At 46.9% G+C, this 60948-nt stretch overlaps 1 protein-coding gene and 1 long non-coding RNA gene across 2 annotated transcripts in view; one reads left to right on the forward strand and one right to left on the reverse strand.

Moving 5' to 3' along the window:
* The window catches only part of LOC119388670 (uncharacterized), a 5565-nt gene extending 1240 nt beyond the window's left edge, over nt 1-4325 (forward strand). The window contains exon 3 of the long non-coding RNA XR_005182777.2: nt 4039-4325. This is a non-coding gene — a long non-coding RNA (uncharacterized LOC119388670). The remainder of the gene's footprint in view (nt 1-4038) is intronic.
* Nucleotides 4326-10000: 5675 nt separating this feature from the next.
* Nucleotides 10001-59494, reverse strand: LOC119389282 (RING finger protein 10). The gene is made up of 15 exons (XM_037656483.2): nt 59054-59494; nt 54501-54721; nt 53782-53978; nt 52598-52882; nt 47248-47396; nt 38904-39052; nt 37915-38025; nt 35900-35993; nt 33529-33842; nt 27110-27227; nt 19604-19705; nt 16474-16614; nt 14678-14793; nt 11234-11459; nt 10001-10447 (listed from the first exon to the last, which is right to left on the reverse strand). The coding sequence occupies exons 1-15, from the start codon at nt 59247-59249 to the stop codon at nt 10359-10361; spliced, it is 2508 nt and encodes an 835-aa protein (XP_037512411.1). The 5' UTR covers nt 59250-59494; the 3' UTR covers nt 10001-10358.
* Nucleotides 59495-60948: the final 1454 nt, after the last annotated feature.

Below are 60948 nucleotides of genomic sequence, written 5' to 3' on the forward strand. Positions count from 1 at the left end.
GTGGTGAAATCCGACCAATTTCGCCAGCGAAACCGAAAACTAAACGCCGTAAAGCGCAATAGTCATACTCCTCCGAGACATCCAGAATGAGCGATAATCGTTATAATCAATGATCGAGGTACTTCGCCAGGTGGATGAGCGGGCTGCGCTTGCCATTATAACCCCACACGTAGGCTCGCCAATGCAGAAGACCACAGCAATCGTTGTCGAAAACAGTGACGCCATTTTGGTCGTCTGCTATGCTGTGGCACTTGGGCTCAGGACACAGGAGGCGAACGGGATAAAAAGAAACTGTGCCAACAGCGGCTGACATCGCAGATTGTTATTCCATATTCCTCATTCAGGATCGCAGAGAGGCTTCTTTAGAAGACCGAGCCTTCCTTCGATTTCAGCAACTGTTAAGTTGTCTCAACCTCACCTACATCGCTTTACTTTCGTGCAATCTTACGATGCTTAAAGGGGTGGTGCCACCAAATTTGTGGCTTGCGCGTTCTTTGCTGTAAGAGTTTCCTATAGCTCCAGGAAGCATGATGCACGCACCACGATTCGTGTATTCTCGCTAAATAATTTAATATCGCCTTTTGATTTGGACAACTTTCGGTTTCGGTTTCTGGGCGCCGAGGTTGGGCAGTGACGTAGAAGTGTAGGAGGCGTGGTCACGTGACCACACAATGCTGTGACGCACATAGCCAGGAAGCGATCGAAACTCGGCGAGTGATGTAGCAACCGATGCTTTGCCGGTACTATAGTGAACTAGAATATATTTTAGTTCACTACAGCCGGTACGTAGGTTGCAGAAGTGGCGGAGGTCCGGAGGTCACTCACGTTACTACAGCAGATTTGGTGTGACGTCACTACAACTTTCGTTGCCCATCCTACAGATCTACGTCAGCGTTGGCGCGTTAGCGATGGGTTTCGATCGGGAGAATGAGCATTTAGGTACACTTTGGAAGTGAATTAAAATATATTCTAAACGTTTGCTGTGTCCGACCCTTCGTGTGGAATGTCCTTGCATACAGAGGAAACCCACAACAGGCTTGTTATAGCCTCGAAATTTGATGGCACCACCCCTTTAAGCATTATTCAGAGCGTACTACCTTCGAAAGTGGCTCGTATTTTGAGGTTACGCTGTCAAAAAAAATAACGCTGGCGGACAGGGCTTAAAGCAAGGGGGGTCCGCGAGGGCACCCCCCCCCCTTCCATTCTTTAAGGAGGGGCCTGCCCCCCCTCCCCCCCCCCCTCAGCAGTCCGATGGTGGCACTGCGGCACCCATTTGACAAGTGCTGGAGTTGAATTATTTTGGCAGTAGCGCTTTGTGCGGGGAAATTATACTCTGCATGCAATTTTTCGAATAATGATTAAATCGCGAATTCTTGATTGACGGGGTGTCAGCAAAACAGAAGAAAACAGGTATCGTCGTACTGCTGAATGCAATTCACTGAACACCAAGGGCAACGCCTCCTGAAAGCACGTCTTGGTACAGCATACTGTTTCACGAGGCACCCGAGTGTGAAGCTACCTGCTCGTGAATCAGTGATGGTTCACCTTGGTCTGTTTAGATTGCCACTCAATTTTCATTCTTTTATTTGTTCGTCACAAGTCTGTAATTGCAAATACGCATGTATTTTGCCTACTTTATTAGGCAAGTGGTAGTGAAAATAAAATATAGCATTGTCGTGCCTGAGGTTCTGAATCCAGTGAGTCAACTAATGTTACTTATTTTGAGCTTACATATCTGTAATTAAGCCTTTAAATCTCGGGTTATTTTTGAGAAATCGTTCCCGAAATAATTTCATTTAGTGCTTGATTGAAATGACACGTTGTATGACTGCCCCAAATACATTCGGAATAATATATGTATTTGTATAGCATTCATAAGCATTTGTCCAGTTCTAGAGACAGCTGGCTTCACTGTACTGTGATCATCGCAAACAAATATATATATATATATATATATATATATATATATATATATATATATATATATATATAGTGAAATATCGTTGATACGATTCTGCATAATACGTTTTTGCTTTTATTCCCGGCCAACATCCCTTGGAAATAATGCATTTTCATGCGTTTAATACGATCACATTTTTGCCCAAAATTGGATAATACGACCGCGAAAGTGGATCTTGACCGATATATCTAGAAATTCTGCGTTTATTCTTTGGTATGCCAGCTCGCACCGCGTTCCAACAACCCACGATCTGCGCGTTGCGGAGCCGCTGAGGCCACTATGTAAGTATGTATGATCTATATATATATATATATATATATATATATATATATAATATATATATATATATATATATATATATATATATATACACCCTCCAATCAAGGGAGACTTTAAGCCCTGCTGGTGGAGGACAGCTCCTTGTGCTCCTAATTGGAGCATTGGAGCGATACTTTTCAACTGCTGCAGTGCGTTTCTGGGCGCTCATGCGTAGCGTTTGTTCGGCAAGCGCTTGATTATCATGGTAACTATATGGCGTGATGGGATAGCTCACAGGGATCTTTATGCACTCGCCTAAGTCGACTCGAAGGCGAAAGCCATCCGGTGCGGCTATTTCACCGTCAACTTTCCTAATTAATCATATTTATTAACGCGAAAGCTTTAGATGCCTCTTCAAACGCGAAAACTGGCCGTCGGCGTCCCGCGGCGTCGGGGACAACACGAGTGATGCAAGAAATCATCATCACGTGGTGACGTCACCATGACGTCACGTGACGTAGCGTCACATGACGGCGCCATCTCATGGCATCGTAGCTTGGTAAAAGGTAGACCGATCATGGAGGCAGTGCAAAACCAGCTGAGGTGCCACCTATTAACCACGTTAGGTGCACAAAGCTTTCGGAGGGTGGCGGGGCAGCTAAGAAAATGATGGCTTTCGCCTTCAAGTCGTCTTTGGTGAATGCATGAGGGACCCTCGAGTTTCTTTTTTATTGTTCCTTGGTCATTCAGGTTTCGCATTTTAATTAATTACGTTAAATTGAATTCAGATCAACATTAATTGCCCCTAATTACGTTCAATAACATTCAATTATTTTTAAGTTACCCTAATTGTTCCTAATTAATGTCTCTTCACGCCTAATTACCCGTAATTACGTTCGATTCACTCCAAATAACTCGTCATTACTTTCACTTACTCCCAATTCGCTAGTAATTACTCTTCCGTGCTTTAATTGACGTTCTGTGTCTCGTATGACGTCTTCCGATTATCGGTACTACTGGTGTTGTCGAATCCGACGGTCACTACTCCCGTTTGATAAGGCATGTAAGGTTTTCGCCTTCATAACTAAGTATAACAACAATTACTGCGGTTTTACGTGCCAAAACTACGATATGATTATGAAGCACGCCGTCGTGGGGAACTCCGGATTAAATTTCGACCACCCGGGATTCTTTAACGCACGCCTAAATCTCACCACACGGGTGTCCTTCGCATTTCGCCCCCATCGAAATGCGGCCGCTGTGGTGGCTGGGTATCGAAGCGGCGCCCTCACGTCTCGCAATAACGGGCAACTCGAAGCGAAACAGGCGTTTGTAAATTAGACGAGTTTCTCAGGAGAATCCTAACTTTTCGAAGTTCATCGTAACCTTGTTAAACGTTTTCATGTTTTTTTTTTAAAAAGAAAAGTAGGAGTGGGGGGGGGCGGGGACAGTGCCATAGGCGTGCGCAGGGTTCCCCATTAGGGGGGGGGGGGCAAAGGTTCTTCACAGCGCCCCCCCCCACCCTACTAAGTCAATGTATGGGGCAGATTTTGCGCCCCCCCCCTCTTATGTGATTGGGGGGGCGGCCCCCCCCCCTAATCCGCACGCCTATGCCGCACGTCCGCACGCCTATGGACAGTGCTATGGACTGAGAATGTCAAGGTAATTTAATGCGTCTCTCGCACGTGGTTCGTTATGCCTTGCATGAAGTCTGGTCTTCGTGTGCGCTTTGTGCAGCAGCCTTTCGCATTCAAATGTTACAGAGTGTGTAACATATGCTACCGATTCTCAACACATTCTTTACCGTTTCTTTTCCGCAGTGAGCTTCGCCATTCCGGCTGTCGTAGTGGTGGAGCCCAGTGCAAGAGAAGCGAGTTCCTGAGCTCCCGGTGCGGCGCACAATTAAGAGAGGACGCTTATGTCACGTGTGAGACATCACGATGGTGCAGCAGCCATGTGCTATGCATGATGCATGTAATAAAGCTTCTGACGCAGTATGACGTTTGCATACATTGTCGTCCACAGTCAATTGCAGCCTAAGATTAAATGTCAGCTTCGCCAACAAAACTGCGGCTCCCCTGTCCTCCACCGCTGCGAGACAGTCGTAGCAGCTGGTTTACGTTCGAAGCGCAAGTACTTCCTCTCCGCTAATGTAAACGCTAGGCGTATTGAAAAATGAAATTTCCTTTTTTTTTTCTGAGTAATGATGCCAAGATGTGAGGATGAAAGTAAAGAAAGCCTTGGAACAGGGGCGTAGCCAGAAATTTTTTTCGGGGGGGGGGGGGGGTTCAACCATACTTTATGTATGTTCATGCGTGCGTTTGTATGTGTGCGTGTATATATACGCAAGCAAAACTGAAAAATTTCGAGGGGGGGTTGAACCCCCCCCCCCTTGGCTACGCCCCTGCCTTGGAAGGAATGTAAATGGGCAAATGCAGCTGGTGCGGATCAGATAACAGCAGATCTGTTAAAGAGTGGGCAGATTTTTCTACGAAAGCATGGCCACTCTTTATGCGCAATGCCTCTTGACTGTGCATGAGTGTACTGGAATCTTGGAAGAATGTCTAACATCGTCTTAACCCATAAGAAGGGGGACGTCAAGGACCTGAAAAATTACAGGCCGTTCAGCTCACCGTCCATTACCTACAAGGTAATCGCTAATATAATTACGACCGCCTTAGAAGTCAATCAACCAAACGACCAAGCAGCATTTCGTGGAGGCTACTCGACGGTAGACCGTATTCACACTCTCAATCAGGTGATAGAGAAACGCGCAGGATATAACCAACCCCTATACATAGCCTTCATGGATTACTAGAAATTCTATTCAGTCGAAACTTGAGCAGCCTTGCAAGCGTTACAGAATCAGGGTGTAGACGAACCGTATGTAGAAATACTTGAATTAACATGACCACAGAGGTTCCACAGGTACCACAGTCTTCGATGAAGAAAGCAATAAAATAAATAAAGGTGTAATGCGGGGAGGCACTATCGCTTCAATGCTATTCACAGACAGGAGGTTTTCACAGCCTTGCACTAGAATACGGGTATACTACGAGTTAAAGCAGAATACCTTAGTAACTTGCGATTCGCTGATGACATTGCCTTGCTGAGTAATTAGGGGGACGAATTAGCTGCAGAGCACGACTGAATCGGACAGGCAAAGCAGAATGGTGGGTCTGATGATCATATAAATGCAGAAAACTAATGTTTAACAGTCTAGGAAGAGAGAACAGCGGTTTGCGATAGGTAGCGAGGCACTGGAAGAGGTAAAGGAACACGTCTACTCAGGGCAGGTAGTGACCGCAAACCCGGACCATGAGACTGGATTAGAAGAATATAAGAAAACGAGGAGGAGTCAGGCCCGTACCCAGGAATTTTTTCCGGGAGGGGGGCACTTGCTGAAGGCTTCGACTATTTGAGAAAAAACGCCTGTTTTCATTATTTATTTTCGGTAAAACAACCCCTCAATCAGTATTTCGACGGAGGGATGGGGGCCCGAGGAGCAACGCGCTTACGAAGAACGGCGACGAGAACAGAGGCGGGAGCGCGACCGCCGGTACCAGACAAGATCCAAGGTCCGTGAAAGAGATGCTCAACGCGAGTGACCTGCGACAGCAACACCCAAGAGGACACCGGGAGCCCGTGAGTGAGACGCAGTGTGGAAACGAGTGGATGGCGTTTTTCACAAAAGCACACAATTTTGAAGTCCAGCTTTTCTGCTTGCAGCAAAAGGACATTACGCTAACACTATGATGTCCTCTTTACAGCTCCGCCGGTCACCCTCTGTCAAAGAGCGGAATGGTTCCTACATTTTTTCCTCTGCTACAGGCAGACTCAGTCAAGCAGAAACACTTTGCTGTCTGTTATTATTGACCTGCTCGAAGTATTGAATACTGCACCGAGAGGCGCACTGACACGGTGTACACCAGAAGATGTACACACTGCGGTGGACGGCGCACCTGCGGTACTTTGTGTAACCAGGTGGTCAGCAGCACAATGTTCACAGCCAATTAAATATTAGTGTGCTAGCTCCACACATACTCCACTGATCCGTGTGTCACAAGAAAATGCACCCTTGAATTTTTTTTTGTATTTATTTTTTTTCTGTTTATGCCGAATTCGCTTCAATCCGAGCTTCTGCGAAAGTGTCCGAGGGTGCGTTTAACGGGGACTACATGATAGAACAAACTTCGTTTTCCTTTTACAGCCAAGCTGCATGTGGCCAGGACATTCCGTTTGTACGCCGCAAACCTCCTAGTGCCCACTAGGGAGCCGTGCAAAAAATAATGACATATTGTACGTTTACAGCCTGGCTGTCAACAACCTGGCCTTACACCTCGAACTGGCCTCCACCATGTTAACTCTGTGCCGCGCACTAAAAAGCTTCGCTATAGTCATCCACCTCACAGAGTGAAACGGCTCAATTCTTTTTCTTCTTTGTATTGCAATAGTAATTATATGGACACTCCCAACAGGTGTTTGCCGACGCCGTTGCCGTCACTTTCCGTATAAAGTCCAAATTGATAACATCACCACGCGCATCGCATGCTCTACCCGCGAGTAAAATCTCGCGAGCGCTGGCGACGAACGCGGCCGAAGCGGATATGAAACGAGCCGGCCGTCTCCGTCGCACGGAGGGCGCATGCGATAACATCATCCCTCATGCGAGGCCTGCCGTCGATTGCTTATCAAACCGAAACGAAACTCCCCGCCCATCTTTCGTAAGGAGCATGAAGGGACGCCGGGAAAGAGGAGGGGGGGGGGGTCTGAATGCGTCGATTGAAGGGAGCAATTGGGTGGGCCCACTATATCGAGGCATCAGGAGCTCGTAAGCTTGCTGTGTTCTCATTGCTTACTCGATCTCGTTTAAAAACTGACGGCACGAAAATCGCTTCGGTCCCTGGAACGGCCATATTACCAGCGTTTTATTGAGTTACGTGACATCGGATCCAAAAGTGTTATCTGTGAGACTTACTTCGTATAACAATACAATTTGTTGGTATCGCTCTCATTACTTCGCCCTTAACCCTTTGAGGGTCGAATTTTTTTCGCGAGATCCAGTACAAAAATGTGTAATTTTTTATTGCTGAAATAAATTCTTCAGACGATTCCATCTCAGAAAAAAATTGTCAAAAATTTTTTTCGTGGCCGTAAAGTGACAAAAAATCATTTTTGTTGTTACATACACATGGTTTATTCGTACAAAATCAAGCGAAGTCCTAAAAAAACGACTTTTTTTATAAATAAAAATTATACATTGTATTAAAAATAGCTCACAGACATACAAAAATAAGCGCACCAGAGTACTTTTCCGGTGAAAAATGTTCGTGCTCTAACGCTAAAAACGTTTCAGCGTGTGATAGTTTTTGAAGCATGGCTCCACACACAGTAATTTGTTGCACTCCACACACATGTAGCGCGTCTGAACTCGTCAGAAAATCCTCGTCTGACAAACTGAAATCCAATGAATCGGATTCTGATTCGGCAGTTGGGGAATAGTCCGCATCGGAATAACCGCTGGTCGACTCACCGACAGCAGAGCAACCGGCGCGCGCTTACATAGCGTAAGCCAACTGCGTCAGTTAGCGCACGGAAGAAAACTCTATGGTTGTGCGCCCGTCCGGAAAGCAAAACGAGTGAAAAAGCTACAGTAATCCTTCGTCTTATCGCCAACAAGACGTAGTTAGTTTTTCCGAGAACCCAAAACAGGAAACGCAATCACGGCGGCGTCATTTGTGTATTTTAGCGCCGCACGGAAACAGATGTAATCGCGCCCCGGGAAGCAATAAACAAAGAGTAACAAGCGCTCACTCTTTGAGAGATTAGAAACCAAACAGCCATCAGTTTTGCGGGCGCAAGAAGCGAAAACCACCCGAAGGACGAAACGGAAACCAGCCAGACCCCGTGCGCGCGTTCTGATGCGCAACTGAAAGCCGCCGCGCCGCTTTGGAAAGCAAAAAAAAAAAAAGGCGGAGACATCGGCGCATTAAAAAAAATTCCACGTATTCCCGAAGCGTGGCAGCACATTCCAAGCAAGAGAAATGATCGAAGAAGGCGCGCTCGGTTCCGCAAGCGATAGCCAGCGCGCCGTTTTGCGAAGCATAAAAAAAGCAACGGAGCGACATCGGCGCATGAAAAAAATTCCACGCATTCCCGAAGCGTGGCAGCACATGCCAAGCAAGAGAAATGATCGAAAAAGGCGCGCGTTTTAAAAATAAACGGTATGCCGTACATGTACGACGAAAACCCTTTGGTACCAGGAAGCTTCTGCCGTACATGTACGGCGAAAACCTTCAAGAGGTTAAGCAAAGCTGACTTTCTTTTTTTGGAAAGCGAGGGGCGGACATGTAATACGGCGTAGCCGCTTCACAGCTAGCCTTCCGATGCCAGGGCCGTCAGCGACGGGCCCGCTACTAACAGCTGCGCATATTAAAAGCGGCTGCTCAGACCAGGGGGCATGCTTTTAATATTGAGATGACATTTCTTTAAAAACTAAGCAAAAAATTCGAATTGGAACCCTAGCACTCACGAGCTCGAAAGGGCAGGGCCTTTAAGGGGGTATTTACCGCAAGAGCGACTACCAACCCGGATGTGCTGGTGGAAGGAATTACGAAAAAGCTCTCCTTGATGAAGATCCACTGTTCAATATATTTGAGAAAAAGCATAGGCGTGCGCAGGGTTTCTCACCAGGGGGGGGGGGGGCAAAGGTTCATCGCAGCGCCCCCCCCCCCCACCCTAAGTCAATGTATGAGGCAGATTTTGCGTCCCCCCCTCTTAGGTGACTAGAAGGGTCAATGTACTGGGCAGATTTTGCGCCCCCCTCTTAGGTGATTAGGGGGGGCGGCCCCCCCCCCCTGTGCGCACGCCTATGAGAAAAAGTGTCAATGCGTTCCCACCATTCGTGTGCTCTTTGTACGCGAGGCACAGAAAATTCGATATTGTTCGATGTACATGTATATTTTATTGCTAGCGTTCCCAGATTTCATTCCGCGATGTCCAGAAATAGAAGTGACAGGCATTAGCGGCACGCATGTAGTTATTAGTGAAATGTGGTTTAATTACGCGTCGTGCGACGCTTGAAACGAGCGATCAGCAGCGTTTCTGGAAAGGACGACGTCCGGTGATGAATCGCCGCCACACTATCTCGCTACCGATTGGCCTAGACGTCACGAGCCCCTGCGGAAAGCGCGTTTTACCATTGAGAAGCTGCGTCGGCACCGTGCACAGCATCGTGGCTAAGTCGGGACGCACGCGCGAGCGCGCTTTATCCAGCGGAATAATTAATGGTCCATGGCTGCAACTTTGACGGCCCCAAGATCAAGCTGCACGTTTTGACGCACCCGCAGTACGATTGCCAGTGAGAGACGCCCCCAAACCAAAGACTCTGGCGCAGTTTCGCGCAATTTCCGTCGACATTATCAGGATGGCGCAGTAAATCCAATTTGGCGCACTTTCGCGCAGTTGGCGCAGGAGTGGGATCGCTGCATTCACCTTATACAACGCCTGGTATGATTGTACTCTTCTGCCACGACGCACTATTACATCTGATAACGCGATTCCTGTATAAGGTCTTTTTCGAAAAAAGCTTCAAGCACCGGTGTGGCTATGTACTGCAATGCAGAGTGCCTGGTTCGATTCTTGCCCAAACCCTGGGGCTTTTTTTTTCTCTCCTCATTGCGCACGAGAGGTGCAACGGACAATGGCGGCAGAAAACTACGCCAGCAAAATCAGCTGTTGCTTTACACGGTAAAAATGGCCAATGACTCCCAACAGACAATAGAGGGTTTAAACAATCACGTTTTATTTATTCATCACATAGCTTCCCCCATGCTGGCATTCCACTGGGTCGATTCAGTCTGGCAATCATGCCCACGACCTACATTCCCCCTAAAATAACTGAACACGAAACATGAAAACAAGCACAAAACATTTTCTGTTCCTAACAAACCACACAGAAGGTCCTTGCCTCATCTCAAAAGAGTTTTGCAATATGGAGAACCCACAGTCATGAAAATCGTTGAAAGGAGCTTGAAAGATTAAAACAATAAATTTGTCCCGAATTAACCTGGCACACAATCGTCTCGTCTTTTTTTTGGCTTGCAAAGAAATGCCGCATACCAGCAGTGTGTTTCGAGCACTACTTGCTACGATTCATGGATGTTGTGAACAGCAGAGTCACGTTTTTCTTCTTGTTCTTCTTAGATCCGGGTTTGCCCTTCTGTCCATCTGTAACAAGCACAACTTTTTACAACAGATGTCACCGATTTGCGTCCAAGAAAAAGCACAGGGCTGGCGGCTCGTAACACAAGCTCACACAAGCATTCGTATGTGCCATAAAAAATAGGACACATGCTCAAGCTTCAGTAATTCAGAGCCCCGAAATAGAAAACAAAAACGGTTCAAGGAAAATTAAATTTGGTATGACAGGAGGTCATTTTGTGAAACAAAAAACGGTTTCCAATGCCATCATGTAATGCCCACACATTAGAACTGTGACCTAAGTATCTGGCTGAGGTTGACTAATGTTCGTTACTGTATCTACAAATGGGCCCGTAATGCTTGTTCGTTATGGGATGCAACAAAAACCTCGAAAACTCCTCTTGAATTAATACACTCAACAAAAGACCTTTTTCAGATGACTGGAGAGTGCCCCACCTTGAGCTAAATAGAAGGTGGCCACAGACAGATTGTTCCAGTGCTGAGTATTCACGGCCAATCTATTTACGTAAAACTATATTTTGAGCAGTTTTGTAGCAAGAGTTTCTTTCAGAATGTAATTCACTAACATTTTCCATTGCACACATTTTCAAGTTTGCTCGGCATAATTTAGCACAATGTTAGCATACTCATTGACTTCTGCGGTTTCTGGTTGCCCTTTGAGCGAAATGAGCATAGACCGAAAATTTCCGACTAGTTCCACCTCTCCAGGAAATCCAATTCAAAACAAACAAAACAGAATAAAATTACGTCATGAGACACCTGTCATGCCAGAAGGCCAATCGGGACCCTCACCAGGTGACTGAGCGCTGTCGGCATGTGCAGCCGCTGATGCCGCTGCGGCAGCATTCAGGGCCTCCTCCAAAGCCAGGCTGAATGACTGGCGGTACTGTGGCACGGGGCAACGTTCCTCGTCGTCATCATCATCAGAGCCAGCTGCCGCTCTAGCCACGGGAGACTCTTTGGCTGGCAGTCTGCGTTGAAAGCCAACTGCCGCACCCGAGCTACGCGTCTGCACCATCTGTGTTGAATGAACCACACCAGCATTGAAGTCCAATACTACTTATTGTTACACCAGCAGTTTAAAAACTGTTAAGGATAATTATATAAACCAACTCAAACATGGTTACCGTATTTACTCGACTCTAATGCGCACCTTTTTTCCCGTAAAACGAGTCCAAAAATCGCATGCGCGTTAGAATCGAGTACCGAAAAAAAAAGAGAAACTCTGTTATCGTATTGCCATCGGCATTTCAAAATGGCCGCCTCCTACGCACCTTCGCCATTTCTGCCATTATTGTTTCAGTCCGTACGTGTGCTGAGGAGACTGTCATCCCGTTCTGCGTTCACATCGACGGCATGGAAGTGCCGACTCCAAATACCGTATTTACTCGCATAATTTGCGCACTTTTTTTCGCGAATTTGGAGCTCCGAAAAGGGGGTGCGCAAATTACGCGGAGATTTCGCGAGCACATCTGAAATAACGCACAATATATAGTCCTAACACGCGCGATATAATACATTAAAGAAGAAAATAAATTATAGCGCAAACGAACGGTTTTTAACAGAATTAGCACGTACTTTAAGCAGCCAGATTCGGTCATGCACGGTCTAGTCAGAATCACTGGTTGAGAAGTCCGACTGAGAATCATCACCGCGGCCGCTGTCACCGCTTTTCCAAAGCGCGTCGTCCTTGGTTCCGTCGAGTGCGTTGAGGCGTTTTCTTGAAGCTCTTCGCGACAATGCTGGGAGTAACGAGGTGCCACGGCACGGCGATGCCGGTGGGCCTACGCTCTCGCACATATTTGAAAAGGTATTCTTCAACAGCAGGAAACTTTCCATGCTTCGGTCCTCGGAACGGTCTCCTTCCCGGTCTTGTATTAAAAAGCGAACTCTTCTGCGGCACGGTTCCTGTTTCCTTACGCAAATTCTATAACAGTTAGCTTGAATTTTGCCGAATAGTTATTGTAGCCCAGCGCAAGAGAACAGTGAAAACGCAACTGGCTGATCGTGAAACCTAAACTGCCTAAACTTCCGAAATCAACGAAGGCTGCGTCGCAGCGCGGACGCGCGGATGGCGCGGACGCAGAGGAGGAGGGTCAGCGTGGGAAGCGACTGGCCCTCGCACGCCTCCGACTCAGAAAGTAGTCCCAGTAGTCCGTGCCGTGTCGCGTGCATGCATTCTCACGGCGGGAGAACGCTCGAATAGTTCCGACAACCGGTGAACAGATTTAGGTGTTCGGGTACAGTTGGTACGGTCTCGGCGGTTTCCGGAGAATAGAACGAAGTAATCGGAAGAAGGGACTTCGCACTCGCAGCCTGTCTTGTGTATGACTCCGCTCGCTTGCTCGGTGAGGGCCGCGGGGCGCGGCCATCCAAAGTTTCCCCGTGGGCGCGCGCCGGCGAGCTGGCTCGAGCGGGGCGGGGAGCGCAAAATATGCGAGTAAATTTTTTTTTTTAGCAAAGCTGGCTAAATATTAGGGGTGCGCAAATTATGCGAGGGCGCAAATTATGCGGGTAAATACGGTACTCGACGAGTGCACCACGTTGCAGCATTTAAAAGAATAGTTATTACATGTGCTGAGACGGGCGGAAATCGGGCCGCATCGCGGTCGTTCAGAGTTCCCGCAACGTGCGTGCGAGACTGGAGCAAATAGAAGCAGAAGATTTTTTTACAGCAAAGCTTCACGAAAAGGTTTCAGTGGACCAAGTTAGGGCCGGTTTCCCGAAATCGAAGAGCGTTGACAGCAACAAGGAGTTGTCCGACAGCGACAAGGACTGATCCATTACGCAACTCGTATCGCTCGCCACCGTAGTGGTGACAGTTTTAGCGGCAAGGCCTGCTTTTTGACTTTGTGTTTTACTTTTTTGAAACTTTAGTTCTTTAAAACCCAAATACTTGTTCTTCTGAATGTGCAAAGTTTGACTCCTACGGACTTTTTTTGTTCTTTTCTGTCACGAAAAAATGGGTGCGCGTTACAATCGATGTTTTTTTTTTTTTTTTTTTTTGGTCGGCGAAAACGGGTGCGCATTACAATCCAGGGCGTGGTAGAATCGAGTAAATACGGTATGTCAACTGTAACACTGGCTGTCCCATTCACGGTTAATAGACAGAGTTGAACGGGCTTACAGGGATAGCATGATCGAAATGCACATGCACAGACGATGCACAAACAATCTGTAGCGTTTACCCTACACACGACATTTTTAATATTTAGCCTTAACGTGTTTGAGTCGTTTACGTAGCACACGTAAAAACATGGCAGCAGTTTGGGATGCCCGCTTCGAACTGAAGCAGGCGCTGGTACTGTTGAAGGATTCACTTCTTTCACAGCAAATGACTGACAGCTTCGCTTGCCTTCAGGTAGCTTCGACAACAGAGTATTATGGATAACTTAGCGGAGTTTTTGAAATCGCTTCCCATTTCGAACGTTCCCAGGCCTAACAAGAGTATCTGTGTAAACAAATCTGCAACACATAAATCTTCACTTTTGGTGCATGATTCACATTTATTTACTTTCATTATTACTAAAAAAAGTAGTAATATTGCTGCATGTGGTGATACAGGCGAGTATTTTCAGTTTTTTTTTTTCCTTTCACTTTAACGTATTCATCCTCCGCCAGGTGGTGCCATAGTCATAGCCTGGGCACGTGAACTCTATCCCCCTATTCTAAAACGCGCTATCTGCAATGAACGTTTGTGGCACGTTAATGCTATTCCCTTAACCCCCGCTTATCACACTGACGCCACACTCGAGTGCTGTGTAGCAGTTTCACCTCGAACCTACATCATGCAAGTTTATTACGTAACAAATATGGTAGTTTTGGGCAATAGTTTTTCAATAACAGGATTTCAAGTTCACACACTGCCCTGAAGGTGTCAGATACCCTAAAGTGAGATTGTCGGGCTCGATTTGTGGCCAGCTGTGGTTAGCATTCTAACTTTCATTCGGTCTAACACGCAACTGGCCTAGTCATGTTATATGACAACTGCGTGTTGCAGGTGCAAGTGTAAGCACTCGAGGCAGAACACTGAAAATATGACTCAACAGTTGTTAATGTGACTGAAATGTGCTGCGATTATGTTGGTTCAGCTGATTAATAGAACACACTACAACTCTTGCAGGACAAACTGCAACTATCTTCCTTATTCAGTAATTAACAAGATTCTGTTAACTGCTACTACAATCTAAAGTATGCGGGACTTTCAATATACTGTGTTAAACAGACACAACCAACCTGAGCGAAGGACACCCGGTTCGCAGAGCTGCCAGCGGGGGTCGACGACCTACACTCCTCTGCAGGGCTGTTGGCACCACCGAGCATTAATTGCCGATGCTCATCCGGATCACTCACTGAAGCCACAAATGAAGAAATCAGTTAGATACAGGCAGGTGCACAAGAACCCATTCACTACACATTTCATGGAATCGCAAGCCAGAGGACACAATTTGCGATAGTTTAGCGATCTCAAGGGGAAGTGACAAGTTTGAAGGCTTTACTGTACTCTCGGAAAGTTGTATGCTACGGCTGTTTGAACCATTACTGCAGTCTGGGCACATGTAAGATGAGTGGCCAAGTTCAAGTTGTCTAGTGAAGGCTAATTTTCGGGATTCAAATCACAAAAGTTTTGTTCCACATAAATGCATGGGCATTGGCTCAAGCTTTCAGCTGATACAGTAGAACCCCGCTGTTACGTTCCTCACTGCTGCGTTTTCCTGGCTGTTACGTCGTTTTCCGCCGGTCCCGGCATAGATCCCATAGGATACAATGTTACGTCGCAACTGTCGGACCGTTCCCGTATGATACGTCGCGAAGTGCGCTCGGAGCCGACCGAGTGACTACCAAAGAGAGCCGCCATGGTGCATTTTCACGCAGCTTGGCCTCGTTTGACCGTAATATTAGCCGCATGAGAGGCGCAAGCAACAATCTTTCAATTGATGCAAACAAAAGCATGGCCTTCGAGATTCAAATTGCAAAGATGGCGTCTATGACGTAACTGCTCGCGAAAGCAAGGCCTTCGAGATTGGCATTTACTATTGACAAAAGCATAGCCTTTGAGAGTTCTATTGCACAAACATGGCGTGTATGACGTAATTGCTTGCGAAAGCAAGGCCTTCGAGATTGGCATTCACTTCTGCCATCGCGTTGGCGTAGACTCATCATCATCGTTATTTGTCGGGGAGCGGGAGGAGTTCGAGCTGGTTGGAGCTCGCACGGTCGTGCGTGCGGTTCGCGGTCGGACTCGCCGCGCCGGTCGTGACTGCGTGTGCTTAGTTCTTTCATGCCTACAGCTGTTGGTGTTAAAAAAATCACATACGTTGATTACATTTCTGTGGATGAGGCCGTCCTAAGCTCCGCGTTTCTATCCATCGACTAGATCGCGGCTGAGCGCACCAATTTTCGTGCTGCTCGTAAGAATTGAAATAAAATTCTGTACCACTAAATATTTTGCCGTTTTTCCTGTTTTTCGGCTCTTACGTTTCCCGTCTCTCACGTTTATTTCCTACGGTCCCTTCAAAAACGTATCAGCGGGGTTCTACTGTATTAAGTTGAGCCAGAATTTTAATAATGAGTCAGATTAATGGAACTGTACCGCGCCATACAGACACTTCTCTGTAGACTCTCAAAGGCAATGCTGTATTAACTAACAAGAAACGATAAGGCACAGTGCAACTGCTTTGTAACATCAATGAGAAAAGCAGGTTGGTTCGCACTCTTCCCACTCTCCTTGTTTTATCCCAAACAAGTTGGTGCTTGCACAAAAGTAGCAGATTTGCGTGGAATTATTGATACAAGAGGTTCTACAGCTCCGTTTCAACAGCTCCCAATAATGTTTATGCTTAGTCTGCATAAAGAAAATGTGCCACCTCAACACATCCTCGGTGGAGTTTTCCATGAATGTTTCTTCACCAAAATAAAGCAGGGACAATAGATTCATTAGGAGGCCAGAAGAGAGACAACACACATGCCAGAAGCTGAACGACTCCTTCCCGGTGTTAAGATGACACGCACACAGCTTCTACTGCACCTACCAGTTACTATGGAACTCTCCGAGCCCGCTGATGAGGAATGCAGAGGTGGAGGGGAAGCAGGAGCAGCTGGTGATGGCCCACCGAGCGGTTCACACGTTGGGAAGTGGCGTGCACTGTTTAGCTGGTAACGGGCACCACCACCTGTACGAGTAGAGTGCGACACAACAATCGAGTGCTCTAGATTCGTACATTACTAAAGCAACCCCCACCTTTCCTTGAAATGTGAATGTGTTGCGGTGCAAATTCAAGCAAATTTGTCTGCATGCTACCGCCACGTTTGTTCCTGACGAGATTAAGAATAAGAAGCAGAACCCCTGGGTTACGACAGATAATCCGCATCAAAAGAAAGCTTAAAAAGAATGAGACGCTCAGGCCGGCCACGGGACTCTGCCGTCAGCGCACTAAGCGCAGCGCTGAAAACTGAGGTTAAAAAAAGCTAAGGACACTTTTTTTACCACCACTTTAGGCAATTTCCTCAAGGAGGCATCAGGGAAATCTTGGAGGTATTTGTGCGACAGAAAATCCTGTAGTATTTCTTTAATGGTCGACGGTACACCAGTCTCGGAGGCTAAAGCAGAAGCTGATGAGTTTAACCGATACTTCCACTCTGTATATGCCTCGAAAGATACTAACGTTGTTACTGAGCCTGAAGGGTTCATTTCTTCTATGCAGAATCATGTTGTGCACTGGGCAGGTATTTTCAACTTGCTTCTTAATCTCAAAGCTAAAAAAGCTGGTGGCCCCGATAGCATCCCTACAGTCTTCTTGTGAAGTTATGCAGAGTGGATCTCTCATTACTTGTTCACCATTTACAGTAGAACCCCGCTGTTACGTTCCTCACTGCTGCGTTTTCCCGGCTGTTACGTCGTTTTCCGCCGGTCCCGGCATAGCTCCCATAGGATACAATGTATTGGGAACCCCGCTGTTACGTCGTAACTGTCGGACCGTTCCCGTATGATACGTCGCGAAGTGCGCCCGGAGCCAACCGACTGACTACCAAAGAGAGCGGCCATGGTGCATTTTCACGCAGCTTAGCCTCGTTTGACCGTAATATTAGCCGCATGAGAGGCTCAAGCAACAGAATCTTTCAACTGATGCAAACAAAAGCATGGCCTTCGATATTCAAATTGCAAAGATGGCGTCTATGACGTAACTGCTCGCGAAAGCAAGGCCTTCGAGATTGGCATTTACTATTGACAAAAGCATAGCCTCTGAGATTTGCATTGCACAAACATGGCGTGTATGACGTAATTGCTTGCGAAAGCAAGGCCTTCGAGATTGGCATTCACTTCTGCCATCGCGTTGGCGTAGACTCATCATCATCGTTATTTGTCGGAGAACGGGAGGAGTTCGAGCTGGTTGGAGCTCGCATGGTCGTGCGTGCGGTTCGCGGTCGGACTCGCCGCGCCGGTCGTGATTGCGTGTGCTTAGTTCTTTCATGCCTACAGCTGTTGGTGTTAAAAAAATCACATACGTTGATTACCATTTCTGTGGATAAGGCCGTCCTAAGCTCCGCGTTTCTATCCATCGACTAGATCGCGGCTGAGCGCGCCAATTTTCGTGCTGCTCGTAAGAATTGAAATAAAATTCTGTACCACTAAATATTTTGCAGTTTTTCCTGTTTTTCGGCTCTTACGTTTCCCGTCTCTTACGTTTATTTCCTACGGTCCCTTCAAAAACGTATCAGCGGGGTTCTACTGTATAACGTGTCCCTAGCACAGTTTTGCTTCCGTCCGGAGGGGTGCTCGTCTCCTTCCCACACACAAGTCAGCTGATCATTTGCGTATGTCTAATCACCGCCCAATATTTTTGACCTCAACAAGCGCACAGGTGCCGCTCCTAAAGGGGCCCTGCAACACTTTTCCCAAGCAGCCACAGAATGGCTTCATTATAGGGGCTTAATTCCCCACGAATCGACCACTGCAAATTTTTAGAACCCATCCAGTACAAGTGGAGCTACAAAGATTTGTCGCACACTGTAATTGCTTCCTCTCTTCTCTTGTCCTGACGAAAGCGCTGGAAGCTAAGCAAGGAGGGGTGGCACGGGGGAAGAAGGTACGACATGCGCGCCTCATGACCTTGAACACTTTTTCTTCTTTTTTTTTTCTTCGAATGCGCGGCATACTTTCAGTGCGATCGCACACACGCGGGGGCAAGTGACTGCCTCCCATGGTGGCCGCAGTAACTACCGAGCGCGCCATTTTCAAATCAGCCAATGGCGTGGCCAGTGGCAGTGACACCGTAAGCAGCATTTTTGTCAAGAAAAGAGGAAGCGCTTTTTAGCCTACTGGGAATTTATTGTAAATCACAGGTCGCATGCTGCGCTATAATGTTTGGCTCGCGTGTTCTTAGGAGCCTCGACTACTGATCGGCAGAGTTTTCTGACCATGCTGAAAAAGTGTTGCAGGGCCCCTTCAATAGCATGCATTGGTTGAAAGCGTCGAAAAACCATGGGCACTACTTTTACGTGTAACATACGGCAATGTTCATTTATGGCAGGCCAACAGGAGATACCTATCACTGCTTGAAGTCAACATCGCAGCAAGAGTTGTTTTTCTCAGGTCTGTCGCATACACTCAAACCCCATTACAACAAAGTCACATCTGCCACGAAAATAACTTCATTATATTTGAAAATTCGTTATAAATGTTTATTTGTAACACTGTATCTATGGCAAGACTATTGTTCATTTACTTTGTTATAACTGATAATTCATAATATCCATGTTCGTTATATCGAGGTTTGAGTGTATCAAAAGAAGAATAAACACTGGCTAGAGGAAGAGAATGTGCAATTTGATTGCGTTGAAATTGGACCAAACACCACCGTAATCGAACCCACTACCTTGATTGCTCAGCAGTGAAAAACCATGTGTTACCGCAGTGGGCACCTTCAGGCTCAAGCTTTCAGTCTTTCTTCGTCCTTACTTTTCTCTCATGGTTGCTTTGTTGGAATAGCTGTACAGCAATGGTGCCCTCAGTGATTCCAAGCTCACAGACACAGCTTTGCCACAAGATCAAGGTGCATCCCGTATATGCCTAATAACAACCATTCACCAACAACTTGGCAAATCCGTTGCCACTTACAAAGCAAGTGCAAGTTCTCGGGTGGCTGTGATGCAGCCACTTACCGTAGCCCTGCCGACGCATCTCTTCCTTGGCACGTAGCCTGTCTTGGCGCTTCTCATTGCGTGCCCTCCGCGACCGCTGACGGCGGCGCTTCTCCACATCCGCTGTGGACGAGAGCGCATAGAGAACGTTAGTGCTTAATCACCCAGCGCCTCCCAACACAGACATGCATCATGAACCACACTAATGAAAAAAAAAAAAGTTTCCCAGAACGATCTGGGCTCACTGTAGTAATGATGCTAAATAAGAAGAACACGCTGTGCTCAGGAGGGCAAGGGAACACCTTATTACAAAGCAAGTTAGCGTTCAAGAATGCAAAGAACACTCGAATTAAGTACAGTCGCCGACCGATAAATCAGACACCGATAATTCGGACATGCTCGGTGATTCGGACAGTCGCGCGGCACCGCCGTTGATCCTATAGAAGTAATGTGTAAAGACGACCGATATTTCGGACAGCTGCGAGATCTACATTCGATAATCCGGACCATGTCCGAGACTGTCGCGCACGCCGAATCGCCAGCCATTATCTTCTCCGGCACCCGTACCATACAAAGTATGGCCTCAGAGATCAAAACGAAAGCTAATTGGTGATCTATGAGGCTCTATTTCGATCGCTACTTTATACCTCAGATTTGTGATTTGAAATGCCGATCTTGGAGGCACTGGTCAACTGTGGAAAATCCTATCAACATCGCGAACATCCTACATTCCGGTTCCTGTATCCTCGCGCTGCGCTGCTATCGCCGCCATTCTGTCAAATGCGTCTGCGGTAAAGCGTTATGCGCTCGCGTTCATTTTTATCTTGAGACTTGCTTTATTTTACGCTCTGCTGTCTCAAAAGATCTGAGTTAAATGGCACCAACAGTGCCCTCACAGCCAGCGCCTTCGACAACGAAACGCGGCAGATACAGTCAACTGCCGATTTTCCGGACATGCTCAAAAATTCAGACGCTTTCGCGGCACCGTCACCAGCCCCATAGACGTCAATGGTCAAGAACGTCGGAAATTTCGGACGCTAAAACTCTTCAGCGTCAGATTTTTCGGACTTTCTGCCCGAATTGCTGGTACGAAAGGCAAAATTGAAGCCCCCACCTCTGCCGCGTCTATCATCTCGTAGGTTCGAACCAGCGCTTTCGCGAGTCGACCTGTTTGCGACAGTAGCAGAGTCCTAAAGTCAGCTTTGTGGCGATGCCGAAGTGTTATGGGGTGAAGCGGACGGGAAATTCAAAGGGGCCGCTATCACGGCTGTGCAGCGATGTCTCACGGATAAGCAGTGGAAATGCACGGAGGCGTGATGGCGGCAGGTGGCAAACGCACCAGTACGGCTCAATCGCTGACAAGCCTTACGATAAGCATCTTCAGTCAACTGCTCGATAGTGCATGTGGCCTGGTGGAGTTGCATGCGTAGTGCATGCATTTAATAGGAGAGAGCCCAAACGCGCCGCGCCGCCATTCATGCTGCCTCTTTGTGCGACCGCTAAGTGCGCCGCACAGACGCGTTGCCTTCACGAATGAAACCAGCTCGCCATCGTACAGCGATCACATCACACTGGCGGAGATACAGTCGGACTTGGTTGCACGTAAGCAGAAGTGCGGGCAGCAACGCAATGACAACTTTTTTCGGCCACCAAGACCCTGAAGTGTAAATAAAAGTATTTTTTTTTTCTGACGCATTCGTTTTTTCGGACATTCGATAATTCGGACTTATTTACGTTCCCCGTGGAGTCCGAATTATCAGTCGTCGACTGTACTCATGGGCTGTATCTTTAAGATAGACGTCTGTTTATAGTGACAAAAACAGAATAGTATCATGCATGGGCTGTGACTACCTAAAATGAACAGAAAATATTAGGGCTGTGCGAATATTCAAACTTTCGAATGTTTTTCTAATAGCGTTTGCTTTTCAATTTGATTCGCACCGGAATTTTACTATTCGAAGTATTCAAACTTCGGGAAGTAAATATAAGTTCATAATAACAAAAAATAAATATAACGAAAAATCGGCATGCAGCGTGCTTGGTCTTTCATTTCGGGGCGCCGACATGCAAAACTGCTAGCCCATTTCCATCTATGCTTCGAGCAGTCACTGCGCGACGGGCTTGGCCGGGGGGTCCCGCTTCCAATGTGTAAAATGCCCGTCCACTGTTTCGAGGAGCCAGAGGGCGATGCAATTTGTTGCTAGTGACAAAGTACATTGCAGCTGCTCTGCTTTCGCATGTCCGCTAGCGTAATGTCCTTGCTCGCAAATTCCGAATTCGTCTCGTACATCGGCGCTGTGAGCGAAGTTAAGCCTAGCCCCGACTCGGAGCAGTAATCTCGGTTGCGGTGTGCCCGGCCGTGGTGCCTGATGTTTCATGTAAGTCATGCTCTATCACGAGTACAAAGGGTCGTCCCGTGATGGTCTTCGTCGCGAGGTCTAAAGTGCTGATAACCCGAACCATGGGTCCGAGTCGATCTGAGACACGCGTCTGCGAGGTTTGCGACGAGCGCAGCGCAGTATCGTAATCGGATAATTGAGTTCCGCTTGCAGCTGCCGAACTAAAGAGCAATTATATTCTAAATGATCGTCGACCTGTGAACACAGACCGAGCCGTGACCACGTCAGCAGTGACCTCGCGGCACGCAAGCAGCGGACGACACACTGCTGGAGTGAGGATAGGACCAATGGGGAGGCGTGCTGGAGAAACATGGTCAATTGGAGGCATCGAAACAAACTTTATTTAAACATTTGCTTTTTGTACGCTTGTTTCTGAATGGAGGACCTAGCTGAAGCGGGAAATTTGAAGACTGAGAAATGTTCTTTCAAAGAGCACTAAATGGCAGTGCCCTGATGTGCTGTTGCGGAGCTATAACAGTGTTTTTGCGATTTCCGCAATAATTATATAATTATCGCCACCTCGGCAGGCGCAACAAATTTTTTACCGCACTTCTACGTAGTTTTCAGTGAAGGTATTTTTTAATCAGAAAAAGGGCTACAGAAATGAACTGAAAATGTGATTTTTAAAAGTTTACTTTCTTTTTATGATATAAAAGCCACATCCCCCTTCCCTTCAAGAATAAATCCGTTCTTTGACAGTGTTTGTGGCTTATTTCTCTCTGGTTGTAACAGACCCATTCAATGTTTACATAAAAGTCGTAACAGTACATGGATTTTATACTCCCTTTACAACAGACCAAAAATCCTCTTCACTATGAAGGTCTGTTGTAATGAGGTTACCGTATTTGCACATGAATAACGCGACCGTGAATATAACGCGAGGGGGGGTACTACCGTTCTCGATTGAAAAAAAAAAAGTTTATTACGATTATAACGCAAAATGATGCAACTGTAAACAGTAATCAAAAAGTGGTCGCCCGCAGAGCTTTATTTATATTTACAGCCGTTGAAAATGCTAGAACCACTTGCTCGCCTGATTACTCTTCCTCGCTGCTCGAGTCCTTATCGCTGTCGGCAAAAACTGCGTCGTCCGTGCCGTCCAGACTGTTCGAGAGGCAGCACGTCAGGAATGCCCGTGACACTATCGCTGACAGCAAGGCCTCCCAAGCATTATGAATCCATCGAGCAACCTCGCTCACTGAGGCTCACTTCATTCGACCCAATGGAGTCGGTTGGCGATTGCTAGCCTCCAGCCACTGTTTGTAATCCCGTCGTACGAGATCCTTAAAGGGTTTATTTATGCAGACATCCAGTGGCTGGAGCTGCGACGTCATTCCTCCGGGAATGACAACAAGGTCGGTGTTGAACTTGTGGAGCGCTTCCTTGACCTCATTGGTCAAGTGGCCTCCAAAATGCGTCTAGCGCAAGCATAGCTGGAGTGTTGAGGAGTGCGCCCAGACGTCTTCCCCACACAACACGGATCCACTCCATCATGGTGCTGTTCATCCAGCCCTTATCGTTGCACTTGACGTACATCCGGGGCGGGAATGTCTCGTTCTTGGGCAGCGTCTTTCTTTTAAATATGAGAAAAGGTGGCAGCTTACGCCCATCCGCCGTGCACACCAGCATCATCGTCACCCGGGTCTTCTCGTTGCCCGTTGTGCGGACGTGTACCTCTTTGGTGCAGAGTTCGTCGATCCCGTAGCCAGCCGGAATGTCCAAAAAGACTGGCGTCTCATCCGCGTTTCCGATCTGGCATACGGGGTGCTGCTTCTCTCTCCTCATCTGAATCACAAAGCGCTGAAACTCAATGAGCTTCTCTTCGTACTCGGCCGGAAGCTTCTGGCAAATCGAAGTCCTTCGGCGAACTGAGAATCGCGCACGACGCATAAACTTCTGCACCCACGAGCGGATCAAGGCACGTGCAAGCTCCCTTGCCTTGATCTGGACGAGTTCGGCATTGACAGGCAGAAAATGGCCGCGACGTCGGCGCACGAATTCTACCAGGTCCTCTTCAATTTTCGGGAAACGGCCGGTCTTGGGCCCATGGAACGCCTTACGAGTCGGTGCGGCTTGGAAGATGCGGTCAAGGCACTTCCTCAAACCTCGAACGGCTGACTCCGTCACTCCGAGATGCCGCGCCGCACTCGAAGTGCCCCTCTCTTTGGCCAGCATGATCGCCTGTTTTTTAAACGTGGCAGTATATTGATTCCGCTTATTCATTATGACAGGCAATGCGCAAGAAAGTGCGTTCTGAACACAGTGACAACCGAGCGCGAGGCACAGGGAGGCGAAGTTATTCCGAAATGATTGTTATCCACGTGTTGCCACTGTGGCTCCCATGGCGCTAGCAGTGCTAGCGACACAATGCGATTGCCGCAGCATACCGTAGTGGCGCATGCGTCGATTGCAATACGCACGGTTTCCGTACTGAGTGGCGGTGCTCCAAGACGCCAGGCAGGCGTCGGCGAAGTGCCTTCCTGTGCGTGGTCTGGATGCGCAAGTCGGAATAAAATGTGCTATATGGTGCGACCAACCCGCCAAGTTCCTGGATCGTGCGGCGCATGCTACAGGTACGAAGATTCAAAAGAAAGAAAGGCTCGAACGAATTTCACGCTATATTTGTGTCACTTTGTGTCACGAACCCGAATATAACGCGAGGCACCTTTCTAAGTCACAAATTTAAAACTCGCGTTATATTCATGCAAATACGGTATGCTGCATGCGTTCCATCGCCACTTTGTGATGGCAAGGTCACTGCATCTGCCACTGACAGTTGGCTGTTGCTAATGCCGCAAACGTGGTTTCAGTTTCGTACTCTATCAACTTGTTTTACGAAACGTGCTTTCCGAATAATGTCTTAGCGCCGCGAGATCAGTGTAAAATAAAATTCATTAGTATCTTCCAAAAATCGGTGCAACATCAAGTTATCCACGCTCATGACAATACAGCACGTTACGTCAGCCGCATCACTACGCGACAGCTAGCAGCAGTTTCATTTTCACGCAGCAGACAGCACGCAGACGCCAGGTGTATTGGTTGTTGTGCAAAACCAATTGTTTTCTTTTTGGCCATGTTTTGCGCTACATTTTAATGCGGAAGTGTTACTTGGTTTGTTTGTGAAAGTGCGCACTCGTCCAGTGTCCACAAAAGTTGTGCACAGAAAACACGTGCACTCTCCCACCGGCATTGACAGCGACACCAACGTGTGAAGTGTTGTCAACACCACTTTGGTTGTACCATTTCACGTAAATAAATATAATCCAGCCTCCGTATTTTCTAGTTCTTTATAAGACATTTAGAGAACACGACTTGGGATCTTCCGCAACTTCTTTATGTAATTTCGCGTCATAAGTATTAAAAAAATCCAAGAAATATCCTAAAATTATTTTATTCGCACTCAAACATTATTTGAATTCGCTTTGCACCCAAAATTTTGCTATTCGCACAGCTCTAGAAAATATAAATCAACAATATCAGTCTCATTATGACAATCATAAACAAGCTACAAATTTATGTGTCACAATTAACCCTTTAGGGTCGAATTTTTTCGCGAAATCCAGTCCAAAAATGTGTAATTTTTTTATTGCTCAAATAAATTCTTCAGACGATTTTATTACGATTTTATTTACGAAAAAAAGTTGTCTAAAATTCTTTTTCGTGACCGTAAAGTGACAAAAAAATCATTTTTGTTGTTACATACACTTGGTTTATTCGTAGTAAAATCAAGCAAAATCCTGAAAAAAAAAAAGGCTTAACAGTTTTTTTATAAATAAAAATTATGCATTGTATTAAACGTAGCTCACAGACATACAAAAATAAGCGCACCAGAGTACTTTTCCGTTTAAAAATGTTCATGCTCCGATACAAAACTTTTCAGCGTGTCATTGAAGCATGGCTCGCCGCACACGCTTTTCAGATGTCGCTCCGTGATCGTCATCAGAGTCTAAACTTGTCAAAAAATCTTCGTCTGACAAACTGAAATCCAATAATTCAGATTCTGATTAGGCACTTGGGGAATAGTCCGCATCGGAAGAATCGCTGCTCGACTCACCGACAGCAGAGCAACCGGCGCGCGCTTCCATAGCGTAAGCGAACTGTGTCAGTGAGCGCACGCAAGAAAACTCTATGGTTGTGCGCCCGTCCGGAAAGCAAAACGAGTGAAAAATCTGCAGTAATCCTTCACCTTATCGCCAACAAGACGTAGTTAGCTTTTCCGAGACCCCAAAACAGGAAACGCAATCACGGCGGCGTAGTTTGTGTAATTTAGCGCCGCACGGAAACAGATGTAATCGCGCCCCGGGGTGCAATAAACGAGAGAGTAACAAGTGGTCACCCTTTGAGAGATTAGAAACCAAACAGCCATCAGCTTTGCGGGCGCAAGAAGCGAAAACCACCCGAAGGACGAAATCGAACCCAGCCACACCGCGTGCACGTGTTCCAATGCGCAACTGAACACCGCCGCGCCGCTTTGGAAAGCAAAAAAAAAAAAAGAAAGACGGAGAGACATTGGCGCATTAAAAAAAATTCCACGTATTCCCGAAGCGTGGCAGCACATTCTAAGCAAGAGAAATGATTGAAGAAGGCGCGCGTTTGAAACCAACCACTCCGCGGGCGCGCTCGGTTGCGCAAGCGATAGCCGGCACGCCGTTTTGCGAAGCATAGAAAAAGCAACAACGGAGAGACATCGGCGCATGAAAAAAATTCCACGTATTTCCGAAGCGTGGCAGCACATGCAAAGCAAAAGAAATGATCAAAAAAGGTTCGCTCTTTAAACCAGCTGCACCGCGAACGCGCTCGGATAAGCAAGCGATAGCCGGCGCGCCGTTTTAGGAAGCAAAATAAAAATACAATGCAGAGACATTAGCACATGAAAAAAATTCCACGTATTCCCGAAGTGTGGAAGCACAGGCCAAGCGAGAGATATGATCGACAAAGGCCCGCGTTTTAAAAATAAATGCTATGCCATACATTTACGACGAAAACCCTTTGGTACCAGGAAGCTTCTGCCGTACATGTACGGCGAAAACCCTCAAGGGGTTAAACTATGAATGATAGCACGTAAGCTTGTGAAGCGTACCAAATGACCTGGGTCAACCAGACAAAGGAAGATTATTGAGACACGCACGTGCAAAGTATTCCATGGTGGCTTGCTTGATGACAGGTGGCTCCAACTGTACTTCTACCACCTGGATCTCGCACGTCAGTGGCAAGTGACGCAAGTAGCGCAGCCGCCTACGAAGCTCCTGCAGCAGCAGCACAAGGTAAGCACAGTTTTAAACCCATTCCATAACCAGACGCATATGTGCCCCCACGATGGAAAGTCACAGAGTGGTCTACATTTTCTATCCAATCATCTTTATTCAACATCTCCCCAAAGATTCAGGCGTTCACACAAGACCTGCAGAAGACAATTAGATTTGCATCCCACAAACAAGGTATGAAAAGAGAAATGATTGAGGGCCCCCATTTGTTACACAACCCAGTTAAGCCAAGAGAAGCATAATTTCTGAGGTTTCACATGCCAAAACCGCGAAATGATTATGAGGCACACCACAGTGGAGAGCGCTGGAAATTTCGACCACCTGTGGTTACTCAAAATAAGGAAAGCATAGGGGCATTAGTTATAGGTTATTTGAGCGTATTAAGGGGAAAAGTTTTTTATTTCTTAATCGATTTTGATGAAACTTTCTGAGTTTATGTATATTTGAGCACCAATTTCAAATATGCAATTATTTTTCTAGTATGATGTGTAGTTTTTAAAATACAAGATATTTCATGTGCCTTTTGGGGAGCAAGATTTTTTCTAAAATGAGTTAGTTACAAAGTAAATCAGCATATCACAATAATCTGCAATCGGAACTGTATGCAGTGCAACAAAAATTGGTGTTCTAAACCCATTAGAACAAAAGTTATGGTGTGCTGATCATTCACTAGTGAAATTCTAGCTTGAAATCGACTCACTCGCGAATGTTCAACATACCATAACTTTCATTCAAATGGGTTTAGAACATCCATTTTTGTTGCACTGCACACAGTTCCGATTGCAGATTATCGTGACATGCTGATTTACTTTGTAACGCAGTCAGTTTAGAAATAATCTTGCTCCCCAAAAGGTACATGAAATATTTTGTATTTTAAAAACTACACAATATACTAGAAAAGTAATTGCATATTTAAAATCAGCACACAAATATACATAAACTCAGAAAGTTTCATCAAGATCGATCAAGAAATAAAAAACTTTTTTTAAGAGCAGTGTCCCCCCTTAATTACAACACAAAGGTAAACCAAGTAAACTGGAGAAAAAAAAAACTTGCCACCAGTGGGAATCATACCCGCAACCTTTGAATTGTGCACTCAGTGCTCTACCAATTGCTGCTGTGGCTCAATAACCACACTTTATGTCGTCTATTCTGTGAAGAAAACAAGGATTGGCCAGTCAATGATAGGACGTGACCGTATTTTTTAGAGACGAAAGCATGCCCCGCCCATTGTGCACTGGCAATTCTTCAGCAAATGTTCCTTTTCAGGTATTCTCTCTTGGGGGCCAATCAGAGGAAGACAAGAAATGAAGGAAGCATTGTCCAGTTGCATGACAATACCCTTAGCTGTCACTGCACTGTACAGTTAGTAATACCGTATTTTCCAGTGTATAAGACAGTCTTTTTCCAAAATTTTCAGAAGTATTTTGGCCGATTCTCAAGGAACTCGTGTTGATGCTGATTAGTCTTTTTTGTTGAATAATAGAACAGCTCGATGTGAATGACGTGTCATAAATGTAATAACGAAGTATCAACATAACCAAACTAGAGTTCCATAACAAAAATAATAGTAAATAAAAAGGGGAAAATAAATATGTTGCCGTGCAGTTTTCAGCTCACAGAGGTTGCGCGAGTTTCGGAGGCCGCAATCAGTTAGCACAAATGGTGTAAAATGACAATAGTGGTGCTGCTTGCACAACTAATTTGGCCAACTGATTCAGCCAGTTGGGCCAGTCACTGTTTGCAGCTTCATTTGTTCGCTTCGTTCGCATCGTTGTCGTTCACAGTTCACCGTTCATCTGCAGCACGTCGCCTAAATCGAAGAGCTACACGGCGAAGTTTAAGCTGACTGTTATGAAGTACAGTCGAACTCCGCTACAACGAACTCCACTTCAACGAAATTTCCGGTACAACGAAAAATTCTCGGTTCCCCGTCAACAGTCCATAGGAGTCAATGCATAAATATGCTCGCCACAACGAACATTTTTTCTGCTGCCGTTCCGCTTCAACGAAATTTACCATGCCATTCTGCGCTCAAAAATTTAATTTACTGAGCAATAAACACAATGTCGGACATTTTTATGCATTTTAGAACATTAAAATCCGAATTCAAAGTCTAAATCGCGTGTTGGCCCCACCAGAAAACGCCGCTGTTGACCGAGTATGGGGGCCGCCATTCCTTGATAGCGACGGCGATCGGACTGCCCTGCTTTCGCAACTGCCTTGAGTTGCTTCATAGTCGCAGACAATCCGAAGCCAAAGCTCAGTTGTCCACACTGAGGTGCAATCGCGGAACGATTCCACGATTCCTTTTCCGATGCCTTTCCAATGCTTTTCGCGCTTCGCTAGTGGTCAGAGCGACGGTAGGTCAGAGCGACGGTACATCCGCGTTATCAACGCGAACAGCCCTGGGGTGCAATTGCGGAACGATGCCTTTTCCAATGCCAATGCTTTTAGTGCTTTTCGCGCTTGGCCAGTGCGACCGGTGGTCGGAGCAACAATTCGTCCATGTTATCAACGGGATCAGCCAGCCGCGAGTGGTGGATAAGAATACCATAGAATAAGGCATAAGTGGTCGCTCCGCGATAGCACGCCTGCATCTCGCCGTTGTCGGCGAATAGCTTGTGTTAGCGTATTAGTGCGACTGTGCAGTTCGTGTTGCGCGCCCGTGCCTCTTTTGTTTCGTTCACCGAAGCCGCGAACGTTGTTTCTGCGTGCTTTTCAATGTGGCGTCGCTACGCATATATGAGAATCGCGTCGTGACGCTGCTGGGGACGCAAAGGAAGCAGCAGGCACTTTTTGAATTTTGGAAATAAAGGTTTCTCTGTTCTACTAGCTCAGGTCAGCCATATTTTTTTCGATTTCACTACAACGAAATGTTCGCTTCAACGAACATTTTTCCGAGCACCGTCAATTTCGTTGTAGCGGGGTTTGACTGTACGCAGAAGAACACCGAAACCGAGCAGCGAGCAGTCATTTCAACATCTCCAAAAAGGTGATTCGCAAATGGCGGCGTTCTACAGACAAGCTCCAGGCCATGAAAAGCGACAAGTAGGCTGACCGTGGCAAGAGGGCGCGATGGCCAGAACTTCATGGACGTCTGCATATGAGGATACTGGAGCAGCGTGTCCAAGGTAGGGCGTTGTCAACGGTGTAGCGGTGCCTCAAAGCGCAGACACTAGCCAAAGAAATGGGCACCGCTGGTTTTGTTGGCGGGTCATCCTGGTGCTCCAGGTTTATGCACCGCAAAGCGTTAGCAATGAGATCCCGCACAAGTATGTGCCAGAATCCGCCAGCGGATTTTAAGGAGAAGCTAGAGAGATTTCAAGCCTACGCAAAGAATGAAATCGAAAAGCACAGCATCATTAACAGCCATATTATAAATATGGATGAGTTGCCACGGACATTTGACATTCCTATGGAAGGAAGCGGGGCACCGAAAGGCGACAAGATCATCACGATCAAAACTACAGGCCATGAAAAAGCGCACTTCACTGTTGTGCTCGCGTGCTGCGCCGATAGGCAAAAGCTTCCGCCTATAATATTTGAAAGGAAGAAAATGCCCAAAGAGTCCTCACCCGGCATTGGAAAATAAAAATTTGACAAATGTCAAGGGCTGGATGGACGAAGACATGATGGGCAGGTGGCTCAAGAAGTGCTTCTCAAAGCTACCAGACTTTTCTTTTTTTTTTTTTTTCATGCCGAGAAAGGCCTCCTGGTCATGGACAGCATTCGGGTGCACATAACTGAGCTGACGCTGCTGAGGTCATCCCAGGCGGAACGACTAAAATACTGCAGCCTTTGGACATGGCAGTGAACCACAGTTTTAAAGCTGTTCTGTGGTGCCTGTGGGAGTTGTGGATGACCGAAGGTGAGCACAGTTATACTGCAACAGGGCGAATGAGCCGTGCTTCGTTCAGCATCAGCAAAATTGCGAAATGGGTCCGCAATGCTTGGTGTGCAGAATCAGACAACACGGTAATTGCGGGGCTGCGCAAGGCAGGCCTGCTAGCGTCTTCAGCGCCTGAGCTCAACGAAAGCCGCAGCAATTCCGAAGATGAAGCCCCAGCGCCGCTGGCACCAGAGCTCGCTGAACTATTTCAGAGCACATCTGAAGATGAAGACATTGAGGGCTTCAAATAATAAAATGCTTTTCCTGCAGTTATGCTGGATATTTCAGTGGTTGTGCAAAATTTTTCTCACAAGTTTGGTTTTTCTTACAGAACAGCGCTCACAGACGTAAGTACGGCATTTCACTATGTTCCTGCAACCGCACACTATGAAGTTTTCTTGTGGCAAGTGAATGAATGCAGGTGCGTCATACAGAGTAGAATTTGTTGATACATTTCTGAAAAAACACAAAAAATAAATGTACCATCCAGGAAAATGTACGATCTGAATACAGTAAAAATTCAGGCTGACAAGTCTATATGGAGGTGCATGGGCAGAAAACACCTGTTTTTCAAAATACATAGTGGGACTCTTTGATTTTCAAACTTCTGGCAGCTAGAGGTAAGCCAGCTAGTTCTGATCCTGACAGGAAACAACGCCGTGGTCACGTGGGCTGAAATCCCGAGACAACCCGAAGGTTGCAATATCGAACACGGAGATCATCAGCGTAAACGTAAAGGAACGCTACCACCGTGGCAGCAAACGAAACTTTGCGCCGTGTTAGCATCTGTTCTTTCTGCATTGCCGCTTGGAAATATGGGGCTAGTTTTGTGAAAGAGCGGAAGTGATATTCTCGAGCATACACCTTTGGGATACTATCATGTACGTTCCCAAGATCACGCACAACTCACCCCGTCCACGAAGAAAAGTGCCACGCCACCAACGGCTTAACAGGCTCAACAGTGCATGTAACAATCACGGTACAACACGATGCAAAATCTTGCGAAAGTGATAGTGTCCCCAAAAGCGACAGCCGCTCGTGGCTATCCCGTACTACGTCACACACACGCGCCGGTAGCTTGCGTTCAGTCTGAACTTGAGACATGCGACGGCACGTTTTGCCGCCACTCGTAATCGCACCGCCTCGCACGGTGGAACGGGCTTTAGAAGATAACGCCAGGCGTAATGGCAACCAAAGGTGAAGTCCCCAAGCGTGCATTGCAATCCAGTGAGCCCTTACAAAGATGGCGGCGAGCACACATGGTCTCTTTTTGCGTCTGATAGCCAGAAATCTTCCCGAACAAATTTGTCCTGGCAGATTCTGGCGTCTCACGGGTAAGCAGAACTATCCAGCCAGAGCAAAACGAACGCCAACTGGAAGTCCTCCGCACGATTGGCGGAGCAACCCAATAATAAATGCGCTCTGGGAGAAAAGTGTGAAGGAAATGACATCTTAACCATATCCACTGGGCGCAATGGCGGCGTTGCTCTGGTCAACTTTTATGGACGTAGTTCTAGAAATGTTAGCTATGGTTACGTGGTGCACGGCGTGCCGTAGGTCTCGTACCAAACCGCAGCGGACTGGAGCAACAACGGCATCCATTCTTTGTGCCGCATAGCTCCTCAGTGTTCTCCTGGCTGCTGTTCTAGTCATGGGGTCTGAACAAAAGTGTGTGGAGCGAGTGCATATCAAGGTACCGTGCTACGGACGAAGGATTTGCAGTGCTCAGCGACGTCGTGCTAAGTGCTACAGAAAAGACACATTTTTTAAAATCCATTTGAATATTTTGAGGGCCAGCATGACCGCCTGCCTTTGGGACAGTGGGTGGTCACAGAGAGCTAAAGCAATGGCTGAGGGGGCGATCGAGCAATTCGGAGCAGACATGGAGGATACGACCGAGTAATTAGTAATTTGGAGAAGACGCGGAGGAGACAACTGAGCACAGCAGAGACAGTGCGGAGAGGGAAATTAGGCACTGTGGGGAAGCCGCCGTCGCTGCACGGAGGCAGTCTGCCACTTGGCGTTTCATAAGTACACGAGAGAGCCCTTTTTGCAAAACTGGCTGCAGAACATATCATACGACCGCAGTTTCCCACAGTGCGAACGTTGCTGCCGAATAATCGTATTTTCCGGGAATGTATTAACCAGGACATATTACACATTTGGGTTATCTTTAGTTTTCGCGATTGCGAGCGTAGGAGCCGGGAAATCGTACTAAGCGGGAACGTATCAACGAGGTTCTACTGTATTCATTTTTACTTGGAAATTTTCTGAAAGTGGGGGGAGTATGTTATACACCGGAAAATAAGGTACTCATTGGACAAGCTACAGACGCACCTTGAAAGCTGAAACAGACAACAATAACCTATAGCTGTTAACACGGGGACTCACATTATCGATGGAGGCACCCTCGATCTCCACAATGCGTGCCGTGAATTTCACCGGAGCAAGCTCCAAGGCGCCGTACTCGTGTGCCAGCATCCGTGCGTTGAGTGCGTGCAGGAACACGGGCTGACCGTCGGCCGCCTGGAAGTAGTAGAAGCTGTCGCCTCCAGAGACACCCTCACGGCAGCCATTGTTGTTGCCAGCACCGTTTGTGGCAGTGCTGACTGGCATCTCCAAGTCCTCTGCACCGACTATGCTGTCCTCGGCGCCACTGCTGCCGCTGCTGATGCAGCGCTCACGGCCCCGCACTTGAGGGGAGTCTGCAATGATGGACACAACAGGAAGTGAAAAACTGATATAACACACATGTACCAAAACTATCACATGCAACAAACCAGATTCATGCAACGTTTTTCACAAATGTTTGTGTGGAATGAACATAAGCATATACCAAATATCAATATAAGTGCATCCATAGATCGCAATATTAAATATAAATAACCTTGTTATGTTGACAAGGCAGAAGATTCCGCGCGTGCATTCATCAAACTGTCTTTTTGTAGTGACAGCATGACAACTGGCAACACACGAACTGAGCCACTCATAGAAGCTCGTTATAACGAAGCGGGATATAACGAACTAATGGATATAACGAAGCAATCGTAATTCCTCTTGAAATTCTCATAGACGCCCATGTATTTAAAACCTCGTTTTAACGAAGCTAAAATTTCCTCACAATGGATATAACGAACTTTTTTTTTCCCCACCGAGCATTTACTGATCATTTTGGTAGCCGGCAAGTCAATGTCTTATAGCGTGAGACGGTTTACGTCCCATCACAGATGCGGTAATTAAAAACTCGCGCCTCGCGCTCCCGAGGAGCCGCCTGCCAACACGCGAGAGGGTGCGTGTCTGCCTGCCTCCCCTTTCCACTGAAACTCGTAGATCCACCCACGCACGTCACCCGGCCTCCCCTCTCCCACGGAACTCATGGACCCGCCCGCTCTCCTGTTGCGCGCGTGGATGGCGACACGGCGACTGCGGGCCTTGTTGTTGCTTGTCGTTCGCTGCGTGTGCATCAGAACAGCGTCTCTCTCGGTTCCCGCCGCTAGACAGGAGATGGACCACGTCAACGGCAAACGAAAACGCAAAACGATTACAATCGAGCAGAAGGCGGCTATGTCGAAAGCCGTTGAGTCCAGTGTCAAGAAGAAAAAAGTTGCCCAAGATTTCGACGTAGCGTTGAGCACGGTACCGCAAGCGTGTAATCGACCGAATTCTACTCAATATGAGCATGAAGCGTGAGACCACAATCGACCTCTACATGGCGATCGAGATGCTAAAGGCTGCTTGGATGTCTGTAACAGCAAGCACGATTGCCAACTGCTTCCGGCTTGCCTCATTTGGCGTCAAAAGCGGCGGTGACAGCGAAGATATCGGTGCTGACGCCAATGAGGGTGCCGCGGGTGACCGAGACCTGTTGTCGTGGGACGCTCTCCTTGACGCCGGAGTTGTGCCCGACAGCGACACCTTATGCACGTACGTCAGTGCCGATGCGGACGTGGTGACAACCGAAGAGCTGACAGAGGCTGAAATTGTGCGCGCGGTGACAGGGGTGGTGAATGACGACAGTGACGAATGTGTCGACGACAGCCCGGAGTTGGTGAACCCGATCTTCCGACATCCGCGCAAGCGCTGGATGCGGCAGACCTGCTGCACCACTTCTTCGGCGCTCACGATGACGGCGAGAATGGACTCTACATAGTGGCAGCGGCCAAAAAGCCATCATCCGTCTGAGGAAGACACGGCAGAAGTCTATTAAGGACTTTTTTTATGCTAAGTGAGCCGCCAGCTGGTGTGCCGAGTTTGGCGTGAATAAAGTAGCAGTTATTTGCTGTTTTTTCTTCTTCTTTTTTTCCGCTAGTTTTTCTCCGTGTGACAGCCGTTTTTCGTTTGCGTGGCGGGCTGCTGTGGGATTTGGTGGTCAGTACATCCTCTCTTGCGTGCTAATTGTCGGTGGAAATGGATATTGGCTATAACGAACTATTGGTTATAACAAAGTAATTACGACTCCCCTTTCAACTTCGTTATAACGAGGTTTTACTGTATTTCTGAGCAGCATGTTGACTAGCTCATTCTTTGGGGGGGGGAGGGGGGGGGGGGGCACTCGTGGAATAAAAGACAAAGTTTCCTACTGGACTCAATATTTCGGGCTGCCAATTATTCCAACTTTCTGGGGGTCCCCACAGTGTCCAAATTATCAATTAAATTATCAGTCTGAATGACCCGTTCAGCTTAACTTTGTAGACAGGCAAGTGCATCACATACGCAAATGCGTAACACCCTCAGCGTGAAATTCCCAAGCAGCCATACTGACCTGAAAGCAGGCTGTTTGTCATGTCGGGCACCAGGTCACCGTTGTAGTCATTTGTGTTGTTCAGAGCCTGTCGCTGGTCTCCACACACTGGCACCTTTGGTGAGGAATACATGGGAGTACAGGAAAGAGAAAGGTTACTCAAAAGCTTTTGAAAGGCATTTCATGTGGTAAACAGAATAACACAAAACGATAAAAAGAACAAGCAATACCACCCAATGACATCTCTAAACACGTATTTCTGAAATGGGGCTTGTGTAGAGTTAACAGAAAATAGGCACAGCCAGACCCGTAGCCAGGAAATTTTTTTTCTTTTTTTTTTTGGGGGGGGGGGGCACTTGCTGAAAGCCTTGACTTCGAGAAAAACACCTATTTTTATTATTTATTTTTGGTAAAAACACCTACTTCCCCAAACATATCTAAAAAAATTGGTGAAGTCGAAATTTTCCATACTACCAAATGATTTACAATAGGTGCGATGTATTTAAAGTAGGGGTGTGCGAATATTCGAAATTTCGAATATTTTTCGAATAGTGTTTGCTATTCGATTCGATTCGCACTGAAATTTTACTATTCGAACTTCCCAAAGACAAATGCAGTCAACGTCCGATTGAAAGTGACCCCTTCAGATTTTCAATATGCTTCACCTCATTACACTCTCGTACTGCGGCAAAGCTGCCTTTCAAGCTCCGTTACGGTCGAACTTGGCCAAGAGACAAAGTCCGGTTGGAAGTGGTCCCTAGATTTTCATATGCTTCACCTCATCACACCCCCGTATTGCGGCAAAGCTGCCTTTCAAGCTCCGTTACGGTTGAAGTTAGGCAAGAGACAGTCAACGTCCGATTGGAAGTGGTCCCTAGATGTTCAATATGCTTCACCTCCTCACACCCCCGTACTGCGGCAAAGCTGCCTTTCAAGGTCCGTTACGGTCGAACTTAGGGCCAAGAGACAGTCAACGTCCGTTTGGAAGTGGTCCCTAGATTTTTAATATGCTTCACCTCATCACACCCTCGTATTGCGCCAAAGCTGCCTTTCAAGCTCCCCTACGGTCGCAAATGTATTAACTCAAGAAAACGCTGGTTCCAATATGGAGATGAAAGATGTGGCAGACTTGGGGGCTCAATTATGCTGTTTTGGACCTGAAATTTGGGCAGGGAGTCCGAAAAATCTGACGCCGAAGCTTTTTAGCATCCAAAATTTCAGATGTTCTTATATATCGAGGTCTACGAGGCAGATTTGGAACTCTGGACTTGAAGGGAGCACACCCTTGTCCGCCACATCATTTGGCCTTCCACAGCAGTTGAAAGAGGAGGAGAGGCTGAGGAAATGGCATCCCTGGCTATCACGTGTAAAGTGTTGTAGGCAACACTTTGGTTGCACCAAATCATGTACATAAATACAATTCGGCCTCTACATAGCCTCACTCTTGGTAAGAAAGACAACTATGAAATATGACCCCACCAGCGCTTCATCAACCTAGCGAAAAGAAACACTTTCATGTTGCTATCTCACAAGAACATACTTAGGGATTCTCTGCAACTTTTTCTGTGATTTCACTTCGAATTATTTGAAAAATATTTGAGAAATATTCGAAAATTATTCGAAAATATTCGATTCGATTCGCACTCAGTCTTTATTATTCGAATTCGCTTCGCACCCAAAATTTTGCTATTCGCACAGCTCTAATTCAAAGCTCTTTTCCTCTGAAATATTTCTGAGCCAACTTTCAGATATTTAGAAATCTTGACTGAGAGTGGAACAAAAACTTTTTATTGCTCGACAGTCTCGCAAGGTTCATGCGAGGCTGCCACACTTGCAACAATATGGATGCTGTCCCCGAATGTAGTGGCATAACTGTCGAGCAAGTCGGTGTGAATTAACCTTTAATGGCCAATATTTGAGGCTGCAATAGAAACTGAAAACTATCCGCACTGCTAACCATAAAACAGAAACGCGTGAAATGCTCGGAAAAAGATCACGCAGAAGGAGGACATTCATCCACAGAAGGCCTCACTCACCTCTATGTTGCCCTCAGCGTCCACCATGGGGAGCTGGTCACCCTGGCTGTTGGCGTTGACATCCAGCGAGCCCACCTCTTTCTCAAGGTCCTCTCGGCGTCGCTGCAATGCCTGTGCAGCCAAGCACGAGGTCAGCTGAACAGCGACACCATCCACTACACACACTCAATCAATTCTGCAATGCCTTGAAGGTGTAGCAAATGAAGTGACTGCTATCCAAACTCTTTCAAAGTGCTTCCCCAGATTACTTACATGGGCGTGTGTGCAATGTAACGAGTCTTAGAATAACAGAGAGCTGAGCTAGTTGGTAAGTATTCATTCTAAAAAGAGAGGGCGTTAACACGCCTTAATGCTTAACACGCCTAAATGCCTTAACAGTTATCTTCCACGTAGACCACCACGCGTGCCGGATTGATAGGTTTGCCTGTTGCATGGGCATGCGCAGATAAGTTTTCGTGCCTTCTTTCTTTTCAGCCGTTGTGCGTCTCTTCAGTTGTTAGTCGGCATTTGTGGTGTCCTGACTTCTTTCTTGTGTCCGTGTTTGCACGCCCTGTCTTTTTAGAATGTAACGAGTCTTGAAGCAGTTTCCACACAGCCCAGCTGTGCTTAAGATGAAAAGCATTACAGCCGTTTCACAGGCTGCCACCATTATTAATTAATTGCCAGGCCGAGTTTCACCAAACCAACAGCCCATTATTTAGGCCACCATTATTAATTGCCAGAAAAAATGGCAGAGTTTCGCAAAGCTAATATCCCATTACTTATGCTTCACACCATTGACCACGAGGATGCAAATGGCACTTTCACAAGACAGATAATTGCATAGCAACAAGGCACACCCCAAAGGGCATAAAATTTGTTTGGAGTGCCCTCCTCACACCGTACAAGCGCCTTTGTTGCTACTGTAGGAATGCAATTTAGTTGTGGACACTTGCGGCTTTCTTTTCTCATTTATCCGCTCAACTACATAATCACCGTCGAGCACTTGCCTGCAAGGCAGCTTGCACAAAGCAGGCCTCGGGGGCGTCTCCTTCCTCGAGCAGCTGGGATCGCAGTTCGGACTCCTCCCGGTCCAACATGGCGCCCAGCTGCTTAGGGCACGCCACCAAGACCCTCTGGTGGCACGTCAGACGCTCTTCTGCATTCCATCAAACCAGACAGAGCTCCAGCATTACATAGGTAGCACGCAATAAACGAGTGCCAAGCCGTCAAACTTCCACGTAACAGTACACAACCTCAACTGCAGATGTGCAACAAGGCTGCCTGCTTTTAAAGGGAACCAAGGCGGCATTTTCCATTCACCTTTCATCACAACTACGCATAACCACTTTTCCATCATCCAATAACTCAGAGCCACAGCCCTTGCAGTGACCTACAGGCAGTTTACAAAACGCACTTTACGTGAAAATGCCCATAGCTCCCTCCACAAGGTGTCTTGAATCATTTATTCTGGTAATGCAATATCAACAGGTTTTTTAGAATTGGCTCATGACTCTCCAAGAGTTTGACACTATAAATTCAACCAACTTGAATAAACCCAGTTACAGTATAACCTCGGTACAACGGATCTGTTTACAACAGACATTCGGATATCACATACCAATTAGTGGCGTTATGCCGACCTCCGTATTTGTTCCATTTATTGAGCTTCGTTTACAACGGATTCTGGTACAATGGACATTCGGATACAACTGACTAAAATGTCAGGCCAGCAAGGTGGTCAGGACTTCTTCAGAGCAGACTTTTCTACCACGGACATGCCAAATTCAATAACTTCCAACTTCAAACATCGCTTAGCATACTTTCGGGACGGGAACACCACGCCGCGGATGTCGACGTACCCATTTAAGAACGAAGGCCGCCGATCTCCGGTCTGTCAGTGGTCAGCTATGCCTAGTTGTAGTGATGAAAAATCGGTGCGCAGTGTGCTTGGTGTTGCGTTTTGGGACTCTGATGCGCGAAATTTCTAGCTGCTGCCACCGCTTCTCCGAGCGGTCGCTGCGTGGCGAGTTTTGCCGGAAAGGGGATCCGCTGCCGATGCGCAAAATGCCCATCCGCGGTTCTGAGAAGCCAGCGGGCAATGTGATTCGCTGCTTGCGATGAAGGACATTGCGGCTTCTTCGCTTTCGCATTTCGTCTAGCGCGATGTTCTTGCCCGCAAAGTTCGGATTCGTTTCGTACATCGGCACCGTGAGCGGAGTTAGGCCTAGCCACGACATCGAGTAGAAAGCTCGGTTGCAAAGTGTGTGGCCGCGATGCCCGATGTTTCAAAGTACGTCATGCTCGATCGCGAGTGCAAAGAGTTGTCCCGCGGTGGTCTTTGTCATAAGCTCCGAAGTGTCGATAAGCGGAACCCCTAACAGCGGGTCCAACAAGTCAACGCTATTACAGTCGCACGTCTGCGATGTTCGCGACGAGTGTGGCACGCTATCGTAATTTGATGATTGAGCTTCCGCTTGTAGCTGCCAAACTAAAGCGTAATTATATTCTAAATTATCGTCGACCCGTGAACACAGAACGAGTGCGAACGCGTCACTAAGCGCAATTTTCGACAGCCATGACCTCGCGACACACAAGCAGCAGGCGACGCTCCCTAAGCGAGCATCACGGCAGAAGCAGCCAATCGGAGGCCTTGAACTGAACTTCAAACACGTGCTTTTTGTACGCTTGTTACTGAATGGAGGAGCTAGCTGAAACGGAAAACTTGCCGAGCTGTAATTTTGAGAAACGGCCTTTTTCTTTTTTGCTATTTCCGCAATTTTCACCAAGTCAGCAGAAGCAAAAAATTTTTAGAGCACTTCTACGTAGTTGTCAGTGAAGATATTTTGGAATCAGGGAGAAAAAGGGCTACAGAAACTGTACATGCGATTTTCCGAAAATTTCATTTTTTTTTTGGTTCCCTGTTAAGAATACGACCATGTTTGTGACTTGTAATTCTCTCCGGTTATAACAGACCCATTCAGTGTTTACATAAAAGTGTTGTAACAGTACTTGGATTTTACATACTCCCTTAACAACAGACCAAACCCTCCTCACTATGAAGGTCTGTTGTAATGAGGTTATACTGTATCTTCAGTGCCCTTACACTCATGCACGTCCCATATGGGCGGGAATAGGCAGCTAACTCCCCTTCACTTTGCTAACTTTGCTAACTTTGCTAACTTAACTTTGCTAACTCCCCTTCACTGCAACGACCGATCGGGTTTTAACTCTTTCGTTACCACGCCTATTCAAATCAATCACCGGTAATCGACGAAAAAAGCTGCCGATTTCAACGCGTTAAAAATTTTTCCCGTGCATGCTGCAGCATCTCGCGTTTAGTTCTGGGACTGCTCTTCTACAACCCGTTGAAATTTTCCCGCTCTGACGACGTTGCGATTTTTGACGGAGTTTTTCGCGAACGAATGCGCATGTGTTACTGGAAAAGGGGGCGTGGCTGCCACACTCGGGGAAAAAAATGCGCAGCTCATGTTTGTGCTCCGTTATCAACATTTTGGTATCAAACGATTCCTAAGAAGTCAATTATCAAATTGTGTCAGTTTTGCGAGGTAAAATTTTGGCTGTGATAATTACATAAAAACGACACCTGCTGCTCACTAGCGAGCTTTGCTACTGAGTTTGCGCAATATTATTCAAATACAGCTCGTTTCTGAAGGTCCGTCGCGTCTCTAACTTGTTGATCTGGCCTTTTTAGCCAGTTTGCAGCAGTTTTAGTTTCATTTCTCTTTATATACGCGAGAGGGGCGCATGGGCGTTAGCGTCGGCACGTGCGGCCGCTCCCATGGCGTCGTCAACACGCGGGTCTGCGTCGCGGGAGAAACGTTCCGCTCGAAAGCGTGCGCAACCCGCTCACGAATTTAGTGAAGCTGAGTCGAGCTATGAGTCCGAAGACGACACCAGCTCATCTTCAAGCGCTGACAGCGACGATGCTTCAAGCCAGTTCGGGCCATCCTCAGCTGTGTACCGATAAGTTTCGTTTTCGGCTTTCAGCGGTCTCGTCCGTCGGAAGCGCTTATCTGCCGATCTCGGTGCACGACGTTTGAGATGTCCTGGTTAGCTGCAGGATACGAACAGCGCTTGGACAGGATGTGCTGCCGCCGGCAGCCAGAAAGCTTCAATTTTCACCAAGAAGGCCGCCTGGCACGCATCTCGGCCCGGCACACCGGAGCAGCGCAAAACGTTTCACCACGGCGCGTGATTTTTTTTTTCCTGTTTTTCACAGCAGAGGTCATCAGGACCATCTGCGAAAATACTAACAAATATGCTTGGATGCATATCTTGGGCCTTCTGACGTATGTCGAGAAAGATGCCAACGTATGCCAAAAAAAGTGCAGCACCACCCCAAAAAGATGCCGAAAAGGAAAAACTGCCGCAAGTGCTATGAGGAACGCAAAGTTGAAAAAAAAACTAACGTTCTTTGTGAAACCTGTGGCGTCTGCCTGTGCTTCACGAAAACCAGAAACTGCTTCACCGCATGGCACGAGCGGTGAAGCAGTTTTTGGTCTGCAGTATTTTTGATCTGTGTGAAAAATGGCTTTATGCAGGTTGTTTATTTTTCTTTTAGAATATTCCTAGATCATTTCCCTTCAAAATGTATATTTTGAATTTTGTTTGTTCGTAATATTTTTGTAGATATTGTGTTTTGTTTGTACTGTTTTTCTCAAGTTCCTGCAGAAGTGGTAGATTTCAGATTTTTTATAAGTTTTGTAACATCTTTTTTGTTTTGAAACTTGTGTTATCTATAAAGAGCAATTCATTATGCACAATTTGGTGTGCTGCAATGTTACCTAGAGCATTATTTATACTAGCAATAAGTTTCTTCCTCAGACCTATAAAAAAATGGCCATTTTCATGCGGTAACGAAAGAGTTAAGGAGGGACGCAGCTTTCGTGTCGCGCAAAATGGCAAAAAAATCGATTTTTTGAAAATCACATTCTCAGTTTCTGTAGCCCTTTTTCTGTCTGATTCCAAAATATCTTCACTGAAAACCACATAGAAGTGCTTTAAAAAATTTGTTGCATGTGCTAAGGTGGCGAAAATTATTGTGGAGATCGCAAAAAAACAGTGCTTTTCAAAAAATTTTAGCTCCACAACGGTACAACTGGGCGCCGCCATTTTGAGCTCGTCGCGAAGAGCATTTCTTCGTTTTCAAATTCCCCACCTCAGCTGGCTCCTCCCTTCGAAAACAAATTCACTGACGCACCGTACGCCGTAGTCGGCGGTCATGACGCGCCCAAAGTCGTCACCTGGCACCAAGGCCCGTAAGGAAACAGTGCACGACGGTGCTTTACTTGACGTTGTTCCAAGCACCGGTCATCATTTTTATCGCTACGAGCGGGACAATGTTTAGTTCGACTCCCGAATGATGATTTATCAATAGGGTGCCTGACTAGGGTCCCTCCACCCATACATTTGCTTCTGAGCAAATCTATGGGTGGAGGGACCCTAGTCAGGCAGAGGTAATCTGCCTTTAGTCCCTTCAACCCAGGCAAACTTTGCTTTTGTCGAAATAAACTGAATGAATGAATGAATGAAAGTACACATGCCGCAAGAGACAACGCTAACAACGCTGCACGAAGAAACATTTCTCCACCGTCGACATGTTGGCGATACCGATGGCACCTGTGGCTTTGTAGAAATGCGAAAAAAAGCGTAGCCTCTGAGATCTGCATTTTAAGGGGGGACACTGTACTTGAGAGAGAAATGCTAAATTTTTTCATGTATTTAAAAACAAACTTAACAGTATGATTCAGTTTTTAATGCTGATTTTGAAAATGTAATTATTTTTTTCCTATGTCGATTAGTTTTTGAGATATCTTAAAATTAATTACCCATTGTTTCCAGGTACGGTACACAAAAAAATTTTATTAGAGAGCTACTATTGACACATGCCTAGATACTAATGAACATAAGGCACACAGGGGTAGGAATGCTTTTTTGATCTTATGATCTTTAGCTAGGTTGTAGCACTTTGATTTTCAGTGTTGCAGACACACCCACTTTATGCTCCAATTTTGTGCCAAATATAAAATGTTTGAAGATATTATTCAAAAATTCACAACTACCCCTGTGTGCACTACGGATAGAGCTACATGTCACAACAAAAATGACAGTCCTAGCTGCTCTGAAGGCAGAGATATCTTTCTGGCAAGTTTGCAACCGCAGCAAAATTTGAATCCTGAGAAATCGTGAAAAAACACAACAAGTCCATTTTGGGCAAACTCTAGCATGGAATAGTCATGTATTTACAATAATTTACAATTTCAGCATTCTCAGTAGGCACCAGGCAGGTAGTCCTTCTGCTTTGAGTCCCCTAAATGCCTTTTTTTCAACGCCCGCTGCATGTTTTCTGCAGAGGCACGCTTGCGAGCTGATGCTGTTGATCTGCGACGGTCTTTTTCTGCCATGCGTTTTTTAGCCGAAGGTCCAGGTCCAGACACATTCATTGTAGCGAAGATCTCATTCAGCGCTGTTTGGTGATTGCCAGTGGTCTTCATAGCGCGCGTGGCAAGAATGTTCACAACGAACGGGTTACACGTTTTTCCGCTGTTCACGCGCGGCGAGCTCCACACCGGCGCGTTATCACCGCAGATCTCGCACGACGTAACATTCTTTACGGCGAGGCCGTATTCGCGCTCACCTATGCGCAGACACATCGCCGTCGCACCCTTTGCACTTCACGTTTGACTGCAGAGCGTTTAGAGCGTCGAGGCTCACCAAAGCGAAGCGCGTCTCCATCACATCCGAGCCAGCCGCGGCGTCGTCCGTGGCAGTGTCGTTTGCACAAGCGAGAAGACCCGATTTTCGCGTGATGGCCGGCGTTTATGCTAGGTTCCGGAGTTTTACTTCCGCGTCCTTCTCGATCTTCAACAAATCAGCGGGCTCCAACATGACGGTGTCGCGCCGAAACGTCTGTCGAACGTGGTCGCTGTCAGAGCCGCTTTCACCCGCTAGGCCTAACCCACAGTCAGCGTCTTCGGGGGCGCTTGGTACGGGAGGCAAACTACCGTCGACATCTTCTGAAGGTGATCGGCGCTTCTTTTGAAAGTTGTACACTTTCCGTTTCTTTGTCCGCCCACCGAATTTGTACTTCGTAGCGAACTTTGGCGTCGAGTTCGGCATGGTTGCGCGTTTCAGCCGCGTTGTCCGACGCGAACTCCCGCGGCCCGAGCAGACGACTGTGGAAATCTGCCAATGGCGTGCGCGCTCACTGTCACGTGCACTGGTAGACCAATAGGACCGCGCATCGGGACTAGCTTTTCGCGGGCTTTTTCTTAGTGGCCGCTTGGCGTATGCAGTAGTGGTGGCGCGAAAAATAAAAAAGAAACGCGGCTCTTTCGAACGGGACCAAGATGGCCGCGATCAGAGACGTAGAATGGCAGCTGCGCGTCCTGCAAGAAAGCCCATTTTTGCGCGTCCATCGAGAAATATTCGCGTCACAGGCATGATATAAAACGCTACTGCGGCTAAAATATTAATCCGGGACGCGTGAAAATTTGCCAGATTATGCATCAGTCACTGTAAAATCCGAAAATAACATTTTCAAAAAAACGATTTTTTCGCGATTTTCGGTTTCTAAGACCCGTGTCCCCCCTTAAAACCGAAAACACTAGAAATACGTTACGAGGTTGCGGATCTCGAAGGCCATGCTTTGTGGGCCCGCATGCCATCGTGCGCGAACAGACAAGGAAGGGAATGCAAACATTACAACAAGGCTGCCAAGTCACTTCGAAGTCTCATTTTGGTGCCCTCGGCAATCAGCCTCTTTGAAAAACACTAGCCTATGCGTTAAAACCTGCGGATCGCGCGTCAGATATACCGGTCAACTGACAAGCGCTGCGCAACGATGTTGTTGCCCGCAAAGTTCGAGGTTCGTCTCGCCAAACGGCGCCGTGAGCGGAGTTAGGCCTAGTGACGACTCCGAGCAGTAGATGCGCACGCCGCGGTGCCGGTTGCTTCAAAGTGCGTAATGCGTGGTCGTGAGTACAAAGAGTCGTCCCGCGATGGCCTTCGTCACGATGTCAGAAGTGCTGATAAGCAGAACATCTAACCGCGAATCCGACGCTGAAGTCAACGCTAGAGAGTCGGCCCAAGACACGCGTTTGCAATGTTCGCTAGGAGCGCAACGCACCATCGTAATCAAATCAAACTTCCTCTTGCAGCTCCAAACTAAAAGCGTAATTATATTCTAAGTGATCGTCGAGCCGTGAACACAGAACAATTGCGAACGTGTCACGAAGTAGCGCGATTCTCGACAGCCGTGAACTCGCAACGCGCAATCGGCAGACGACAATCTCCCAGAGCGAGCATCGGACCAATGGCGAGGCGAGCTGGGGCAACATGGCGGACGCGGCCAATCGGAGGCCTCGGAACGACTCTCAAGTGTTTGCTTTTTGTGCGCTTCTTTCTGAATGGAGGAGCCCGCTGAAGCGGGGAATTTGAACACGGGGAAATGCCCTTTCCGACAAGCCCAAAAAGTTGGTTCGCGGTCGCGCCATCGCGGAGCTACAATTTTTTTAAAATCGCTGTTTTTTTGCGATTTCCACAATAATTTTCGCCACCTCGAAGGGCAAAACAAATTTTTCGAAGCACTTCTGGGTGGTTTTCAGTGTAGATATTTTGGAATCAGATAGAAAAAGGGTTCCAGAAACTGAAAATTTGATTTTCAGAATATCGATTTTTTGCCATTATTCGCGATACGAAAGCCGCATCCCCCCTCAATTTTATTCAGAAGGTCACTGGAAAGAATGACCTCCGGCACACATCCATTGTTTGTGATGGAGACAGTGATACTTCTCTGACTCTTTCTGAAGAAAAAACCATACGGATTTATTCCATTGGCTAGAGAAGACTGTATAAATCATGTCAAAAAGAGGATGGGTACAGCTCTGCCAACACCTGTATCAAGAAGCAAAAAAGATCAACCACTTGGAGGATGGGCCAGCCTGACTCAAGACCTGATTAAAACACTGACTAGTTATTATGGTATGGCTATCCGTGACAGCATTGACGATGATTGACATGCAAAAGGCCATAATGGCAACATTCTATCGCGTCACCCTGAGAGATGAAGAGCTGCACTGTGAATTCTGCGAATTCTGTGAATTTAATTGAATAAAATGTTGTGAAGATATCACTGAAACTTTTTTGAAAGCATCAGGTAGACATGCTGAATATTTGTGCCAATTTTCATCAACATCTGTTAAGTTATAAGTTGGTTTTCCAAAGCCACGTCCCCCCTTAATGCAGCAGATTATGCCCCCCCCCCCCCCAATGCTGCAAATACAGTCAGCCCTCTCCTAGAATGAAACGAGTGTAGCGCGATGTTCCCACCTCTGTTAATATTAAAGGGCTCCAGGTCGTCCACTCTCCAAAGATCGGCTGGCATGGGCTGGGCACCGGGCTGGTTCTTCTGGCGACGCATCAGACACATGGTGATCTCGTCACCTGGCTGGTAGACCCTTCGTGGTTGGGGAACCACCCTGCGAGCCGAAAAAATGCCCAGATTAAGCGCATTACATGGAAATAGTACAGTAAAAGCTTGTTAATTTGCACCTCATTCATTCGAACTAAGTGACACAATATAGCCAAGGTCCATAGAACTCCATGTATCGAAGAGCTCGTGGCAAGCAAATTGGATTGGCCACGGATAATTTGAATGACGCACCACCATGGCCAGCTCACGCACTGGTGGTCAGTTTCCCAGCCGGGCGAAAGTTGACGCTACCTGCTAGCCACCACCACCACCATCATCATTCTCATCATCATCCGCTGATTACTATTGTCATCGATTGACACCTCAATGACAGTGCGCTCGAATCTTGAAGGCTATTCCAAAATACATCAGGACGTATACGCGAATATCTGATGATGGTAGCACCATGTCATGATGTTCAATCTAAACACATTGCCTTGTAGAATCATCTCAATGCCTGACATGCATTCTTGTCAGAAAAAAAACATTTAAAAAGGCAATATATTCGCAAATACGGTAATACCGATAATTTACACCAGCGGTGAAGCAGAACACGTATGATTACTGCAACAATAAAATCATGCCTGCCTGCTTGATCTCCGCGCTGTCCTGTGACACCACCCATTCAGCCGTTCCACGTTGGCATACAGTATAACCTCTTAGAACGGATCTGCTTACAACAGACATTCGGATATTGCATACCAATTTACGGCGTTATGCCGACCGCCGTATTTGTTCTATTGATTGAGCTTCGTTTACAGCGGATTCTGGTACAACGGACATTTCCGACTTCAAACATCACTTAGCATACTTTTGGGACGGGAACAGCGCACCGCGGATATCGACGTACCGATTTGAGAACGAAGGCCGCCGATCTGATCAGCTATGCCTAGCTGTAGTGACAAAATATCGGCATGCAGCGTGCTTGGCGTTGCGTTTTGGGACGCTGACGCGCGAAATTGCTAGCCCCTGCCACTGCTTCTCCGAACGGTCGCTGCGCGGCGAGCTTGGCCGGGGGGTCCGCTGCCGATGCGCAAAATGCCCATCTTGCAGTTCTGAGGAGCCAGCGGGCAATGAGATTCGTTGCTTGCGACGAAAGACTTTGCGGCTTCTTCGCTTTCGTATGTCCGCTAGCGCGATGTTCAAAGTTCGGATTTGTGTCGTACATCGGCACCGTGAGCGGAGTTAGGCCTAGCCACAACATCCAGTAGAAAGCTCGGTTGCCATGTGCGTGGCCGCGTTGCCCAATGTTTCAAAGTATGTCATGCTTGATTGCGAGTACAAAGGGTTGTCACGCGGTGGTCTTCGTCATAAGCTCCGAAGTGCTGATAAGAAGAACCTCTAACAGTGGGTCCAACGAGTCAACGCTATTACAGTCGCACGTCTGCGATGTTCGCGACGAGTGCGGCACGCTACCGTAATCTAATGATTGAGCTTCCGCTTGCAGCTGCCAAGCTAAAGCGTTCTAAATTATCGTCGACCCGTGAACACAGTAACGCAATTTTCGACAGCCAAGGTCTTGCGACGCACAAGCAGCAGACGACGATCCCGAAGCAAGCATCACGGCAGAAGCAGCCAATCAGAGGCCTTGAATTGAACTTCAAACAAGTGCCTTTTGTACGCTTGTTACTGAATGGAGGAGCTAGCTGAAACGGAGAACTTGAGCACAGAGAAATGCTCTTTACGATGAGGCCAAAATGGTGGCGCCCGGTTGCGTCGTTGTCGAGCTGTAATTCTGAAAAACGCATTTTTTTTTTTTGCTATTTCCGCAGTTTTCCCCAAGTCAGCAGACGCAAAAAAATTTTTCATAGCACTTCTACGTAGTTTTCAGTGACGATATTTTGGAATCAGATCGAAAATGGGCTACAGAAACTGAAAATGCGATTTTACAAAAATGGCATTTTTTTTTGGTCCCCTGTTACAAATACAGGGGTGCAACAGCCGAAATACTATTTGGAGCAATTTTTGGAGCAGCAAAATGTTGCTTTTGGAGCACAAAAATGAAAATTTGGAGCAGGTTGCGAAAAAAAAACCTGAATTTTTTAGCCTGAAATTCCAAATTTGGAGCAGTATAACAAAGAAGGCTCACTTTTAGAAAAGAAAACAAAAATACATAAAAACTTTTCAACATCAGCTATTTGTGCACAGTGCACGTGAACATTCTATTTCAGTAAAAGCAGCGTGTTGAGCCACCCCACAGTGCGAACGAGGACTAAGCCCACATTAGCATTTACAGGACCTGTCAAAATACTCAACAGGCACTGCAAATGCTAATGTGGACCTGCGAACCTGTATATTTGGGAGATTCGTAAACCGGGAGCAAGTGGGGGCAGCGAAAAATGAAAGCTGGCATACACTTTTGTTTCTCAAGGTCGCAGAAACGCCATACACAACAGCTCCAAATGATTGCCAATAATTTTTTAGAAGTCAGCGATCATACTAGTATACTCTTAACTACACGGCGCATGCACGAATGAGTAATTAAGGAACAAAATGTGCTGTCTCCCTGACAGCTAGTACTGATAGCCCCTTTTAAATATCAGTTTGCTTTTCCACAGGACAATAGTGTACTGCGGCAAAAGTGGCTTAAAAAGCATTTTGCACGCAATAAAACAAGCATCATGAAATTTGAGAACTACTGTCCTTTTCTATTGCGATAGCAGCGAGACGGACACTCCCGGGAAGTTTTGCCGTCATCTCCCGTATGAAGTCCAAATTGATAACATATCCCTGTGCATAGAATGTTCTACCGTGGGTAAAAGCACACGAGTGCGTGCGACGAACGCGGCTCAAGCAGATATCAAACGAGCCAGCCCATCTCCGTCGCTCGGAGGGCGCCTGCGATAACACCACTCCGCTCGGGAAGGCCGCCATCGAAGCATAGAGGAAACGCCCCGCCTGTCTTGAACGAGCATGAAAACACGCGAGAGGGGGGCGGAGGGGGGGGGGGGCTGTCGCTCGAGCAGCAACTTTTGAACTTTGACTCTAAGGGCGCGGTCGCGAGCGCTATCTCTGCAGCCATCAGCGGGCGGCTCGTATATCCTGCTACGTGCTGCACTCTCAATGCGAAGACACTGTGCAGAAAGAGCATCTTTCCCTGGAAATGCCGTACAGTAAAAGCTCGTTAATTCGACTCTCGTTAATTCGGACACGTCATCTGGTCCCTGTAAATATATGCATCACTCTATGAGACTGAGCGCTCGTTATTTCGGACAGATTTGACCGCAAATCGGATAATTCGGCGACTTTGGGGCCGCTGGCGAGGCTCGAAAACGAAAAAAGAACCATTCGGAACAAAAGTGAAGCTCAAACGCAGCATCGCCATGGACATCAATTACCGGCTTGGCTTGACTTGAGACTGGTTGAACGCCTTTTCTTCGCGCGTGATAGCGTGTGGGCAGTGTGGGGTGTGTGGGTTTGGTGCGGTGTCATTTTTGTTGCTTTGTTCCCGTTGGTGTGCTGCATCGTTGAACGCCGTTTTATCGAGGAACAACTCAGTACGGCTCCTTTAGCTTGATCGTTGCTGGTGCTTTTGTGCCGACTTCTCGTGTGAACGCACTCTCCGCCGATGACAACGCCGGCGAAGCGGCCCAAGTACGAGGCCAAGGACTTCACCACCAAAATAGAAATTTTGCGTGCCCTGAAAAATGGGCTCTCCCGGCAAGAAGTAGCTCCTGTGCCATAACGTCGGCAAACAATACGAAGTGAGTCTCCTGAGCGCAGTTAGCATTCTTCGCGTATGTGTGGTACAACACGCCTGCGCACGCCATTGCCAACTGTTTCAGGCCCAGTGGCTTTGTTGTACTGGACTCCAGCGATACCGCAGTGGCCGAAGTGTCGCCGAACGGCGGTGCCGATCGCGGGCAGGATTTCGGAAGTGTTATGCCTGATGCAGTGACACTCGACGATTATATCGGCATTGATGGCGTTGCCACTGCCGGCTCTCTGACTGATGAGCAAATCGTCAAGGAAGTGATGCATGACGACGAATCCGAGAACGAAGAGCCTGAAGAGCAGCAGCCACACTATGAGCCACACAGGCCCCCTCGTACTGTGAAGGAAGCCGCGGAGGCCCTCGTCGTCCTTAAAGAATTTTGTTTTGGCACTGCAGAGAGCATGCGAGCTGCTGAGCACCTTCAAGGGCTCAGAAAAATTGTGTCCGCGCGAATTTCTGCTCGAAAATAGAGACGCATCCGCGATTACCATGTAAAGTAAAGGTATGCTGAAAAAACTCTTGCATTTATTGTGTTTATTTCGGCCATTCGATAATTCGGACATTCGGTTAATTCGGACATTTTTTCCGGTCCCTAGAAATCCGAATTAACGAGCTTTTACTGTATTCTCTTACACCAAGGTTTTGTAGAGTTACGCGAGATCGAATACAAAAAAGTTTGCTGCCAGCCTCACTTCGTATAGCATTAGAATTTGTTGTTATCGCATTGATTGCTTCGTCCTTCCGGTGAAACTGGCTTTTTTCTTTTCTTTAGTGGGGGGTTAGGGTCTGCGCGTCTGTATTGGATGACGACGCCCACACTGCAGATTTTGCGCAACTGAGAAAATTTTAAGCTGGTCGGGCATTTTGGTGCAGCGTGGCGCAATTTTAACAAATTTCGCGGTTTTGGCGCAGCTTGGCGCAAAAATAAGGAATTGTATCAAATTGGCGCAAGTGGCGCAGCTGTTGCATCCCTGCAAATAAGACCATGTTTGTGACTCGTAAATCTATCTGATTATAACAGACCCATTCAGTGTTTACATAAAAGTCTGTTGTAACAGTACTTGGATTTTACATACTCCCTTTGCAACAGACCAAAATCTTCTTCACTATCAAGGTCTGTTGTAATGAGGTTATACTGCATTTCCACACCCTTAAGAACGTTCCAGTCACCGTCACATGCAGGAGGGTCCCGTGACCCGAGCAGAAACGTCATACTATGTCATACCACTGCCAAAACTTGAATGAAAGGGAACGGTTCCGCCTGGCTTTGCACAAGTATTATTTTACCAGTGCCTGGCCCGTAACAGTAGGGTGCCAGTAACCTACATCTACCAATGACATCATACGTGAAGTTTCTGCTCGGGTCACGTGACTTTTGCAGGTGACGGCGATCACAAGTTCTGCTACTGCCCTCTTGGAAATGCTTCCAGTAACCAACAAAGAGCAAGGCTGAGGACGAACTAAATATTCCTATTGGGGAGAGGCACACATGCCTGCGGAGCTGCTGAGCAGAAAACGCCCGGTCGCAGATGGGGCACGGCCGGTACGGTCGGTCCGACAGGGCCAGGTAGTGAAGCAGGCACGACCAGCAGTACACGTGTCCGCACGGAGGCATCTGCGCCGCACGCGGAGTGCTGAGGCACACCGGACAGCGCTCCTCCTCCTGGCCGGTCGTGCTCTGCTGCTGCAGCACCCGCACCTCGTGCACCAGCTCCCAGGCAATGGGCACGTCTGGATTCCAGCGACACATGGTGCCCTCGCGCACCACAAACTGGCAGCTGCAAGCAACAATGGACATCGTGGTCTATGTCAAACGCTCCACTTGGTGAAAGCCAAGTCATTTCAATGTACAAGCTCTGGCAACAAAACGACTTCACATTTGCCTTCTGTGCCTTTACATCTAAAAAAAAAATAAAACAGTTCCAGAAAGATGTTCACACTGAAGTGAATGAAATGAGGGAATTCAGGTGTTCATTTTTGTTAGCCACAACCGTCTTAAGCGAATAGATAACAAAGCCAAGGAACAGCACAGGAACCAACTCCCTTTTTAAAAACTAATAGTCCCTTCCCCCCCCAATGCTTTCCTTGGCTTGATTTAACAGCTAGCCTCATATGGCTGACACTGAAAATTCAGCTATGCCATGGTGTCACGACCAAAAGTAGTTTGTGACACACTGATATGATACCAATTCCAAGTTAATGAGCACCTTGTATTAGTCACTACTTTCCCAAGTTGTCATCGATTACAGAAGGTTTAGGCGAGCAGCACCTGCAGTCTAATCACTCGCATTTGGCACTGTGAAGCACTGCACAGTACTGCCTCAATCTTGATATTTGGCAAGCACGCTAGCGACAAGTAGACAGCTTAGTTGCAAAGTAACAAGGGAACCAAGTGGGTGCCCTATGACAATGATGAATTGGCTCAGCACTGAAGCATGTGTGAGGTTCAGCTCGTCTTCTTACACAAAATTGTGTGTGCAGTAGCATTCCACTTAAGCAACTGTCTGCAGATTGCTGGCATAAACACGTACGAGTACAAGTGGCTGTAAAGATTAAGTTACAATTGCCTGACAATAGCTAGCGTCTCCTGGTAGCTGTAATTTCTTAATTAGTGCTCCATTAATTAGCCGCCATACTCCACTCCCCCTTGGTAACAGCACACGCCTGTATCACTCACTTGGCCTGCAAGAACTGCTCCTTGGAGTGCTTGGCAGGTGGTGGCCGGCCGGAGCGGTGGTGGCCAGGCCAGTAGTGGTGGTGGTGATCACTCTCTCGGGGAGTCAGAGTGAACTTCAGCAGGTGATTCAGGTTCACCTTTCGATTGCCCTTGCGGAGCGCTTCTTCCACACAGTCATCCTGCAGGCTGCGTGCTACCTGCACACGACATTACAGACAACACGTCACATTTGGGAAGGATACACCACACCCCTGAAGGGGGCCTAAAAACAGACATTTTATCACCTTGTCAAGGTAAGTGGCAAGTGCTCTTTCAACACTACTTTCATAGATGCGGTGAATAATAGTGGATTACTAGTAGCAGAGAAAACTAATGCCAGACGCCTCGTTTCTCAATTTCGTGCCAGGGACTGTGCACTAGTACATTGGTACGTCTTTCAAAGTACCTTACAATACATGAACTACGGCACTGCACCACCTACGGGAAATGAGCCATTTGCAGCTTGGCCCTTGGCAGCTGCAAATCGTGTGCTACTGAATTTCAACAAGCCAAGCAGTGCCATCGCTACAATGTTGGTGTTGGCATTGGCGCCATCGAGGCTCGCTTTTAGTTTTCCCCATCATCTTCCTGATCTTAGTGGCATCCTACTTGAAGTCTCGAGCACCGTACGCGTTGCTCCACCCTTTCCAAATATCATCCCTGTGACAGCAGCCACTGACCTGACCGCGCTGTCCCTGTGAGTTCTGATGGGGCGACTGCGCAGCAGATGGCGGCTGCCCCTTGGGCTGAGGCCTCTTGTCTGGGGTCGTGCGGTTGCGCTGGGGGGCAGGTCGACGACCCTCCCCCTGCTGGCCACTCCACTTCCCACGGCGGCCTCCTCCTGAAGGACCACCGCCACCACCGGGCCACTGCTGCTGCTGCTGCTTGTTGCCCGAACCATCTGTAACAAATAGAAAAGGGACTACGAGTTTTTCAAAAGGACAGGCACCTACATCACGTGCAACCTGCGTGTAGAGCTGAAATGAGCCACGCATAGTCTAATGCCAGTGTCACACAGGTATTTGGAAAGCCTCCCAGCTGATATCCATTGACTCAAAGGTCAAGCTTAAGCTGCTACACGGACACTTTCTGTAGTGGACGCTATGTTGTACCTTGGTTTGTAGCTAAGGGATGGCGCTCATAGCATGCGGGCACCACCTGGCATTGGGTATACAGTTGAGTCACTAATGAAGGACTTCTTGTTGCTACGAGCAAAGCTTGAGTCCTTATTCGGCGTCTCTGAGCATTACCGAAGGTTGCCGAGTCAGTAGTGTATTGAGTCAACGAAGCACTGCTACAACTCTACCAAAACCCCGAAGGCCATTGCGTAATGGAAACGGAAACAGGCACAAACATGCCCTCTTGTTCACAATGTGCTCATACTCACAATTAAAAAAAAGATCAAACAAGTATGCTCTAAAAATGGTATGTATGTTACCGCTCATTTAACAAACTACAATTGCCACTCGAAATGTGCGAACTGCACATAATCTCAACCATGGCAATGTGTGGGTATTTTAGAGAGAATGTGCCAGCCACAAATAGCGGCGCAAATGTTGCCACAGTTTTGCTAGTCAACCTAAGAATACATGTATAACAATGTATAAACAATTCATTAGAATGTTCAAACAAAAATAAGATATTTTTGTGTTTTTAAGTAGATTCAACATAAAATTATTTTAATGAAAACAAAAATGAAGATTCACAGCGCCACACAATCTTTGCGAGAAACACCTGAACCACTCAACAGCCAGCCATTCAAAACTGCTGTGTAGCAGCACCACAACTCCACTCAGTCGACAAGAGTTGTGTGGAGTTTGTAAGGCCATCAACCAGGTGGCCTTCCAAGAGTGCCTGCGTGACAGGGCTATAACCTAAACAAGGGACTACGGGGATACAGACATATCTAGGAAACTTAACGCCACTTTGAGCCCCGAGGTGTTTCTGTCTACAAGAATTAAGAAGTTTATCCTACTCACAAACCAGCACCTACATGCCACTTCAGCGACTCCATATAGATAAGCAGTCACAGGATTTAAGGTAATGGACAGTTACTATTTATGGTTACCTCAGCAGGGCAACAATAAATGGCATGCTTTCAACATTAGGAATGCTAATAAGCATTAGCAATTATAAATTATTTACACTAAAGATGCACCAGTCCACAATAAGAAAAGCTTTCCTATTTTATTACTGCAGGTGCTGGTTACGAAGTCATTAAATTTGTGCCAAGACATGAAACTACAACCACGCATCTGTTATTACCTGGCCAGAGTTTCATTAGCTAACTATGGTAACTGCTTGCGAAACCAACATGGCAATACTAAATATTCTATAAACTTGAAGTCATGCATCCATGTTTGTATTATCCATGCCACAAGGGCATAGCAAAATGACATTAACTCGCTAATGTTTTAAGCTTAAATGTCATTTGTGCAATGCCACATGCACAAGCCTGTGCTATCTGCATAAAAGTCACTGACAATGTGTTCAGCAGAACCCATTCAATTGCAAAATGCCCATTCCTGACATCATTGCTTGCACAGTGTAACTGGGTCTTTTAGCAGTGCTGGATTACCACGTGGAAAGTGCGGTAATACCATACTGGCTGAAGAGTGCTCACGCACTGCATGGAAATTTTACCGTATGGAAACTCTTTTGCTAACACATACCAGCAGTGCATCATGCTCCAGAATGTGGCTCGTACTTGGCTTGTGTTCGATATCATTGATCCTATCGCTGCTGCCCACAAACTTATGCACTCTTCCCCAAACAATATTAGAGTTTTAGTGCGTCCGCAAACTTCTCAGCATTAGCATTTCACCGATTACGATAGCCACAAGGATGAGCGGCATGGACAGGTGGCGCCATCTGACTCTGAAGAGATCAACCAGGCAAGCACATTAAGTAAAAAAATGTGTTCCGCTTCATTTCCTGCAGGATAATTCCAAATGCATAATTCGGCAATCTAACTTCAAATGCACTGGCTTCAAGAACATTTAAACATCGAGGACATTTGTCGAAACAATTATTTTGTGATAGGATGTATTTTAGTCTGCAGGACCTGTGTTAACAATATCATAATCATCACTTTACTGCATGCATAGAGCAACTTGCGCAGCTGAAATGTTTTCAGGACTGTGGTATGCAAACACAGACCAGTAATACAGCAATGGAAATTACGCTGTACTACTGGCACTGCTAAGACACCCTATCGAAACATACAACATGGCCTTTAGCATGTAAGCAATGTATTATACATGACTTTCAACAACACTCGTGTCCAGGGTTGTACGTGACAGACTTCTACAGGTTGGTGTTGCGACAGCTTTTAGACAGCTTGCACCACATCGCTTTTGGTATTTCGATTCGACATGCAGCGGCTGAAGTTGCCACAGTCATTAGCAATGTTGTAAAGAAGACTGCAACCCAAGCTAATGTCAACCTTAATACACTTATTTTCACATTTCACTAGTCTCAAAGGTAAATTAAACTTTTACGCCCTGTCTGTCATTTTCACTTCAGCCTGTTCAAAGCGTTTTGTTCCCTTTCATAGAGCACTAACATGCCCAGTCAGGTACGCTGCTGTAACTGCATGTTTATTTATTAGCCCAAAATTACTCCCTTCAGAAGACTATCACCAACATAAGTGACATTAAACTTGAATGCGTGACAGCACTGCCGGAAAAAGTTATTTCGGAACTTAAGGCATAATAATTTAATTTCTTGTGTCCACATGGCACAGGGATTAGACTAGCTGATCGCTCGATGCCTAATCGCTATGTTACTTCTTTTTTTTTAAACTAACAACTATGCACAACATGTCACATGCGAACACGAAATATGATTTTTGATTTCTAATACCAAATATAGTACAAAATATAGATTCTATAGAAACAATGCTATTATTTCCTACCTTCCAAAACATGAAGCATAAATGCAACACTGTTGTCTCTAGCCTTTTGGCAACAAGAGGCCTGGGATGCGCAAATAGGAGCATCCTTGATACAGCTGTCCTCGCAATCGATACAAAACATGGACAAGACCCTTGGCTGCATCGGTCTTTTGAACCATGGTACAAAAATTTACTACATCAGCACTGCACCGCTGCACTAGCCTACAACAAAGTCAAGCAAGGCCCATCCCTGCAATTTTTTGCCCAAACAGGTAGAAGCAGCTGCGCTATCAGCCCTAGCACCAGCTTCCATCAGGGTCGGACCACCATTTTCGTCAGAATCGACATAATGCTTATCCTGCGAGCGTTGACAGGAAAAAAAACGCCAACCGCTAAAGCTGTAAATAACTTCATTATCTGTACTCTAAAAGAACTGCGTTGAAATAATATCGACGTTTGGCTTCACCTTGGAACGCTTATCGAGTGCGACGACTTTCACCGATGCTTGCTGTTTCTCGGTTACTGACACGGCCGCAAACATCCTGAACGTGATTGCCGTTTTAATTGAAAATAAAAAAATAAAAAGCTGTCTGTAACTATCATACCAAACTGAACTAATACGTGAACGGACGTGATTAACAACGTGCTAATAAGGTAACACAGAGGTTGCATGTTCCGAACTGAGGCGACCACAATAGCTGATTCTCGAAATGGTCGCGCTCGAGCGCTAGGCACCTTAGCGCCCGCGGCAGTAATGACACAGCAACTTTTACTTTTCAAATGAGCAGTAGAGAGCCTTTCGCACTGCAAGTGCATTACTAAGAGGCAGTTCTTGCTGGTTGCGAGTAAGGAAAACCGAAAGTGACCCGACAAAACATTGCATGCACGACAGAGCGCCTCGATAAGAAGTGGCGCTGAAAATGTTCCCAAGAGCGACATTCTACTGTTCTACCTACCACGCAAACACAGCAAACGTGCTTTCCATTGATTGCTCTTAATGGTCAGTGTGTTCGGCTACGACAGCTGCGTCCACTGACATCGGCAGCCGAGGCGGCGCAAGGAACCGAAACTAAAAAACATCTATTCACCGGGAAAACGAGCACTGGGTTAGGCCTATGAGAGTGGCGTTTCGCAAGCCAAGCGCAATTGGTGGTATCCCTAAACACGACACGGCTTCGCGGTAGGTCGGCAAAAGTAACGTGACGAGACGACCGATCCTAGCTGCCGAGCCTGCAAGCGCCAGTACACGTCGAAAAGCAACGAACGTTAAGCGCTGAAAGTAAGTGCGCAGTTAGGCTGTCGCACGATAAGCCCATTGCGTAGCGGGCGAGCCCCCACCTTGCTTGCTCTTGGCGTCACTGTTGGCGTTCCCCTTGGGAGCCGAAGACGAAGACCGGGCAGAATTTTTCTTGTCCATCGCTGGGGACTCTAGCATGGACGGCGACGACGCAGACACCGTCGTCGGCGACGGCAACGCGCTGGCACAAGCGGTGGCGACTCCGAAAGGAGTTGCGATAGCTACCTGGGTCTTCATGGCCGAAACAATTCAGAAGAGCTGCATATTGAAACACCGGGAAATAAAACTGTGCTCTATAAAAGAGACCAGTGCTAATTTGGAATGGGGGCCGGAAGGCTAGGCGAAATCGAGATGACCAGGAGGCGGGGGACGTCGGAATCCCCCAATCGTCCAATTTGGACGAAATTTGAGCTAAGCACCGAATGGAACGTCCTGCTTCGTCGCAATATGGCGACGACGGCGGCAACAGTCACTGTTGCCAAGAGAGTTTGTACGCCGCGGCTGCTTCGGAGCGCTTTTGTGGCGGAAGCACGCTGGCGGAAGTCATGAGCACGCATGGCACGGGCAGGCACACGTGTTTTCATGTTCACTATAAATTTCTAGCCGCTAAACAGAGAATCAAAATGCGATTTGCCGTCGGTAATAATGGCTCGATATGAAGCAGTGTAAAAGGGTAGAGTTTGCAGTGAACTTGTTCCTCAAGCACGCTTTTTTTTTTAAAGAGCAGCAAAATGGCAGATAAAAAATGTTCTTGTGTACTGAGAGGTGTATTTTCTAAATCCTGCGCTAACTGCAATTCCAGAAAGCTCTGCAGGACTTTCAATAACGTTGTTAAGGGTGGCTAGAAGTTACCAACCAACCAAATGCAATAGGGGATGAATGGATGGATGCTATGAGTCTGCCCCCAGGCTCGAAGAAAAAAAAAAAAAAAACTTCCTTGTTTCATGTTGGCCTGATACCTTATCTACGTTGATTAAATCTATGTTAATATACCAAAAAAATATAAATTCACGGTCCATATCTCTGCCTCTTAAGGCAGAATGACCTTATTTTTCCCCATTATTTATGCGCCATCTGTACATATGTAGAGGAAGCAGCCAACGGCCGCGATTGTGCATGAGCAGTCCCGTGCGTTTGGCTGGAAGTGCATACTACCTGGATCACACAAAACGTTCACATCCAAGTGAAACGTTTATCTCACGTTCATACTTCTTTTCACTCGCACGAGCGCCGCGTTTTCTTGCGTGTTTTTTTTTGTTTGTTTTCATGCACAATGGCGGCTCAGTCCAGTGTTGCCTGAACAATTTGGGGCTTTTTACAGTGTTGCTGGGATTTATGCAACTCGTCTATACTCTAACCGTGTCTTACTTATTTCTATCGCGGACGTGTTCAGCTTTCCATTGTTGTCCCTAAAACCCAAGGCTTCATGTAGACTCGTGCCCACAGTATACCTGGGTGAATATCGCCACATTCAATCAGTACATGTTCCATCGTTTCCTTAGTTCCCCCGCAGCATGTACATTGTTCTTCTTCGTTACTGAATCTCGCTTTATAACTACACGTTCTAAGGCAGCCCGCCCTTGCTTCAAACAGTAAAGCGCTTCCCCTTGAATTATCATAAAACCTTTCCCTCTTTATTTCGTTTTTTCCCTTTCGGTAGTTACTCAGAGCCGGCTTCTTTTCCATCGCTGCCATTAAATAAGTCCTCTCCGCCTCTCTGACCTTCCGCTTAATGCTCCTTGTTGCCCATATCGCCCGCACTGCTAGCCGTATATTTACTGGTGAGCCTCCTAGTTCTTTTTCTCCACTGCGTGTCAACGCTTTTTCTATACAAATACCTGAAAACCTTCTCTGCCCAGTGCCCACCTACTCTTCTTCATTTTCCTCAGCCTCTCTTCGAATCTCAATTTGCTCTGAGCTTCCCTCACTTCAAAGC

The sequence above is a fragment of the Rhipicephalus sanguineus genome, chromosome 4 (genome assembly GCF_013339695.2).
Source record: "Rhipicephalus sanguineus isolate Rsan-2018 chromosome 4, BIME_Rsan_1.4, whole genome shotgun sequence".
NCBI lineage: Eukaryota > Metazoa > Arthropoda > Arachnida > Ixodida > Ixodidae > Rhipicephalus > Rhipicephalus sanguineus.

Excerpts from the sequence above, each read along its gene's own strand:
- LOC119389282 (XM_037656483.2), bottom strand. The coding sequence starts at position 59,249 with ATGAAGACCCAGGTAGCTATCGCAACTCCTTTCGGAGTCGCCACCGCT. Across the intron at positions 39,053-47,247 it reads GCCCTTTAATATTAACAGAG|AAGAGCGTCTGACGTGCCAC; the intron begins GTGGGAACATCG and ends GATGGAATGCAG. Across the intron at positions 38,026-38,903 it reads TTGTGCAAGCTGCCTTGCAG|GCATTGCAGCGACGCCGAGA; the intron begins GCAAGTGCTCGA and ends TTGGCTGCACAG.